Consider the following 72,089-nt stretch of genomic DNA (forward strand, 5'->3'; position numbering starts at 1 on the left):
CAGATATGGGTGAGATGTGCCGTGCACGAAAGTTTGATCTGGTTCTTTCTGGTTCAAGAGCGGGAAGATTTGAGTTTGCTGATTAGTTCAAACTTCCAGTGGCGGGAAAACTCCCCTTTATTTTGCAGCGCTTTCCAGAAGTTGGAGATTGTCCAAGAAGGTTCAAGAACATCGCCCCACCTGCCCTCCCTAATTTTATGAACTGTCGCCATGTTTGTTAGAGACCGTTTTGTCGCCCAGCTAATACTGGGTGGACTGGTTGATATAGCATCTGATTAATTTATGATTATTTTAATATTTTATGGTTTTAATTAATTTATTACAGTTCATTTATTATGCTAATGTATTGAAATATTTATTCATGACACCCTTAATATACATTGCGGCCGATTATTTCCAATTTCCATTGTCTGTGATCATTTATTTTATTAGCTTATACTTAAAGGGGTTATCCAGGAATTAATATTGATGAACTATCCTCAGGATGGGTCATCAATATCAGAGCAGTGGGGGTCCGACACCCGGCATCCCTGCCGATCAGCTGTTAGAAGAGGCCGGGTGCTCCATGAATGTTGTGGCCTCTCTTCCCAGCTCAGTGACATCACCGTACTTCGGTCACATGGCCTAGTTGCAGCTCAGCTCTATTCTACTCAATGAGGCTGAGCTGCAAAACTATGCACAGCCACTATACACTGTACGTCGGTGTGCTTGGTTTGTGCCTGAAAGGCCACCTCACTCACCTCAGCTCCAGCGAGCGCTGCTAAACTTTCTAAAACCGCTGGGACCCCCCGCCCATGTAATATTTATGACCTATCCTTTAGATAGCTCATCAATATTATTTCCCAGATAACCCCTTCGGGATATATGTCTATTATGATAACCAATGTGACTTGAGACACCATGACTTTACCGTTGGTCTTCTATCACTAGTATCGGTGCTCCTCATTGCTGGATCCCAAGTGTAAGTCACAACCTCATGGTTCTGGGGTCCTAAATATCAGTGCACCCTGTTCTATAAGACCAGGTATCTGTGGAGTGGTGACATGACGTGGGTCTTTCCTGCAATGGTTCAAGTGTTGCTCTCTGGACATCTGAGCTCCTGGGAGTATTGCTGGTTTCCTTATGTCTATGTCCTATATGTTTCTCAACAGGAATGATCCTTGTGGCCTGAACAGATGTCAGGAGGTCAGAGGTCCGCGGCTCAGGCATCTGTACTTGTTAGTGTCTATATGCAAATGTGAATTAGTGCTGAGAAGTAACAGATTTCTAATGGTAGCAGATAACAGGATAAGAGAAGCAGAGGTGTCCAAGCCTGTGATGGAGGACAGCTAATTACTGCTTCCTGTAGAGATAATATGGCCACACCTTGCACTCACCAATGTGCACTTATATCCCTCATGCCTTTATTGACCCTTGAACATTTAAAGTTCAGAGAGGGTGGGTGACAATTTACGGGGGCAATAAGGAAGAAGAGACCGGCACTTATTGTAAGTTTTGGGACGCCTTCCCATCGACTCGTGCACCGCACATATTCCAGCAGTGCCGACCCTTTTCTACAAAAAATTTACGGGGGCAGACATAAGGCAGAGGCATGTAAGTTCTTTGTGGCAACAGTACAGCTTTGTACTGTACATAATAATATGTACACGTAATCTCGCCAGAAGAGGGTGCTGACTTCCAACACGGCATAAACATAAGCTGAAGTCTCTCACATGAGGGCATTAATCATGTCGGTTACAGTCTCTTCAAGGGCACATCAAACTTGTTGGTTTGCGCTCAGACGCTCAATCTCTTAGCTATTTACAGTCAAAATCATGGTCCCAAGGGAGACCTCCCTCACACCTGCACTGTCCCACAGGACGCCCATCCAATGCTTTATATAAGGCCTCCCTTTCTTCTCTTCAAAGTGGTGATTTGCTGCTAGCATGACTGCTACAATGTGACCTAACAAAGAGGCAATAGAACATGCGATAGCCGAAGATGAAGCTTAAAGCTTTGAGTCCTGCTGGATCCTATCACAGGGCAAGCATTAGCACTAAGCCAACCTTGGCAACTGGGGGACCCTGCTTATGGCCTCTCACAGTACTTCCACATATATCTCATAAACGGGGCATATGCATTCCCAAAGTAACCCAGTCTTCCAGGTCATAACCATCTTATTGAAGACCGCCTCTGTATTTACTAAGCCTCACCATGTGTTTGGACCATCAAGGCTCGGTGTCACAGAAACTGGAATGGTGGAGACCACTAATTGACTATTTTCTTGGAACCCTCAATATTGTCCAAACCCAGGTGGCTCTCAGAGTCTTCTATAGTCCCATAACCCACTGATAACGATCTCTGTATGTCAGAATATCCATCACACCTCATCTACAAGACGTCTGGTCATTTACTGGGGTATACATAGAACTTAGTGACCTCCTGGACTATCATAGAGCAAGACAATGGTGAGGAACCCAAGAAACTAACATTCTTCAATCACCATGGGTTTTCACAGAGGAGTATGGATAGCTCCTTTTTCTATTCTTACTAAAAAAATTCTTTAACAGGACCAGTCTGAGGGTCTGCGACCTGGAGCATCAGTCATTCCTGATGGTCTGGTAGCTGAGGCTTGTGACCATTAACCATTGTATAGCAGTATTATTTATACTTTATGCACAGAGCATGGTACTACTGATTAGCACAGTTCATTATTATTGCACTGTATGATGGTAGCAAGATTGTACAAAAAAAAAATAGTTTAGGCAACTGGACCAGAATTTCTGAGGATTTTTCAAAATATTTAAAAAATGTCTGAATTTGATAATGAAAAAGTTATTTGCCCTGTTTAGTCATCATGGGAATGGATGATGCCACAAAGGGTTAAGTCATCTCAGAATCTTGATCAATCAATGGATTGATCAGACTGAGTGCAGCAGACACAAGACCAGTAGGGTCATTAATTATTGATCACAGCTAATGGCTGGTAATTGAGAGCGGAGCAGAGGTGGAGACATTAATTATTCATTGCAAAGAACGGAGAACTGATTTTTCTCCTCTACTAATCAGAGCGTAGATAAACCTACCAAAAATAACGACACCCCATGTTCTTGTAATGATATAACAAGAGCACTGTGTAAACGTGCATCAGAGAATGGTGAGTTTGTACCTAAGGGCCCATCATACGGAATAAAGTCACTTCTATATAGTGATATGGAGCATGCTGGTATAACCTGGGCATCTCCTGTATATAATTATATATGTACAGCTGGTATACATTATACATCTTCCTGTATATAGTGATATGGAGCATGCTGGTATAACCTGGGCATCTCCTGTATATAATTATATATGTACAGCTGGTATAAGTTCTACATCTTCCTGTATATAGTGATATGGACCATGCTGGTATAACCTGGGCATCTCCTGTATATAATTATATATGTACAGCTGGTATAAGTTATACATCTTCCTGTATATAGTGATATGGAGCATGCTGGTATAACCTGGGTATCTCCTGTATATAATTATATATGTACAGCTGGTATACATTATACATCTTCCTGTATATAGTGATATGGACCATGGTGGTATAACCTGGGCATCTCCTGTATATAATTATATATGTACAGCTGGTATACATTATACATCTTCTTGTATACAGTGATATGGACCATGCTGGTATAACCTGGGTATCTCCTGTATATAATTATATATGTACAGCTGGTATAAGTTATACATCTTCCTGTATATAGTGATATGGAGCATGCTGGTATAACCTGGGCATCTCCTGTATATAATTATATATATACAGCTGCTATAAGTTATATATCTTCTTGTATATAGTGATATGGAGCATGCTGGTATAACCTGGGCATCTCCTGTATATAATTATATATGTACAGCTGGTATAAGTTATACATCTTCTTGTATATAGTGATATGGACCATGCTGGTATAACCTGGGCATCTCCTGTATATAATTATATATGTACAGCTGGTATAAGTTATACATCTTCTTGTATATAGTGATATGGAGCATGCTGGTATAACCTGGGTATCTCCTGTATATAATTATATATGTACAGCTGGTATAAGTCATACATCTCTTTGTATATAGTGATATGGAGCATGCTGGTATAACCTGGGCATCTCCTGTATATAATTATATATGTACAGCTGGTATAAGTTATACATCTTCTTGTATATAGTGATATGGAGCATGCTGGTATAACCTGGGCATCTCCTGTATATAATTATATATGTACAGCTGGTATAAGTTATACATCTTCCTGTATATAGTGATATGGAGCATGCTGGTATAACCTGGGCATCTCCTGTATATAATTATATATGTACAGCTGGTATAAGTTATACATCTTCCTGTATATAGTGATATGGAGCATGCTGGTATAACCTGGGTATCTCCTGTATATAATTATATATGTACAGCTGGTATAAGTTATACATCTTCCTGTATATAGTGATATGGACCATGCTGGTATAACCTGGGCATCTCCTGTATATAATTATATATGTACAGCTGGTATAAGTTATACATCTTCTTGTATATAGTGATATGGACCATGCTGGTATAACCTGGGTATCTCCTGTATATAATTATATATGTACAGCTGGTATAAGTTATACATCTTCTTGTATATAGTGATATGGAGCATGCTGGTATAACCTGGGCATCTCCTGTATATAATTATATATGTACAGCTGGTATAAGTTATACATCTTCTTGTATATAGTGATATGGAGCATGCTGGTATAACCTGGGTATCTCCTGTATATAATTATATATGTACAGCTGGTATAAGTTATACATCTTCTTGTATATAGTGATATGGAGCATGCTGGTATAACCTGGGTATCTCCTGTATATAATTATATATGTACAGCTGGTATAAGTTATACATCTTCTTGTATATAGTGATATGGAGCATGCTGGTATAACCTGGGCATCTCCTGTATATAATTATATATGTACAGCTGGTATAAGTTATACATCTTCTTGTATATAGTGATATGGACCATGCTGGTATAACCTGGGCATCTCCTGTATATAATTATATATGTACAGCTGGTATAAGTTATACATCTTCTTGTATATAGTGATATGGAGCATGCTGGTATAACCTGGGCATCTCCTGTATATAATTATATATGTACAGCTGGTATAAGTTATACATCTTCTTGTATATAGTGATATGGAGCATGCTGGTATAACCTGGGTATCTCCTGTATATAATTATATATGTACAGCTGGTATAAGTTATACATCTTCTTGTATATAGTGATATGGAGCATGCTGGTATAACCTGGGTATCTCCTGTATATAATTATATATGTACAGCTGGTATAAGTTATACATCTTCTTGTATATAGTGATATGGAGCATGCTGGTATAACCTGGGCATCTCCTGTATATAATTATATATGTACAGCTGGTATAAGTTATACATCTTCTTGTATATAGTGATATGGACCATGCTGGTATAACCTGGGCATCTCCTGTATATAATTATATATGTACAGCTGGTATAAGTTATACATCTTCTTGTATATAGTGATATGGACCATGCTGGTATAACCTGGGCATCTCCTGTATATAATTATATATGTACAGCTGGTATAAGTTATACATCTTCTTGTATATAGTGATATGGAGCATGCTGGTATAACCTGGGCATCTCCTGTATATAATTATATATGTACAGCTGGTATAAGTTATACATCTTCTTGTATATAGTGATATGGAGCATGCTGGTATAACCTGGGCATCTCCTGTATATAATTATATATGTACAGCTGGTATAAGTTATACATCTTCTTGTATATAGTGATATGGAGCATGCTGGTATAACCTGGGCATCTCCTGTATATAATTATATATGTACAGCTGGTATAAGTTATACATCTTCTTGTATATAGTGATATGGAGCATGCTGGTATAACCTGGGCATCTCCTGTATATAATTATATATGTACAGCTGGTATAAGTTATACATCTTCTTGTATATAGTGATATGGAGCATGCTGGTATAACCTGGGCATCTCCTGTATATAATTATATATGTACAGCTGGTATAAGTTATACATCTTCTTGTATATAGTGATATGGAGCATGCTGGTATAACCTGGGTATCTCCTGTATATAATTATATATGTACAGCTGGTATAAGTTATACATCTTCTTGTATATAGTGATATGGAGCATGCTGGTATAACCTGGGCATCTCCTGTATATAATTATATATGTACAGCTGGTATAAGTTATACATCTTCTTGTATATAGTGATATGGAGCATGCTGGTATAACCTGGGCATCTCCTGTATATAATTATATATGTACAGCTGGTATAAGTTATACATCTTCTTGTATATAGTGATATGGACCATGCTGGTATAACCTGGGCATCTCCTGTATATAATTATATATGTACAGCTGGTATAAGTTATACATCTTCTTGTATATAGTGATATGGAGCATGCTGGTATAACCTGGGTATCTCCTGTATATAATTATATATGTACAGCTGGTATAAGTTATACATCTTCTTGTATATAGTGATATGGAGCATGCTGGTATAACCTGGGTATCTCCTGTATATAATTATATATGTACAGCTGGTATAAGTTATACATCTTCTTGTATATAGTGATATGGAGCATGCTGGTATAACCTGGGTATCTCCTGTATATAATTATATATGTACAGCTGGTATAAGTTATACATCTTCTTGTATATAGTGATATGGAGCATGCTGGTATAACCTGGGCATCTCCTGTATATAATTATATATGTACAGCTGGTATAAGTTATACATCTTCTTGTATATAGTGATATGGAGCATGCTGGTATAACCTGGGTATCTCCTGTATATAATTATATATGTACAGCTGGTATAAGTTATACATCTTCTTGTATATAGTGATATGGAGCATGCTGGTATAACCTGGGCATCTCCTGTATATAATTATATATGTACAGCTGGTATAAGTTATACATCTTCTTGTATATAGTGATATGGAGCATGCTGGTATAACCTGGGTATCTCCTGTATATAATTATATATGTACAGCTGGTATAAGTTATACATCTTCTTGTATATAGTGATATGGAGCATGCTGGTATAACCTGGGCATCTCCTGTATATAATTATATATGTACAGCTGGTATAAGTTATACATCTTCTTGTATAGTGATATGGAGCATGCTGGTATAACCTGGGTATCTCCTGTATATAATTATATATGTACAGCTGGTATAAGTTATACATCTTCTTGTATATAGTGATATGGAGCATGCTGGTATAACCTGGGCATCTCCTGTATATAATTATATATGTACAGCTGGTATAAGTTATACATCTTCTTGTATATAGTGATATGGAGCATGCTGGTATAACCTGGGCATCTCCTGTATATAATTATATATGTACAGCTGGTATAAGTTCTACATCTTCCTGTATATAGTGATATGGAGCATGCTGGTATAACCTGGGCATCGCCTGTATATAATTATATATGTACAGCTGGTATAAGTTATACATCTTCTTGTATATAGTGATATGGACCATGCTGGTATAACCTGGGCATCTCCTGTATATAATTATATATGTACAGCTGGTATAAGTTATACATCTTCTTGTATATAGTGATATGGAGTATGCTGGTATAACCTGGGCATCTCCTGTATATAATTATATATGTACAGCTGGTATAAGTTATACATCTTCTTGTATATAGTGATATGGAGCATGCTGGTATAACCTGGGTATCTCCTGTATATAATTATATATGTACAGCTGGTATAAGTTATACATCTTCTTGTATATAGTGATATGGAGCATGCTGGTATAACCTGGGCATCTCCTGTATATAATTATTTCCCTTACGTCCTAACCAGCAGCACATGTGGGGGTTTATCCGCCCCAGTGAAACTGGTAGGACAGACGGAATGTTTAATGAAGTAAAGTAATCAAATAAATCCACGCCCCCATTACCTCACTATAAGAGGCCAAACCCCCCATACATCAGTGTGTTTTTTTCTGTCCTTGGGACTGCAGGACAGACGGGGCAGCCATTTGGCTGCCATGCTCTTAGATTTCATGCTAACCTTGTGTTTCTCTTTCAGGGTTGCAGCTTATCTGATGAAGCTGGTGCTGCCGGCATGTTGGAGGCACGGAGCTCCTGCATTCAGCTTCCTGTTTGGCTTACACACATTGTGTTCCAGCGCCCTCTGGTGGTTTGTTGCTGAACAACAATGATTAAAGTTTGTTCAAACCTGGCGTCTGACGTCAGTTTGGGCGCCAAATTTGAATATATAAAGCCTCCAGTCCTTCCAGGCTGTGCTGTTGCAGCCTTGGGTTGGTTACTGAGGCAGACTACTTTAGTCACCAGCTTTCCTGTGTCTGGTAGGTTTGCTGCTTCCTTGGTTAGCTAATGAATAGACATTGTTCATTCATTTTTAACTCTTTCTCTGCAGATAATGTCCTCTGCCGGTGATGGGGATCGGACTGGGCGCAAGACGTCATCCAAGCGCAAGCATTTGGCGTGTAGGGATTGTGACACCCCTCTAGCGGACTCCTATGAATTTAATAGGTGTCCCTCTTGCCGTCCTCCTCCTCCTCTGCCTCCTGATACGGAGCCTACCATACGGGACGTAGTAGTCTGGGTAAAGGACTTTGTGGAGTCCTCAATGAACACCCTAAGGGATTCCGTGTCATCCAGAAGACCCAGTGTCCGATCTCCTCTGAGACCCACTCCTATGCAGGAGGAAGTCTACCATACCGTGGACGAAGTCCATTCCTCTGAGTCTAGCGGGGAGGAAGAAGAGGCTGGAAGGTACGCCTTTCCTGTAGAGAAGACCCAGAGGTTACTTAGATCCATCCGGTCGGGGGACCAGGATGTTGATCCCGGGGAAGCTTCAGAGTCCACCTCTAGGGGGCCAAGGGCCTTCAAAGTGGACGAGACTCTGTCTCGATTAATGAAGCTAGAATGGAAACATCCTGAGAAGGCACCGGTCATCTCAAAGCGCTTCAAGTCCATGTTCCCGATTGTGACTTCCCAATTTGACCAGTGGGGCACTGTGCCCAAAGTTGATTTGGCAATTGCAAAATTGTCTAAGAGGACTCTTGTCCCGGCTGATGACGGCTCCAACTTACAGGACCCGATGGACAGGCGGGTAGAATGCACCTTGAGAAGGTCTTACTCCACTGCTGCTGCTGCTGCATCTGTGGCCATATCCTCTACGGAGGTAGCCGTCTTCCTCCAAAGACGCCTCCGACAGGTGCAGTCGGATATCGACTCTGGCATATCCCGTGATGACATCCTGGCGCAGTTTAAGTCCATTCTACGTGCCGTGGAATTTCTGTGTGACTCTGGCCCACAACAGTTAAAATTAGCCTCTAAAGCTATGGCCCTCTCTGCAGCGGGTAGGAGGCCACTATGGCTAAAACCTTGGGTGGCAGATAATGCCTCCAAGTATAATTTATGCAGCCTCCCTTACGAGCCAGGAAGGCTTTTTGGGACTGAACTGGACCGCATTATGGAGGGTCTTGCCGATAAAAAGGGCAAATGCCTTCCTCAAACCCCTAAGGGTAGGGGTAGGCAGGGTAGAGGGTCCAGATCCTTTCAGGGCCAATCCAGGCCTCAGCGAGGCCGTGGGTCCAGGAGGGGAGGATCATATCGTTCCGGTGGGAACAAAAACAATAAAGCCGACCAGTGACGGCCCTCCCCTTCCGTCAGATCCAGTCATAAATTTGACTCCTATTCTTTCAGACCTCCCAGTCGGAGGCCGTTTAACTTTTTTTCTAAATACCTGGACAGAGTTTGTTCCAGATCCCTGGGTCCTGAATATAATAAGGACAGGGTACAGGATAGAATTTTTATCTGTTCCCCCAGAAAAATTTGTTTTGACAAGATTACTTCCACGCGCGAAGCAAACGGTGTTGGAGGAGTCTATACTGGAATACAGGCGGAAAGGGGCCTTGGAGGAGGTTCCTCCAGAAGAGATTGGATCCGGCGTCTATTCGCCAGTTTTCCTTGTTCCCAAAGCCACAGGAGGTTGGCGCATGATCATAGATCTCCGCTACCTCAACCGATTCATAAAGAAAAGGCGGTTCCGGATGGAAACCATCAAATCGGTAATCAGCATCCTGAGCCCAGGGGACCTGATGGTCACACTGGATCTAAGGGATGCCTATCTCCACATCCCTGTGTGCCAGGCCCACAGGAAGTATCTACGAGTGGCAGTAAGTCTCAGAGGGACGGTGAAACATTTTCAGTTTGCCGCACTTCCCTTCGGCATCACAACCGCGCCCTACATCTTCACCAAAGTGGTGATAGCTGTAGTAGCTCCCCTCAGATTGAGAGGCCTGGAGATCATTCCATATCTGGACGATTGGCTTCTAAAAGCCCACTCGGTAGAGACGCTTCATCTTCATCTTCTGCAGGCTCAGTCCTTCCTCCAGCGCTTGGGCTGGATTATCAATTGGCAGAAGTCAGAGATTTCTCCCTCCACTACCAGGAGGTTTCTGGGGTTCATAATAGATTCTGCCAACATGACGCTCTACCTTTCTCCGGAAAGGAAGTTACGCATTTCCAAGACTGCAGATCAACTCATGGTTCCCCGCCGGGTAACTATCAGAGTATTGATGAGGATGTTAGGCCTAATGTCAGCAGCCGTGGATGCGGTTCCTTGGGCCTTGTGGCATATTCGCCCTCTTCAAGCGGAAGTTCTGAGTCTATGGGATCGAACTCCCAGAGGGCTAGAGACAAAGTGCTCCCTGTCATCTCAAGCTCGCCGCTCACTGAAGTGGTGGAAACAGGTCAAAGATGGGAGGTCCTTGATCCAACCTTGTTGGATCCTGTTGACGACAGATGCATCCCTTCTAGGCTGGGGTGCCCATCTAGAGGAACTTCAAGTTCAAGGATCCTGGAGCCCTCAAGAGCGTTTGATGTCATCCAATCTGAGAGAACTCAGAGCAATCCGGATGGCTCTCTTTCATTTTTTCCCCCTTATCAGAAACAAGGCTGTAAGGGTTCGCTCAGACAATTCTACTGCGGTATCTTACATCAACAAACAGGGAGGCACCAGGTCTCAGAGTCTACTCTCAGAAGTAGGTCTAATTCTGTCTTGGGCAGAGCAGAATCTTTCCCACCTTTCAGCAGTCCACATTCGGGGGTCCCTGAATGTGGTTGCAGACCAGCTCAGCAGAGGAGTCCCAGCTCTGGGAGAAATGTCTCTGAATCAGGAGATCTTTCATCAGATCACTCTCCGGTGGGGTCGCCCGGACATAGATCTCATGGCGACAAGATTCAATGCCAAAGTGGAAACGTTCTGTTCCCTGTATCGGGAGGACAATCCCTTGGCAGTAGATGCTCTGTCAATTCCATGGGAGTTCAGGCTGGCCTACATCTTTCCTCCCATCGCCATGATACCCAGGGTATTGATGAAGATTCGGCAGGACCAAGCCTCAGTAATAGCCGTGATTCCATTCTGGCCCAGGAGGTCTTGGTTTACCCTGCTCATGCAGATGAGCCGAGGGCAATATTGGAAGCTTCCCCCAATGCAGAACCTGGTGTCCCGGGGCACTCAGCTCTGCCTGGATCCATCCAGACTCAATCTGACAGCCTGGAGATTGATGAGTCCCTTCTAGAGCCGGAAGGGCTATCAGCAGCGGTCTTAAGAACGATGTCTCATTCCAGAGCTCCTGCGACTGTCAAGGCCTACGCCAGGGTAAAGCGCATTTTTCTTCTATGGTGTGCATCTCATCAAGTACCATCTCAGGATCCTCCAGTATCAGCTATTCTTCAGTTCATGCAGGATGGACTAGATAAGGGCCTCAGCCCTTCTACACTCAAGGTACAGATCTCTGCTCTGTCAGCCGCCTTTGGCAGATCTTTACATCAAGACCCTCTGATTAAGAGGTTCCTTAAAGGAGCCGTACGTCTTAAGCCTAGCATTTCAAGACCTATACCGCAGTGGGATCTCTCAGTGGTGCTTAAAGGGTTGAGTGGTCCTCCCTTTGAACCCTTGGAAGAAGTGGACTTTAAGTTTTTATCCTGGAAGGTAACCTTTTTGTTGGCCGTAACTTCGGCCAAACGCATTTCAGAGCTTCAGGCTTTTTCGGCATATGAGCCATACACTTTATTTTTACCGGACAGAGTCCTTTTACGTTTTTTACCCACCTTTTTGCCTAAGGTGCCCTCTGTGCACAACATTAATCAAGTTGTGTCTTTGCCTGTGTTATGTTCCTCTTCTTCCTCTGCAGAAGAAACTTCCCTCCATACTCTGGATGTGGCCAGATGTTTGAGAATCTACATTGAGAGATCCCGGGAGTTCAGAAGGTCAGAGAATCTTCTTATCCTGTTCTTTGGCAGGAATAAAGGGAAGAAGGCCTCTAAGCCTACTCTAAGTAGATGGATCAGAGAGGCCATCAGAGAATCTTTCGCTTCCCAGAATAGACCTCCTCCTGCCTTTGTCACTGCTCACTCCACCCGAGCAGTCTCTACTAGTTGGGCCGAAAGGTCTCTTATTCCTCTGGAACAGATCTGTTCCGCGGCCTCCTGGAGCTCACATTCTACCTTTGTGAGCCATTATAGACTCAACCTCAGGGGATCAGAAGACACTGCCTTTGGGCGGTCTGTTTTGAATTCCATTCAGCATTGAAGTCCCTACCCTTTAGGCTAACTTCTTGCTAAGTCCCCACATGTGCTGCTGGTTAGGACGTAAGGGAAGCGTTAATTTCTTAACGTTAATTTGTTTTCCCTTAGTCCTAACAGCAGCACACAAATATCCCTCCCTTTGTTTTTTGAGAGTTTCTTGTTATGACACACTGATGTATGGGGGGTTTGGCCTCTTATAGTGAGGTAATGGGGGCGTGGATTTATTTGATTACTTTACTTCATTAAACATTCCGTCTGTCCTACCAGTTTCACTGGGGCGGATAAACCCCCACATGTGCTGCTGTTAGGACTAAGGGAAAACAAATTAACGTTAAGAAATTAACGCATATAATTATATATGTACAGCTGGTATAAGTTATACATCTTCTTGTATATAGTGATATGGAGCATGCTGGTATAACCTGGGCATCGCCTGTATATAATTATATATGTACAGCTGGTATAAGTTATACATCTTCTTGTATATAGTGATATGGAGCATGCTGGTATAACCTGGGTATCTCCTGTATATAATTATATATGTACAGCTGGTATAAGTTATACATCTTCTTGTATATAGTGATATGGAGCATGCTGGTATAACCTGGGCATCTCCTGTATATAATTATATATGTACAGCTGGTATAAGTTATACATCTTCTTGTATATAGTGATATGGAGCATGCTGGTATAACCTGGGCATCTCCTGTATATAATTATATATGTACAGCTGGTATAAGTTATACATCTTCTTGTATATAGTGATATGGAGCATGCTGGTATAACCTGGGTATCTCCTGTATATAATTATATATGTACAGCTGGTATAAGTTATACATCTTCTTGTATATAGTGATATGGAGCATGCTGGTATAACCTGGGCATCTCCTGTATATAATTATATATGTACAGCTGGTATAAGTTATACATCTTCTTGTATATAGTGATATGGAGCATGCTGGTATAACCTGGGTATCTCCTGTATATAATTATATATGTACAGCTGGTATAAGTTATACATCTTCTTGTATATAGTGATATGGAGCATGCTGGTATAACCTGGGCATCTCCTGTATATAATTATATATGTACAGCTGGTATAAGTTCTACATCTTCTTGTATATAGTAATATGGAGCATGCTGGTATAACCTGGGCATCGCCTGTATATAATTATATATGTACAGCTGGTATAAGTTATACATCTTCTTGTATATAGTGATATGGACCATGCTGGTATAACCTGGGCATCTCCTGTATATAATTATATATATACAGCTGGTATAAGTTATACATCTTCTTGTATATAGTGATATGGAGCATGCTGGTATAACCTGGGCATCTCCTGTATATAATTATATATGTACAGCTGGTATAAGTTATACATCTTCTTGTATATAGTGATATGGACCATGCTGGTATAACCTGGGCATCTCCTGTATATAATTATATATGTACAGCTGGTATAAGTTATACACCTTCTTGTATATAGTGATATGGAGCATGCTGGTATAACCTGGGCATCTCCTGTATATAATTATATATGTACAGCTGGTATAAGTTCTACATCTTCCTGTATATAGTGATATGGAGCATGCTGGTATAACCTGGGCATCTCCTGTATATAATTATATATATATACAGCTGGTATAAGTTATACATCTTCTTGTATATAGTGATATGGACCATGCTGGTATAACCTGGGTATCTCCTGTATATAATTATATATGTACAGCTGGTATAAGTCATACATCTTCCTGTATATAGTGATATGGAGTATGCTGGTATAACCTGGGCATCTCCTGTATATAATTATATATGTACAGCTGGTATAAGTCATACATCTTCCTGTATATAGTGATATGGAGTATGCTGGTATAACCTGGGCATCTCCTGTATATAATTATATATGTACAGCTGGTATAAGTTATACATCTTCTTGTATATAGTGATATGGAGCATGCTGGTATAACCTGGGTATCTCCTGTATATAATTATATATGTACAGCTGCTATAAGTTATACATCTTCTTGTATATAGTGATATGGAGCATGCTGGTATAACCTGGGTATCTCCTGTATATAATTATATATGTACAGCTGGTATAAGTTATACATCTTCTTGTATACATTGATATGGACCATCCTGGTATAACCTGGGTATCTCCTGTATATAATTATATATGTACAGCTGGGATAAGTTATACATCTTCTTGTATACAGTGATATGGACCATCCTGGTATAACCTGGGTATCTCCTGTATATAATTATATATGTACGGCTGGTATAAGTTATACATCTTCCTGTATATAGTGATAAGGACCATGCTGGTATAACCTGGGCATCTTCTCAGATAAGTTAGAGTAAAGGTTTCTTTACAAGGATCTGCAGTTAACCCTTAAATGTGTAATTCAGGAAATACAATAAGTCATAAAGAAATCAGTTATTGTATTCGTACAAGGCAGACAGAAAAGACACGAGCTGAAGGAGACAGGAGGGCGATGAGGATTAGGGGGGAGGAGGCAGCAGTAATAGGGAGAGGCTATGAGGATGCAGTGTGGGAAGGAGAGAGAAGTCTTTAAGAATGCCCTTGGCTGCAAGGAATTCTGGGAGTAGTTCAGTCGCGCCTCTTCCCCCCTCCATTTCCGTCCTCCTTGCATTATTAATAATGCTAAATTATTTATGCTGATTATTCAATCTCTGCTATTTAAAGAGACGGCTGAGATAGGGAGTGGCAGCAGGGGGTGGGAAATGAAGTGGTTAAAGACCGTCAGCTATTGAGCCTTAAACTTATATAGAAAAGCTGGCACATATATCGAAAGCATTAAATTATTTACAGTCGAGTCAAGCACTGCATGACATTAATGTTGGTCAGGAGGACGGTGGATGATGTGCCTTTAAGAACATCGAAAACTGGTGATTATTGGTTAGCATATACATAAGCCTTGTCTACAACTCCTGCTTCTTGGCTTCTTCATCACATGGTTTTATTCCACTGGTTCAGTGGTTAAGTGATCCCACTGTGACATATTGACCACAGCAGTTTTTTTTTATTTGGCTGAGGACATCTGCTTATGCTCCATTTCTTACATATTGAATTGTAAGCTCATAGGGACAGAATTCTCCTTGCTTCTGCCTGAATCCCCCTTTGTCTTGAGAAGAAGATGATGCAGCTCTTGAGTTTTCTATAGACTTTTTTGCCCTAGCAGGTAAATAAAGGGTAGAAATGCAAACACTACAATTGATGGCTCCTCTGAAGGAGGATACTCAATGAGAATGGGGCTTACAATCAGAGAGAGCAGCTGCTGCTCCAATGGTAAGTGCCTCTACAGTCGCTCGAGAACATGTAGGCACATGTGATGAAGGAACAGCATTTTCTATGGACACATAAATAAACAAACCGGACCCATTACCAAGGACAGAAAGAACCTCAATGGATACCTAGGCAAGTCCTTGGGTGGCCTTGTATGAGAGATGTCATCACAAGGTCATCCCATCAACATAATTCGTTTTTTGGGATTATCTTGACCCCTGACGTCAATGTCAACAAGAAAGGAAGACCTACTAAGTTCTCAGGTCCTCCCAACGACAAGGGCAGCACATCTACTGCAGGTACAGCAGTACTTCTGTTAGATTGATAGGATGAGCTAATATAATTTTGAGTTTCCTGGCCCCTCAGTGTCAACATCAATCAGATGTGAAGGTCTACTGTGTTCCCGGATCAACCAGGTGATGGGGCAACATCCCAAGCTCACATGTTTTGGGGTAATTTTGTCTATGAGTAAAAGATTCCTTCGGTTACAGTGGCGACTGCTCTGGTGTACTCACCCAGTGGTGTACTCACCTTCGTCCAGGTGGGCCCAGTCACCAGGCCCTCTCTGTCCCTCCACACAGTCTGCAGCCTACCTGGTGGCAAGGCCTCTCCTTGCATCCTTCCTCCGGCTCTTGAAAGGCTACTGTGCATACCCAAATCTTCACCAGCCAATGGGTTTTTCAGGCACAGCAAAGTCCAGATGTATAGGGGTTAAAGGGTGAATACCAGGAGACTGCCAGGATAACGCCCTAAGCCAAATCTGGTGGTTAACACAGTGGTTCTACACCCTCTACCATAACACGTTCTATTGGATTAATGAGGTGAACCACAATCATTTTGGGTTATTTGGTCCCTTGAAGTCAACCACAGGGGCAACTTGAATTGAGGAGATAAGCTTCCATGATTCCAGGTCATCTTGGCTATGGCATAATTGCTTCCGTTGGATTGATGATGTGATCCACAATGTTTCTGGGTTGATGGGTCCCTTGAAGTCAACATTGCTGGGTTGAGAAGCGCACCAGTAGTATGTTCTCATGTCATCCAGGCCACTTCACAATATACTCAGGGAGGTACGTGGGCAACTTTGTCTTAATGCTGTTGTGCTAATGATTTTGGATCACTTGTTTATGGGCACAATACACCTGTTGGTATCATGGACACACCACCCAATACTAATGAACAGCAGAAGGTGAGCAGTCCCAGGACATAAAAGATGTTCTCCACCTGTAGGTTATTGCTTGAGCCCTAGTGGTGGGTTTCTGGCTATTGTTTCCAGTGAGTTCTATGTGTTTGACCCTGCTCTGCCTTGACTCTCCTTGACTTATGTACCAACCTCTGGCCTAAACCTGTTACCACATTTTAAACTTTACTTTGCACACCTGTTACAAATCTGAACCTGTTTGACCATCTACATTCCATCTAGAGGCAAGACCTGGGAATCTTACTGACAGAGTCCACACCTATGGGTGAACCATGGGCGATTGCTTAGATGCTGCACCCCAACTTAGCCAATAGTGCTCCCAATTATCCATTGTCTAAGCTTGTTGCAACTCCACCTCCAACAAGTCTCCTGCTATGCTGCGCCTATGGGCTTGTAGTCTTTACTGGGCATTACAGCTTTGATAAGATGGGCAACTAGGTTAATGAATGAAGTCCACCAAAGTCAACATTGATGGGATTAACCTAAACTCATCATCCAGGCCACAGGGGAAACATCTCTGACCATATTTTTGGGTCATCATGTCTGTGGATACATCACTTCTTTTGGATGTGACGGCCCAATATCTTTTTAGGTCATCTAATGTTTTAATAACGATAGCAATGAGGTAAGATCTGCTTTGTTCTTAGGACATCCAGGCCACGGTAGAAACATGTCTTTTGTTGTACTGAGATACTCTTCCATGTTTTTGGGTCATCATGACTGTTGGATTTGATGAACCACCATGTCCTGGTCTGGTATTACTGTCAGCTGTGCAACTGTGAAATTCAGCCTGTATGGTTGTCCCAGCACTTGGACCAATTAAACAAAAAAGGGCAACCAGAAAACCCCTTTAAACATTTCTAACTTTAGTAAAAATTTGCAAATAGTCACAGACAACATGGAGGAGTAAGATATTTCTGTGCGTCTCATGCCTCACTGCACATATTAGTATTACAATTATACTATATGCTAAATATAAGAAGAAATAATGGTATAACACAATAGTGACATCTGGGGAAAAACGATATACCGCCTCACAATGAAACTATCAACCAAGCATTATTCGTTCTATGGGATTTACAGTGTAATTATATGAAACGTGTCACCCAGTGGGAAAACCGAGGATGAAAAAGAAAGGCATGGCTCCTTCTTCCCTTTGTCTTTTGTCATCTGAACCTTTGTACATCATTGAAGCAATGCTGACTTGACGGTCTTTATTGTTGAGTCCCAGCGCCCTCCACTGGTTGACGTAGAAAACTGCAATATGTTCTTGCCAGAGGAATAAGGAAAAGCCCTTTCTTTTCTGGTTGAATTACAAAGAAGTTGTCATTCATTGTAACCGAAAAGTTAGAAATCTGTTTTAAAAAAGAAAGGTGCCCCATTCTGCAGTCTTATCTGAGTCATACTGAGAATGCAGATGCATTAAAATCAATGGGTGGTCCATATAATTCATGGAAGGGATCTCCAGCGTCCTCTTTGTTAGGCCTCATGCACTGCAAAATACTCTGACACCTTCCATGTGCACTTCACATGTTCCTCTCATCAGTAGAAAGGACTATTTCCCCTGTGAAGATGCTGGGGGGAAACTGAAGACTCGCTTGCCCATTAAGGACCCCCTCTAACAAAGTTACTGTGCAAAATTAACATTGCCTGTTATCCAAGGAACATGTCTAAGACTTACTGTGGATAGAGGGGGCAGGGTGAACTTGATGTATATCACAAGGGAGCGCTGCAAGGTCCATGGCTCATTCCGATGAACCTCACCATACTGACCTATTAAAAGCTGCACTGCAGTAAGAGAAGACAACCTTATATCCTCTTCTATGGAACCCTATATGCAACGAGGTATCTCCCAAGAAAGAGAACCATCTCTCCAGCGCCACCTATTGGAAATGGCTCTCTAGGAGTCAAGATCCGACTTTCCAACAAGACTTGGAATATTACAAGGGAATAGACAAGCCAGATATCCATCTTTAGGGAGCTGTGCTTGCCCCTCATCAGTATGAAGAAGGATTCTGGCTGGCACAGTGCCATGCTCCATGGGAAACATATATGCAAAGAGGTTTTCAAGAAGCCTTGGGATTTGACAGGCTTGGCTATATTCTTTTGTCAAAACACAAGGCTTGTTGTAAAGTTAGATTTTGACTTACAGGAAGCCACTTCCACAAGGTGGCGCTGGCGAGATTATTCTCTTTCTCCAGAGATAACTTCTTGCATATTTGTTTCCCATGGAGCATTTCCAATAAGCCTCCATACAGAACTGGTCTCTTCAAGGAGGTTCAGCACCTTGCCTAAGGGGACCCTAACAAAACATCAGTGTTCCGAGTTCTAAACTCAAGCAATCTCATCTGGTCCTTACAGGAATGGAGTAGGAGGTCTAACATGTGCCTAATGGCTCTGCATGGGTTGGAAGGCCTTACACAAGCAGCAGCGGCAAACATCAGACAGGTTGATGCGAGGACCAAGAATTGTTCAAAAAACAAAACAAAAACCCCCCACAAACTCCAGGGTTCAAGATGGGAAATCACGCTCCCACACCGATTTCCTGCAGACAACTGGGCTACTTTGAAACTGGCCTTAGGGTTCCTTCACACACAGCGGATGTTGTTGCAGAAAAGGTCTATGATCTATTCATCTGAATGAAGCTATTTAGGCGGAAAGCCCAAAAGGAACTGATCTTCCGTTGCAGAAAATCTTCTGCAAAAAATCTGCCGCGTGTGAAGACACCCTTAGACTAGCAACCTGGCGGTTCAATAGAGGTGAAAGGAGCAGTGGTCGCGCTTGCGCTCACTCGGCTGTTTCTCCTGCTATGTACTACAATGGACTTGGAAGACAATGGAGACACAAGTTTAAAAGGAAAGTTTGGAAAGAACTGTTTTTTAATGCATGATTTTAAAATGTTTAAAAAAAAAAGGTTTCCTGTAGGAAATCTCCGCTCTGAAGAGGTTGAGAAAGGGCGCAATCAGCAGAAGGGTTTACAGGGGGCGGCACATTTAAAAGGGGACCAAATTGGTGGTTGGTGGTGCACTGCTAATTCGGTCTTTACTGGACACAGCATCATCTTCTTTCACTTGCACTCCGCTCAGTAGGGCGTCCTCAGGCTTTACTTCATTCCTGTGGAGGAGGAGAGATAAAACTGTACACGCGGCTTACATACATCCTTAAAGGGAACCTGTCACCTCCCAAAACCATCCCAAACCGCCAGCAGTACCTGCGTGTAGCCAGCAGTGTGTTTCTGATGATGCCTTTCTTCCTCAAGGCAGATGTAGCACAAGTACTGAAAGCGTTGTTTTATCCCCTGCCCGGCGCGCTTCTCCATACATGCTTGAAGTCAAGGGGGCGGCGGCCTCCTTGCTTCAAGTTACAGTAACCGCGCCCCCTTCCCTGCCCCTTCGCGCAGGGCAGGGGATAAAACAACGTTTTCAGTACTTTTGCTGCATCTGCCTTCAGGAAGAAAGGCATCATCAGAAACACACTGCTGGCTACACGCAGGTACTGCTGGCGGCTTGGGATGGTTTTGGGAGGCGACAGGTGATCTTTAAGACCCCCGATCTCCAGTGGGTATAATTAAAGAGGCCACAGAGCTTTACGTTTGGTTTAGGCCCCATGCACACGGCCGTTGTTCACGACCGTGTGCGGGCCGTGGAACCGCGGCCTGGATCCCTCCTGAGAGCAGGAGCGCACGGCGTCACTGGTTGCTATGACGCCGTGCGCTCCCTGCTGCCGGCACAGTACAGTAATACACTGGTATAGATCATACCAGTGTATTACTGTATTGCGGCGGCAGCAGGGAGCGCACGGCGTCATAGCAACCAGTGACGCCATGCGCTCCTGCTCTCAGGAGGGATCCAGGCCGCGGTTCCACGGCCCGCACACGGCTGTGAAACACGGCCGTGTGCATGGGGCCTTATACTGTTGTCCTATGGCCATTTATGTGGCGGCAAAACATAAAATGTTACGACTTCCCATTTAAATGGGCCTCCATTTCCATAGTTTTACTATCTCTACTACTGAAACGAGATTTCTAAAGACCTCCTAATTATTTTCCTGCTAAAGTAGAAGTTAACTACAAATTCGGCACAGACCTAAAGGGACCCTCGACAGCTGATATTAGATCAATGTCTGCATAGATTGATTAGTAAAGCCTTATATCGGATCAGTGCTATCTGTAGCTTAGAAGAAAATCCTTAGCAGGCTGAAGAAAGCACAAATATATACAGTGACAGAGGGGGGACATCATGGACGCCCCCTTCCTCCTCATAAGCCAGGTATAAAAAGCAAATATTAGAGTGCCTGCCATGTAACACCACATCTCCCCTCTAGTGGCCACTGCAGGACACCTGCACTTTACTTTTGAGACATCCCCTTTAATTAAAGGAACAGTTTGGAAACAGCAGGAAATCTTAAAAAGATGATAGATCTTAAAAGGGGGCACACACATATATATCACTCATGTTAGGCAGCTGCTACTGTTTTCCATGTCATACCCTGTCTGACAGAAAGCAGTGCTCAGACTACACTTTATATAAGCAGAAGGGTGGGGGCGCTCCCTGTTCTACTGCGCTGGGTCTTGGCTCTCGGGGTGCCATGCTAGGACTTCAGACTATCTACTAATACTTATAAAACTGCCACGTGACTTGGACCTCGCCCTCACGTGGCACTCCAATCCGGGTGGCTCTTCAGCACGTGGAATTTGACGCTATCCCGTTTCTCAAAGAGCTTCCCGCACTGTTCACAGGAGAAGCTGTACTGGATCATGGAGTCGTGCTTCCTCATGTGCCAGTTCAGAGATGCCCGCTGCCTGCACTGGAAGCCACAAACCTCACACCTGAGGGCACAAAAAGAGGGGTGAGACAATTACAATGGAAGAGCAACTCCAACGGTAAAGATTTCTAGTACACTATGGGGGCCACTTATCAAATACCAGTCTCCGATATCATCCGCGCTGCCGGAGGACATGCATAAAAGGGGTTATCCCAGGAGTAATATAAAAAATGATAATCAGGCATCATATAGCACATGATAATCTCTTACTAAGGCCTCATGCACACGACCGGTTTCATTCCGTGTCCGTTGTTCAGTTTTTCGTGATTTTCTGCGGACCCATTGACTTTCAATGGGTCCGTTGTAAACTCAGCTAATGCACCGTTTGTCATCCGCCTCCGTGATCCGTGGTTCCAGTCCATCAAAAAAATATAACCTGTCTTATTTTTTTTCACGGAAAACGGTTTGCGGACCCATTCAAGTCAATGGGACTGTGAAAACACGCGGAGGCGCATAAGATTGTCATTCGCGTCCGTTTTTTTTCCTATCATTTGCATGGAAAACTTGACTTAGACTTTTTTTTTTTTACTTTCCTTCATGTCTGGAGATCCTCCAAAAATAAAGGAAGACACACGGAAACAAAAACGGATCACGGAACAACGGAACCCTATTTTGCGGAACGGAACACAACAACGGTCGTGTGCATGAGGCCTAACAAAGCTAGAACCAGCCCTGGACCTCACATGGATCCAGACATGCTCTGCTAGATTTCAAACGGTCAGCTTTGGGGGGCATGTCCTGTCTACTGCAGCTGGTGGCAGTTGAAGGGTGGACCTGAGCATGTGTTAAAGGGGTTTTAAATTTTTTTTTTTCAATACTTTAGTCATTTTTTAATGTCATTAAAAATGTAGTATAGCCACTACGGTATGCGTTAAATTGTATTTGTATAGCGCCACCTGCTGTATGTTCTTTTCCTTATTTATTGTCCATATCACTGACGTGGTCGCACATGCTCAGTTTAAATCTCTCTGGACCCATGTGAGGTACAGGGCCAATTCTTTGCTAGAGAGTGTCATTTACTATAGGATGTCTGAGCAGGACAGAGAATTTAGAAAAAGGGCAAACAGCAGGTGGCGCTATACAGATAGATTTCAGTGAATAACTCAGTGGCTCTGCTACATTTTTAATTACATGCAATTACAAATGTATTCAGACCCAGTTGCTGGTTTAGCAGAATATTTTTGGGGGACAACCCCTTTAATTTAGGACATTTAGACGCAGGCCTTGTCGAATATGAGGTGCCATCCCCTGCAGACCGTGTGTCTGACTGGAGAGCTGGAGCAGATTTCGGTCATCATTTACACAACTGAATTGTGTCAGGTCAGAGGGCTGCGGACAAACAGCACATGTCCCTATATTTACAAACCGTAGGCTTGTAGCTTTTTTTTTTTTTTTAACAGGGAGGGGGTTGTCATAATAAATAAAACTGAATGTTTCAAATCTCACAATCTCTGCCTACTGTCAATGAGTGGAAGCATTCCTTAGGTTCAGAGGCTGAAAATCTTCCTAACATAGCTGCAAAGATGATGCACTGTGAAGTAACCATGCATTAAAAGAACACGCTTGCTACCTCAGAGTATAACAATGCTTCCATTCACTTTCTGCAAACACAGAACTTGGGGGGTAGAGCTGGCATGTATTGAAGTCACAAAAAAGTAGCAAAATCTCAGCAGCACAGTGGGTGGCGCAGGAAAAGTGGAGTAGCATTTTTAGGCCTTGTGCACATGGCCGTTGGGTGGCCGTATTGCGGCCCGCAAATGGTGGGTCGGCAATCCACGGCCGCTGGCCGTATGCACCACGGATGCGGACCCATTCACTTGAGATGCGGAATGGAGTCACGGAACACCGGAAGCACTATGGAGTGCTTCCGTGGTGTTTTTTTCCCGTTGTTCCGCACCGCAAATAAATATGACATGTCATATTTTTTTACGGTGCGGACAGACCACATGCCCATTCAAGTTGAATGGGTCCGGCCCGCTGCACGGAACGGCCTGCCCGACGGTCGTGTGCTTGAGGCTCTAAACAGTTTAAAGAGGACCTTTCATGTGTGCCAGACATTATGAAATAAGCAGGGGGTTGTGAATGAAAAAGTAAACTAAAACAAGGAATTACCAAATTAAAAACAAAAGAAGGAAGGTATATGGAAGAATGATAAAGAACTAGCTGACTGCCTCAATGAATACTTCTGTTCAGTTTTTACAAAGGAAAATTAAGGGAAAGGACCTCAGTCAGGAAAGAAGACGAATGAATCTTTTGACGCATGTGTCTTTACAGAGGAAGAGGTTCTAGGTCGACTGTCTAAAACTAATACAAATAAGTCACAGGGGCCTGATGGGATACACCCAAAGCAATTAAAAGAGCTCAGCGGTGAACTAGCAAAACCATTAACAGATTTATTTAACCAATCATTAGCAACAGGAGTCGCCCCAGAAGATTGGAAATTAGCAAATGTTGTGCCCATTCACAGGAAAGGTAGTAGGTAGGAATCGGGCAACTATAGACCAGTAAGCCTGACATCAATAGTGGGGAAATTAATGGAAACCATACTTAAGGAGAGGATTGTGGAACATCTAAAATCCCATGGATTGAAAGATGAAAACCAGCATGGGTTTACTTCAGGGAGATCATGTCAAACTAATCTTATTGATTTTTTTGATTGGGTGACTAAAATAATAGATGGCGGAGGTGCAGTAGACATCGCTTATCTGGACTTTAGTAAGGCTTGATACTGTCCCACATAGAAGGCTTATCAATAAACTGCAGTCTTTGGGCTTGGACTCCCATATTGTTGAATGGATTAGGCAGTGGCTGAGGGACAGGCAACAGAGGGTTGTAGTCAATGGAGTATATTCAGACCAAGGTCTTGTTACCAGTGGGGTACCTCAGGGATCTGTTCTGGGACCCATATTGTTTAATATCTTTATCAGCGACATTGCAGAAGGCATCGATGGTAAGGTGTGTCTTTTTGCTGATGACACAAAGATTTGTAACAGGGTTGATGTTCCTGGAGGGATACACCAAATGGAAAAGGACTTAGGAAAACTAGAGGAATGGTCAAAAATCTGGCAACTAAAATTTTACGTTGATAAGTGCAAAATAATGCACCTGGGGCGTAAAAACCCAAGAGCAGAATATAAAATCAGTGATACAGTTCTAACCTCAGTATCTGAGGAAAGGGATTTAGGGGTCATTATTTCAGAAGACTTAAAGGTAGGCAGACAATGTCATAGAGCAGCAGGAAATGCTAGCAGAATGCTTGGGTGTATAGGGAGAGGCATTACCAGTACAAAGAGGGAGGCGCTCATGCCGCTCTACAGAGCACTAGTAAGACCTCATTTGGAGTATTGTGCTCAGTACTGGAGACCATATCTCCAGAAGGATATTGATACTTTGGAGAGAGTTCAGAGAAGAGCTACTAAACTAGTACATGGATTGCAGGATAAAACTTACCAGGAAAGATTAAAGGCCCTTAAGGCTACTTTCACACTAGCGTTCGGGCGGATCCGTTCTGAACGGATCCGCCCATAATAATGCAGACGGAGGCTCCGTTCAGAACGGATCCGTCTGCATTATATTAGCTAAAAAAAGCTAAGTGTGAAAATAGCCTGGGACGGATCCGTCCAGACTTTCAATGTAAAGTCAATGGGGGACGGATCCGCTTGAAGATTGAGCCACATTGTGGCATCTTCAAACGGATCCGTCCCCATTGACTTACATTGTAAGTCTGGACGGATCCGCATGCCTCCGCACGGCCAGGCGGACACCCGAACGCTGCAAGCAGCGTTCAGCTGTCCGCCTGTCCGTGCGGAGGCGAGCGGAGCGGAGGCTGAACGCCGCCAGACTGATGCAGTCTGAGCGGATCCGCCTCCATTCAGACTGCATCAGGGCTGGACGGCTGCGTTCGGGTCCGCTCGTGAGCTCCTTCAAACGGAGCTCACGAACGGAAACCCGAACGCTAGTGTGAAAGCAGCCTAACATGTATAGCTTGGAAGAAAGACGAGACAGAGGGGATATGATAGAAACTGCTAAATACATAAAGGGAATCAACAAGGTAAAAGAGGAGAGAATATTTAAAAGAAGAAAAACTGCTACAAGAGGACATAGTTTTAAATTAGAGGGGCAAAGGTTTAAAAGTAATATCAGGAAGTATTACTTTACTGAGAGAGTAGTGGATACATGGAATAGCCTTCCTGCAGAAGTGGTAGCTGCAAATACAGTGAGGAGTTTAAGCATGCATGGGATAGGCATAAGGCCTTCCTTCATATAAGATAGGGCCAGGGGCTATCCATAGTACTCAGTATATTGGGCAGACTAGATGGGCCAAATGGTTCTTATCTGCCGACACATTCTGTGTTTCTATGGTATGGAAATGAACATCATCGGTACAGGGAGGAGGAGACTGCCCCGTTTCTCAATGACGCTCTCCACTGTGATTGGACAGCGCTACAACCAGGGAGGAGACGCCCATTGAGAAACAGTACAGTCTCCTCCTCCCTGTACTGATGTTATTCATTAGCATACCAGGCAGTAAAAGTGAACGGGGGGCACAGTGGGCGAACGGAGCGGCGCCCAGACACACTAGTAAGCGATATTACATCCCTGCACTACCCCCTACTTATTTTATAATGTCTGGACCCATGAAAGGTCCTCTTTAAAGGGGTTGTCCGTTACGACAACATATCCCCCATTTACAAAATTGGGGATAAGCGTCTGATCGGTGGTGCTCTGCCATTTAAATGAAGCAGCGGTCATGCTCCATTCAGCCGGGGATAGTACAGCGCTTGTACTTTGCGATATCTGTCATCCCACAGAGCTGAATGGAGCGGCGGACATGCATGCATTCTCATACTTAGCAGTTGCACCTCCGCCGATCAGGCGCTCATGCCCTCTCCAGTGGATAGGGGATAAGGTGTAATGGGGGAACCTGCCAGCACATTGGCCATATGCAACTAATGAAAGCTTGCTGTAGGTCACACACAGTAAAATCATTGCTGCTTCTGTTAAAATTGTTAATTTAGGCATTTTATTGTAATCCACGGTTTCATGTGTAAATTTGGTTCATGGAGTCATCGGGGAGTCTTTTTACATTGTCCGAGTCCATGCCAGACCCCTCCCCCAATCTCACTGTGATTGACACCTCCCGTCAGCCATGTGTAAGCTAGCGCAGGTGGAGTAAGCGCTCTAATGCTCCCTTCTCTGAGGTATGCGCATGAGCTTACTGTGCATGTCATGGTGGGAGCACAATGAGACGGAGATGTGGCAGCGACACCGTGTAGGAAGACGCCCCGATGACTCCATGACCCAAATTTACACATCGAAAGGGACAAATTTGATTTACAACAAAATGCCTGAACTGACAGCTTTATCAGACACAGCGATGATTTTGCTGCGCTGTGACCTACATCATCTTTACCAGACAGGGATTAGAGGGGGTTCCCTACCGTAATCCCACCAGTGCTAACGGCAGGGACACCCTTCTAGGCTTTGTTCACACATGGCTTCTATGCTGTAGACTTTCCCTCAGCAAAGTGGACAGAGCTTTATCCACACAACGCAGAAAAAAATCTGCAACCGGGTCCGCACAGAACTTGTTGTGTGGAGTGGACCGACGCGCTGTGTGGCAGGTTATCTGCGGACCGCATGGCCGATTTTTTTATTTTCCATTGCAGAATTCAGCACCATTTGGTGTAGATTTTCCTGCAGATCCAGACCCGCAGGATTAGAACAACATGGCTGCTTCCTTCCAAAAACAGCAACACCCCTCTCCACAGTGTGCAGTATGGCAGCTCTGCAATACCAGACACAACCTGTGCGCAGAGGTCCGGAACAACCCCTTTTAAAAGGGGTTATCTGGGAAGCCACGGAAAAACTGCCACATCCGTGCTTGCATCGTCACCATTTGTACCATAAAATTATTGTCTACCTGGAACTGCTGCTTGTTACTCCATTCAACTTCACACACCCCTTTAATGTTTTGGTCCCACCCGCTGAAATGAACCCCCCAAATGTGGCTGCTCCAACATAGATTTAGTCACAGCAGAGGTGGTCGTGGTCCTTTCCGTCACACGGTGAAGTGGTTGTGTCGTCATGCCACAGGAGGAAACAACACGGGCAAATTCTGGAGCAGCAGGATTTCTGGCTCCCCCGATCACCCCTTTAATTGTATTGTACCGTAACCTACTGATGGCACACAGAACTGCCCCAGGTTGGATGCCGCATGTCTGAACTATACCAGAGGAGAAGAAAAATCTATAATTCCTTACTGCAGGGGGGTCTCCCCGGTGTGTGTTCTCCTGTGGACTTCCAAGTGACTTTTCCTTTTGAATGATTTGCCGCAGGTCTCGCAGATGAATTCTCGGACGCCTGCGGAGAGGAGAGGTATTAGACAGAGAACACCACCCGCTCTGGCATCTCTTACCCAGTGCCAGCACGTACCCGTGTGTATGATCATATGGCGGCGCAGGTGATTAGTCAGGTAGAACTTCTTCCCACAGCCGGCTTCAGGACACACTTTGGTTCTGCCTTTTCTGTGAATTAAATTCACGTGGTTCTAAGGAGAGAAAATCTGTGTCAGCCTTGGAACCAGCAGGAAAACGCCTTGAGGACCACAAGTATCTAATGCTCTTTGAATATGGCTGTTACAACTTTTGCTCGAATGCCGCTATATGAGGCTTTTTTCGTGCAAAATGGGTGGCATGTTTTGGCAAGTATAACTTTTTTTTTTAAAATGATGTTTTAATATATGCATATGAGCCTCTAGGAGCAACAGGGGCGTTACCATTACACTTCGAGGCGCGCTTCTCTCTCCAACTGGCGCTCCTTCTGCACTTGCACATGCAATAGGTCAGCCAGCTTCACAGGTACAAATCTGCTGACAGATGCCCTTTGAAAGTACACCAAAAAGTAATTCACTCCAGCCAGTTCCTGTCCCAGCCACACATCTCCCGACGGAGCCGCCCCGGACAGACATACAGCATAGTCACCAGAATCTCACAGGTCCTTGCGATAGAGATCCCTCAGTGAATCCCTCTACAGAAATAAACATGGCTATACCGATCACCAAGCCCGCTGGAGTCCCACAATTGGAATGGAAAACAAATTAGACACTGGTTGCAGTCTATATTAAAGGGGTACTCTGGCTTCATGGAACTGTTGAACTCCCCTCAGGACAGGTCATCAATATCAGATTAGAGGGGGTCTGATGACACCTCTGCTGATCAGCAGTTTGAAGCGGCTGCGGTGCTCATGTGAGCTGCACGCAGTCTTCATTGTAGCGGCGACGCAGTGTAATCTCGAGGAGAACGCAGCTCTAGCACTAGTGCCACGGCCCCTTCAAACCGCTGATCATCGGGGGTGCAGAGTCAGACCCTCACCATTCTGATACTGATTATGTATTCTGAGCACAGGTCATTAGTATTATGAAACCGGCGGACAACCCTTTTAAGCCCAACAGTACCTCTGTAGTTCCCAGGGGGCCAAACCAAAGGAAGCTATCCATGGTGCACCTACCTTCTCAAACTCATGAATTGCTCTCATCTTCCACATTAATTCATTTTCAATATAAATTCCTTTCTACCCAGGCTACTGTCATCCGGTCAATGCTGGGACATGTATAGCATCCTGGCTATATATGATGTGGTCATGCTCCGTATGTTTGTTTTTACGGATTATTTTTTAGACTACACTTTTCAGTCTCATAGTGAGGATTGTTAACTTGAATATTTTAACTCTAACGTATTGGCTTATATCAAGCAGTACCCAGGCAGAGGACAGGTCGCAGTGAACCCTGAGCCGTCTGTCCACACACAAGGTACAGCTTGGATCCACTTACGTTGTGAACATGTTATAGGGGTACATTTATGGGACGTCCACAAGACGTGTCACATGTCTGACTGGGGCGATTCTCAGATATCAGACAGGTAAATGAGAGTCAAGGGTGTGGAGTCAGCTGCAGTTCCCCAAATAGACAAGTTGTCAGGATAGCAGTGTGTTGGGAAACTTTGAAAGACATGCAGTGCTACCGCCCTTCATTCCAAGAATCTTTGGGGGTTTGGGGGTTCACAGACCCCCACCAGTTATATATCATCATAAGATAGGAATTTCCATTTCACATCCTGTATGACATAAGCTGGTAGCCGGTCACCCTTCTCCCTATGGTTGTAAATGTGATGACGTTGGGGTTCACTTACTTGTTTGCAAATAGTAATGCAAGAAAACTAAATGTCCCCGTAGCTGTGGCCCACAATCAATCAGTATAGAGGAGGTCTCAATACTATGGTGGAAGGTGCCAGGCCTAAAGACACCCATAACATAGGGAGGTCGATACATACCTGGAAGCTGTTGAGAGCAGTATAGACCCGAGGGCACCCCTCATATGGGCAGTGGAACACCTCCGGCACCCCATCAGCATCTATCACTGGAGCACGACGGTTCCTCTTTCTGTAAGGATACACAAAGCAGATGTTACAGAGGCTCCTCCCCTTTAAGAAAAATCTGATTAATAAAGCAGACTTCTCTGCTATATTCTGTCCCTCATGAACAGTCATGGGGGACGGAATGGTTATTTATCTCCCTAAGGGCCTGTGCACACGACTGTATGCCCTCCGTGTGGGGCCATAAGTCCTGGAGCGGCATTACTCGTGGCATGGGAGCACACAGCGTCATAGATTACAATGAGACTGTGCGCTTCAGGCGGCCCATGTCCCACACTCATGACAGTAGTCCCGCCGGCAGCCCGATGCAAACACTGTCATAGTAACCTATTATGATGTGTACTCCCGTGCACACGATCAATGCCGCTTCGGGACATATGGCCCCGCATGTCTCGGAGGGCAAACGGTCGCCGTAAGGGCGGCACTCTGTGATAATAGGAGAGCCCTCCATCCTGCACCTTCAGGTTTGACACCTGACAGCATCTTCAAAGAATGGTCAAAACGTGGATGGGGTGTGCACGACTGGACCCCTCTGTCCAAAGAGGACTTTCCAATATGTTTGGAGGAGTTCTCCTTTAAATAAATGCATTTCCCCAGCAGATGTAGCTCATTCCCATGGCACACTCACTTCTCCGGCACTTTGATGTGCAGCATATTATCCAGTTGGTACTTGCCAGTCTCTAGGATGACTGGTCCCATCGGTTCCTCCAGGGAAGCAGCCTCATCTTGATGGGAAGCTAGTATTACTCCCTGGGCTTGCTCCAACTCAGACTGCGCTGCTTTCAGGGTATAGAGCACATTGTCATCTAGGTGAAGAAAAAGAAAGACAAATTCACTACCCTACATACCGACAGTCACCGTGTGTTAAAAGGCTCGGACTGTCACATACAGTGCTTTCAGAAAGTCTTCAGACCCTTTCACTTTTTGTTATATTACCGCCTTGTGCTTAAATGAAAACATTTCAAGTTTCCCCCATCAATCTGCACCCAATCCACCATAATGAGAAAGTGTGAGCAGAAGGTTAGAAATCTTTACAGATTTATTGAATAGGAACAACTAAAACCTTCCATTGACATAAGTATTCACACCCTCTACTCAGGTCTTAGGTGAAGCTCCTTTGGCAGTGATTACAGCCTCCAGTCTTCTTGGGGATGAGGCCACAAGGTTTGCACACCTGGATTTGGGGATTTTCTGCCATTCTTCTCTGCAGATCCTCTCAGGGTGGATGAGGACCATCAGTGGACAGCCACGTTCAGGTGTCTCCAGGGATGTTCACCGGGTTCAAGGCTCTGGTTGGGCCACTCAAGGACATTCACAGAGTTATCTCTAAGCCGCTCCTGTGTTGTCTTGGCTGTGTGCTTAGTGTCATTGTCTTGTTGGAAGGTGAACCTTCAGCCCAGTCTGAGGTCCAGAGCTCTGTGGATCAGGTTTTCATTAAGAATATCTCTGTACGTTTCTCCATTCAGTTTTCCTTCAACCCTGACCAGTCTCCCCTGTCACCACAGCATGATGCTGCCACCACCATGCTTCACTGTAGGGGATGGTACTGGGCAGATGATGATCAGTTTTTTCCAGACATGACACTTAGAATTGAGGCCAAAAAGTTCAATCTTGGTTTCATCAGACCAGATACTTTTGTGTATCAAAGTCTGAGTCATTTAGGTGCTTTTTTCATGTGTCTTTTATTGAGGAGAGGCTTCTTTCTGGCCACCCTGCAATGCTGCATTTATGGTTGACCTGGAAGTTTCTCCGATGAATACACAAGATCTTCGGTGCTCAGCCAGAGTGACCATTGGGTTCTTGGTCACCTCTTACCAAGGCTCTCTTCCCCCTAATTAACATTTTCTTCCCTCAATAAGACGCACTTAGGTTTTAGAGAAGGAAAGTAAAAAATATATTTTAGCAGATCAGACAAAAATAAATAAAACAACTGACCACTCCTGCTCCAGACGGAGCTGCCACGTGGGCGATGCAGAGCTCCCTTTCTGCTTCTGCACTGCGATCTGACGTCGCACAGCATCAGGTTATAGTGCACACTTACCTGCATTACATCCTGATGCTGCTGAGGGCAGCACCTGGAGAAAACCAAGGAGGGGCGAGTACTGCCAGCGCTACACTCACTGCTCGCCTTTCCTACCGTACTTAGTGATTCCATAATGGAAGCTCTCGTTAGAATTTGCTTTATAAAACACAATGACATATTTACCCATAAAAAGTGTGTCTTCCGGAGCTACAAATACGCTACTTAGTCTGGTGGGGCGGCCAACTCTAGAAAGAGCCCTGGTTGTTCCAAGCTTCTTCCACTTAAGAATTATGGAGGCCACTGTGCTCTTGGGAACTTTCAGTGCAGCAGAAATGTTTTTGTCTCCTTCTCCAGATCTGAGCCTTCACACAATCCTGTCTCTGAGCTCTACAGGCAGTTCTTTCCTCCTCGTGGCTTGGCTTTCGCTCTGATATGTATTGTCAGCTGTGCGACCTTCTGGGTCTCTCCAAATCATGTCCAGTCAACTAAATTTACCACAGGTGACTCCAATCAAGGTGTAGAAACATCTCAGATGATCCAGAGAAACAGGAGGCCCCCAGAACTATATGTCAAGTGGCATAGCAAAGGGTCTGAATAATTATTTCCATACAAACTTTTAGTTTATCTTTTTAATACATTATTAGAATTTTCCAAACTTCTGTTTTCACTTTCTTATGATGGGGTATTGAGAGCAGATTTATGTGAAGGGCCTTGATTTTTTATTTTAGCACAAGAGCAACATAAAATAAAATGAAAAGTGAAAGGGTGTGAAGACTTTTCCACCGCATTGTATCTCACTTCTGGCCGTGCCCTTTCGGCTGCCGTCGGTGTGTGGGTCTGTGGGCTTGGGCCTCTGCCAACTAGATAGCTGACTGTAAAGTTTCGGAATCTCTTTGAGCTGAACACAGAGCCGAAATCTCCCAGCATCTCCTGTTTGTTCAGCCTCTTCTGGCGATTTGTATTACGGGAAGTGTCTCCCATGTTAGATGTCACTCAGCTATAATGACTGTAAAGGGGAAATGCCCCTCGCCTCAGTTACCTGTCAGGACCTCTTCACTGCTGTCGTCATCGTGCTCCCCGTGCTCGGTCTGGGAGAATTCCGTCACTGCTTCCAGTGTTGTACATGCCTCCTCATCTCCGCTGCCTCCGTCAACATCTAGCTGGATCCCTTCCGCTGCCAATGCCTCATATGCAGGCCCAGCAATGATAATGACCTGGGAGGGGCAGTTGGCAGCAGTTACCACCTGTCCCAGTGCTTCTTGCCCCATAGGGACACACATCACCGTCTCCTCTGTGCCCTGATCTTCTCCGTCTGTCATGCTCTCGGAGTACAGGGTGTGGACCTGCGTATCTGACTCCTGACAAATCTCAGTAACCTGGATCACTGGTGTCGGCCTGGAGGAGGAATCATCGGAGCTTACTTCCTCATCACACCCTGCGAAGAAAGATCCGAGATGGATAAATAACACAGCAAAACACAAAGTGGACACAATCTACTGCCCCATTCTTTACACTGCAGCTCTGCTTCAGTCAGTGAATAGAGAGAGGACTATAGCACATTATCAAAGCTCAGCTGCCACCACTAGGGGGTGATCTGATCTATATACCATATCAACGTCCTACCTTTATGATTTAGTGTCTTCAAAGGGCATCGAAGGTCTTGAAAGAAGTGGTGCCCGGCCTGGCACTGCCACACTGCTGTGGTATAGAGGAGGTGACTGGTATCGAGCTCGGAGAGGGTGGGCTCGTGAGGACAGTGGCTCTTGTGGTCATTATACCAGGTCATTAAGTTGAGCAGACTGTTCACACCGTGCTTCTGTCCTGCAAAGAAAATAGAGGCTGTGAGGGCTGGCGGGGTTTAATGACACCCCACCCTCCCCAATATCTAATAATCAACCCATAACAATTACGGGGGTTAGTGACTACACTACATAATGGCCTATAAGATATGCTGGGAGTTGTAGTTCTCCAATGCTAATCACGTACTTGTCCTGTGCGGTGGGTTCGGCTGAAGTTCACCATCAGATTTCCTGAAACACAAGAGATGGGTACAGAGTGTAAGTGGGGTCACTGGCAGTCCATCATATATACTGTTTTAGGCCTCATGCACATGGACGTTCCCTGCATTAGGGACCGCAATTTGTGGTCCCCAATGCACGTGCAGCAGCCGGGACGGATCGAGACCCATTTAACTTGAATGGGTCCGTGATCCATCCGCACTGCAAAGAAATAGAACAATGCTCCGGAGTGCGGACCCATTCAAGCGTTGGGTGTGCATTAGGCCTTATAGTAATTAATGGGGGTCCTACTGGGCAGATTTAGGGACACCTCATCACTGGTCGGTACACTGAACTATGTACATTACGCCTTAAAGGGAACCTGTCATCCACCTTATGGTGACCTCATCAGCTAAAGGTAAGTGGTTGCCGAGAACCAGCATCATAACTATTGCAGCCCAGGCCTGGAGAAGAGTCACATCTACCTGAGAAGAGTCCTGGTTATTATAATCTCCTGCTCTCTCACCATCTGCTGATGACTGTCAGTTCTCTCCTAGAGAGAAAAGGAGAAAACTAGGTAGAAGCCGGTCAGCCATCAGCGGGTGGGCAGGAGAGCAGGAAGTCATGAATAACCGGGACTCTTTTCAGGAGGCCGGGACTCTTTTCCAGGCCCAGTCTGCAATGATTGTGATGTTGGTTCTCGGCAACCACTTTATAACTTATAAATGACCGACCGCTGAAATCATCTCACCCGTCTGTACTTTATGCTGCCCATACTAATGGCAGAATAAAGTAATGACAGGTTCCCTTTAAATGGGCTGTCTGAGATCCCCAGGATCGGTCATCAATATCTGATCGGTGGGGGTCCGACACCTGGCACTCTGACTGATCAGCGCTATAAAGATACCGCGATGCTCCGGTGAGCGCTGCGGCCTCTTCCTAGGCCAGTGATGTCATGTTCATCGGTCACATGGCCTAAGCGCAGCTCAGTGCCACTCAAAGGAATGAGGCTGGGCTGCAATACCAAGCACAGCCACTATACAGCGCTGTGCCTAGTGAGCTGCAAGGAGGCCATAGCGCTCACCACAGCACCATTGAGGGGTGTCAGGAGGTGCCCTGTCCTGAGGATGGGTCATCAACACTAAACACCAAGGGGGAGTGTTATCAAACTGGTGTAAAGTAGAACTGGCTTAGCTGCCCATAGCAACCAATCAGATTCCACCTTTCATTTTCCAAAGGAGCTGTCAAACATGAAAGGAGGAATCTGATTGGTTGCTATGGGCAACTCATCTAGTTCTACTTTACACCAGTTTGATAAATGACCCCACAAGAGTTTTTCTGAAGAACAATATTGAAGGCCAATGATCAGGATAATAAGGGCTCATGCACACGGCCGTATGCGTTTTGCAGTGCGCATGACATCTGAATTGCATCCGTTTTTTTGCCGATCCGTTGTAACAATGCCTGGGCTTATCATCCAAACAGACAAGTATAGGACCTGTTCTATCTTTTTTTTTTGCAGAACGGCGACGTAGACATACAGGAAACTTTTTTTTTGTGGACCCATTGAAGTGAATGGTTCTGCATATGGGCTAAAAAAATCAGCCGTATGAAGAGGCTGAGCCTCTCACAGCGCCATACATTGTGTAGTGGCTGCACTTCGTACTGCAGCCTCTTCCAACAGCTGATCATCAGGGGTCCTGGGAGTCAGACCCCCACTGATCACATACTGATCTCCAATCCTATCTAGGAAATGTCCACAAGGTCCGGCACCCCCCTCCACTGAACCGCCTGCCACAGGTCCGGCGCCCCCCTCCACTGAACCGCCTGCCACAGGTCCGGCGCCCTCCTCCACTGAACCGCCTGCCACAGGTCCGGCGCCCTCCTCCACTGAACCGCCTGCCACAGGTCCGGCGCCCTCCTCCACTGAGCCGCCTGCCACAGGTGCGGCGCCCTCCTCCACTGAGCCGCCTGCCACAGGTCCGGCGCCCTCCTCCACTGAACCGCCTGCCACAGGTCCGGCGCCCTCCTCCACTGAGCCGCCTGCCACAGGTCCGGCGCCCTCCTCCACTGAGCCGCCTGCCACAGGTGCGGCGCCCCCCTCCACTGAGCCGCCTGCCACAGGTCTGGCGCCCCCCTCCACTGAGCCGCCTGCCACAGGTCTGGCGCCCCCCTCCACTGAACCGCCTGCCACAGGTCTGGCGCCCCCCTCCACTGAACTGCCACAGGTCTAGCGCCCCCCTCCACTGAACTGCCACAGGTCTAGCGCCCCCCTCCACTGAACTGCCACAGGGCCGGCGCCCTCCTCCACTGAACTGCCACAGGGCTGGCGCCCCCCTCCACTGAACTGCCACAGGTCTGGCGCCCCCAAAGGACTGACATGTGTGACCCCAGTGCATCAGCAGTCACATCTAGTGCCACCACTCAAAGGACGGCAGCCCAAGGCCTGACCCTCCGGCAGACCCAGCATCCCCTAAGGGACCACTCTCCTGGAATCCCTTAAAGGGCAGCTGCTCCCACAGTACCCCCACCTAAGAGCTGACACTCCAGCATCCCCTATAAAAGGGCACGCCCACGCATCAGACGCCCCCTAATGGACCAGCCCTATAAATAGATCTTTGATGGATGGTGGATTATTGATATTTCACACACAGAGGGCGACACAATTAAACACAGGGAACATAACCCCTATCATCCACCCAGGACAGTCTGCAAGCTGATGCTCTGCAACTACAACCCCCCAGCATCTCCTGGCGGCCTAATCCTGCAGTCAGGTCCATGCTGGGAGTCGTAGCTTGACACGACCTCCGGGGAGATAACGGGCAGTCTTACCCTTGGCAGCTCGTCTCTAGGGCCAGCAGATGGGCAGCCAGGCGGGCATCGCTCCAGGCCTCCCCGCCGCTGTCCCCTCCGCCTCGGTCCCTCCTCAGCACCCAGGCTCCGTGCGCCTCTCCCAGGTACACCCTCCGGCAGTCGTACTTCTTCCGGGACTCCAGCCGCCGCTTCACCCGGTCCGTATCATTCAGCCTCGGCCTCCCCCGCACCTTCCTCCCGTAGTCGTCATCTTCTTCTTCCTCCGAGCCGGGAGTCTCGATCACAGGCGCCGCCATCTTCCTTCTGCTGACGTCACCGCGGAGCTTTAATAAACTTTACTGGCAGGGACAGCGCCGCTCAGCGCGCACACAGCGAGGGGGGCGGGGCCTGTTGTCCGGGAGACGCGCAGCACAGCGCCCATTGAGTCCTATGAGTTAGAGGGATGAATGCCTGGACTTTTACATGGATTTATTAATTAATTACATATTTATTTATTTTTTTGGGGGGTGTACATATAGATTTGGCATATACCTTGTGAACAACTCCCATCATGTGCCCCATACGTACACTGGAGACGATTGTGACAGACCCTCAGCTGTGAGGTACATGGGCGCATACACGACTAATTGACCCAATTCCGTCCCTTCCACTTACGATTTATCTCCATGTTGAATCTGTCCGTTTTTTCCCCATCTGTACGGCTTTCACGACTTAAACGCCAAACAAAAACCTATAAGAATGTGCGCCCAGCGTTTCCTAGCAACCGTCCGCTACAAGAACCGCACACAGACGGCGTGCGTGCATCTTTTCCACGGACCATTGACTTGAATGGGTGAGTTTAGCGTGGAAATTAGACCAGAATAGAGAGCGCTGCGAGACGATGGCCATCAAGTGAATGGGCCTGCGCTGCAATACCAAGCGTGGCCGCCATATGGTGCTCAGTGGCCCAATGTTAAAGGTGGTCCAGATTATCAGAAGGCGGAGCCAGCTATACCACAGTGCAGCACAATATACCGCCCCCGCAGAACCACATACCACAGTGCAGCACAATATACTGCCCCCGCAGAACCACATACCACAGTGCAGCACAATATACCGCCCCCGCAGAACCACATACCACAGTGCAGCACAATATACCACCCCCGCAGAACCACATACCACAGTGCAGCACAATATACCACCCCCGCAGAACCACATATCACAGTGCAGCACAATATACCACCCCCGCAGAACCACATGCCACAGTGCAGCACAATATACCACCCCTGCAGAACCACATATCACAGTGCAGCACAATATACCACCCCTGCAGAACCACATGCCACAGTGCAGCACAATATACCACCCCGCAGAACCACATGCCACAGTGCAGCACAATATACCACCCCCGCAGAACCACATACCACAGTGCAGCACAATATACCACCCCCGCAGAACCACAGTGCAGCACAATATACTGCCCCCGCAGAACCACATACCACAGTGCAGCACAATATACCGCCCCGCAGAACCACAGTGCAGCACAATATACCGCCCCCGCAGAACCACATACCACAGTGCAGCACAATATACCACCCCCGCAGAACCACAGTGCAGCACAATATACTGCCCCCGCAGAACCACAGTGCAGCACAATATACCGCCCCCGCAGAACCACATACCACAGTGCAGCACAATATACTGCCCCCGCAGAACCACATACCACAGTGCAGCACAATATACCGCCCCCGCAGAACCACAGTGCAGCACAATATACTGCCCCCGCAGAACCACAGTGCAGCACAATATACTGCCCCTGCAGAACCACAGTGCAGCACAATATACTGCCCCGCAGAACCACAGTGCAGCACAATATACTGCCCCCGCAGAACCACAGTGCAGCACAATATATCGCCCCCGCAGAACCACATACCACAGTGCAGCACAATATACCACCCCCGCAGAACCACATACCACAGTGCAGCACAATATACCGCCCCGCAGAACCACAGTGCAGCACAATATACTGCCCCCGCAGAACCACATACCACAGTGCAGCACAATATACCGCCCCCGCAGAACCACAGTGCAGCACAATATACTGCCCCCGCAGAACCACAGTGCAGCACAATATACTGCCCCCGCAGAACCACATACCACAGTGCAGTACAATATACTGCCCCCGCAGAACCAAATACCACAGTGCAGCACAATATACCGCCCCCGCAGAACCACAGTGCAGCACAATATACTGCCCCGCAGAACCACATACCACAGTGCAGCACAATATACCACCCCCGCAGAACCACATACCACAGTGCAGCACAATATACCGCCCCGCAGAACCACAGTGCAGCACAATATACTGCCCCGCAGAACCACAGTGCAGCACAATATACTGCCCCCGCAGAACCACATACCACAGTGCAGCACAATATACCGCCCCCGCAGAACCACAGTGCAGCACAATATACTGCCCCCGCAGAACCACAGTGCAGCACAATATACCGCCCCCGCAGAACCACATACCACAGTGCAGCACAATATACTGCCCCCGCAGAACCACATACCACAGTGCAGCACAATATACCGCCCCGCAGAACCACAGTGCAGCACAATATACTGCCCCGCAGAACCACAGTGCAGCACAATATACTGCCCCCGCAGAACCACATACCACAGTGCAGCACAATATACCGCCCCCGCAGAACCACAGTGCAGCACAATATACTGCCCCCGCAGAACCACAGTGCAGCACAATATACTGCCCCCGCAGAACCACAGTGCAGCACAATATACTGCCCCGCAGAACCACAGTGCAGCACAATATACTGCCCCGCAGAACCACAGTGCAGCACAATATACTGCCCCCGCAGAACCACAGTGCAGCACAATATACCGCCCCCGCAGAACCACATACCACAAAGCAGCACAATATACCGCCCCCGCAGAACCACAGTGCAGCACAATATACTGCCCCCGCAGAACCACAGTGCAGCACAATATACTGCCCCCGCAGAACCACATACCACAGAGCAGCACAATATACTGCCCCCGCAGAACCACATACCACAGAGCAGCACAATATACCGCCCCCGCAGAACCACATACCACAGAGCAGCACAATATACCGCCCCCGCAGAACCACATACCACAGTGCAGCACAATATAATGCCCCCGCAGAACCACATACCACAGTGCAGCACAATATACTGCCCCAGCAGAACCAAATACCACAGTGCAGCACAATATACTGCCCCTGCAGAACCACATACCACAGTGCAGCACAATATACTGCCCCAGCAGAACCACATACCAGTGCAGCACAATATACTGCCCCAGCAGAACCACATACCTCAGTGCAGCACAATATACTGCCCCAGCAGAACCACATACTGCCCCCGCAGAACCACATACCACAGTGCAGCACAATATACTGCCCCCGCAGAACCACATACCACAGTGCAGCACAATATACTGCCCCCGCAGAACCACATACCACAGTGCAGCACAATATACTGCCTCCGCAGAACCACATACCACAGTGCAGCACAATATACTGCCCCCGCAGAACCACATACCACAGTGCAGCACAATATACTGTAGCCCCCGCAGAACCAAATACCACAGTGCAGCACAATATACTGTAGCCCCCGCAGAACCACATACCACAGTGCAGCACAATATACTGCCCCCGCAGAACCACATACCACAGTGCAGCACAATATACTGCCCCCGCAGAACCACATACCACAGTGCAGCACAATATACTGCCCCCGCAGAACCACATACCACAGTGCAGCACAATATACTGCCCCCGTAGAACCACATACCACAGTGCAGCACAATATACTGCCCCCGCAGAACCACATACCACAGTGCAGCACAATATACTGCCCCCGCAGAACCACATACCACAGTGCAGCACAATATACTGCCCCCGCAGAACCACATACCACAGTGCAGCACAATATACTGCCCCTGCAGAACCACATACCACAGTGCAGCACAATATACCGCCCCAGCAGAACCACAGTACAGCACAATATACTGCCCCCACAGAACCATATACCACAGTGCAGCACAATATACTGCCCCTGCAGAACCACATACCACAGTGCAGCACAATATACTGCCCCCACAGAACCACATACCACAGTGCAGCACAATATACTGCCCCCGCAGAACCACATACCACAGTGCAGCACAATATACTGCCCCCGCAGAACCACATACCACAGTGCAGCACAATATACTGCCCCCGCAGAACCACATACCACAGTGCAGCACAATATACTGCCCCCGCAGAACCAAATACTACAGTGCAGCACAATATACTGCCCCCGCAGAACCACATACCACAGTGCAGCACAATATACTGCCCCCGCAGAACCACATACCACAGTGCAGCACAATATACTGAAGCCCCAGCAGAACCACATACCACAGTGCAGCACAATATACTGTAGCCCCAGCAGAACCACATACCACAGTGCAGCACAATATACTGTAGCCCCAGCAGAACCACATACCACAGTGCAGCACAATATACAGCCCCACCAGAACCAAATACCATAGTGCAGCACAATATACTGCCCCTGCAGAACCAAATACCACAGTGCAGCACAATATACTGCCCCTGCAGAACCAAATACCACAGTGCAGCACAATATACTGCCCCTGCAGAACCAAATACTACAGTGCAGCACAATATACTGCCCCACCAGAACCAAATACCACAGTGCAGGACAATATACCGCCCCAGCAGAACCAAATACTACAGTGCAGCACAATATACTGCCCCTGCAGAACCACATACCACAGTGCAGCACAATATACTGCCACCTGCACCACAGTATGAAACTATATCATCGTCCTGAGGATGACAATACAGTTGAGTTCAGGAGGACACCTGCGGCCCTTGGTCAGATGTATAAGTGCCTGATGCTCCTACATTAATTAATGCCGAGAACATCAGATCTTTATGTACCTGGCTCTCGGCCAAAAGCAAGGTGGCTACCTGGGCATCGGCCCACCAGGAAATTTCCCTGTAGGGTCTATGGCCAGTCCACCCATTGCTCGGCCCCACTGCGATCCTTTGCCGACCTACACCCGCTTTGTGCCATTCTGGATACCCTGGTACCATCCATCACTGACTGGGAAGTAGAGTCTCCTCCATCCAGGATCTGGCTCCCGGTCAGGCAGGGACTCTATCTGACACCTCCGGTTGTACCCGACTACTACCTCTCTCTCCACCCAGATATGCACTTGCTATTTGCAGTCTCCCCCCCCCCCCCCTTTTTATTAGATAGCTAATACTTGCATATCTCCCAGCCTCCATGCTGTTGGCCTATAAAGTGAATGCACATAAAACTGAAGTCTTACCTCTCAACGTCTGCCCTGATTCCATTAGGAACCTCCCTTATCAGTGGAAAACAGACTCACTCCACTAGCTGGGGGTCAATATAGCCCCTCGATTCGCAGATGTATACAAACGCAACTTCCCCTTGGTTTATCTGTAACAGCCTCCCCCAGCTGAAGTCGGGGAAGCTGTTATATGCCAGTGATAGCCTGGAGCCTGCTTAAGGCACTGGTATATTCCAATACAGGCCTGTAGATGGCAGCACTGCATTGAAATATAGTAAATCCTCATTCACACATCAGTGATTTCCATCAGTGATTGCGAGCCAAAACCAGGACTGGAGCCTCCGCAGACATAAAGTATAACGGAAAGATCCGCACCTGTTCTGTGTTTAGAACCGTACCTGGTTTTGGCTCATAATAACTTATGGAAATCACAGACTGAACACTGACGTGTGAATGAGGCATAAATGCTGTGTTCTGAGACGGATAAATATCCATCACAGAGTCCAATTTGCAATCTAACAACTGCTTGTAATACCCAGGGTGACTTAAAAAAAAAAGAAGAAAAAAAAAAAGTTAAGTCTCGAAAAAAAAGTTCAAATAATCCCCCCCATGCCCCAAAATATATAAAAAAACATCATAGGCATTGTCATGTCTATTAAAATATAAAAATATTTATCCCATACAGCGAATGGCATAACTAAACCATATTTTAGTCACTGCTCCCCCCCCAAAAAAAAAAAAAAATAAAACGTTTTTTAAAAAGTCACTGCACCCCCCATATAAATTGTCAGGTCCTCTAAGGGTTAATGTTTTCTTTGTGCGCCTCAGCAGGTATTACCTATACACTTCGACATAAAACAGGATTATTCGCAGCTCTTCGCCTACCCTGTACATGCACTGCGTATGGTCCTGCTCGGGATCTTGCTTATGTTCATCTTTGGCTTTAGGGGTATTCCCATCTGGGACAATGGGGGCAATATCACTAGGATATGCCCCCATTGTCTGATAGGTGCGAGTCCCACCTCTGGGACCCGCATCTACACTGAGAACGGAGCCCACTGCGCATGCGCAGCCGCCCTCCATTCATTTCTATAAGTTAGTTGAAAATTGTTGAGCGCTGGCTCGGTTATTTCCATCGGGCCCATAGAAGTGAAAGGGAGCGGCGGCCGGTCATGCGCGCTGCGCTCCTATTCACTAGTATGGGGAAAGCGCTTGGTGGTGGCCGGGATACGGGGTCCTCCAGCCACCACTTTGGCCCGCTCCATTCTCCATATAGGTTCAGGGACTCGCACCTATCAGACATATCCTAGTGATATGCCCCCATTGTCTCAGATGGGAATACCCCTTTACATGGAACCTGTCACCGGGATTTTGGGTATAGAGCTGAGGACATGGGTTGCTAGATGGCCGCTAGCACATCCGCAATACCCAGTCCCCATAGCTCTGTGTGCTTTTATTGTGTAACAACGTCACAAAGCTAGAATGCCGTAATCTCGCGATGCGCGAGCTAGCGCATGCACAGTTTGTTCCCTGAGGCTTATGCCAGCACAGGGAAGGAACACTATGCCGACACTGCGCATGTGCTAGCTCGCGCATCGCGAGATTACGGCGCTCTAGCTTTGTGACGTCGGAGAGCAAGGAGGAGATTCTGAGGATGAGCGGCGGTGCTGGGGCTCCTTCACGCTGGACTCATCTCAGGGACAGGACTCATCTCAGGGTAATTTGCATATGGATCAAATCGTTTTTTTTTTTACACAATAAAAGCACACAGAGCTATGGGGACTGGGTATTGCGGATGTGCTAGTGGCCTATCTCCTCAGCTCTATTGCCAAATTCCAGGTGACAGGCTTCCTTTAAGTCTATATTACCCAAGTTATATATGGCAATAAATACACAATTATCAGAAAAATGGAGCCAGGAAGCAGGACCAAAGGGGAGCAGGCGAGTAGGATTCTTTCCTCAGGTTGCCCACTGTAAAGGCAACCCAATCCTGAAATACCACTTTAAAGGGATTGTCCGAGAGATTGAGGTTGACTGTCTGTTCTCAGGATAGTTTATCAAAATCTGATCAGTGGGGGTCTGACTCCTGGCACCCTCGCTGGTCAGCTGTTGGAGGAGGCCGTGGTTCTTCAGTGACTGCTGCGGCCTCCTCACAGCTTACCAAGCACAGCGCCATCCATTATATAGTGGCTGTGCTTGGTATTACAGCCCTTTCCTGTTATTAGGACTGAGCTACACACAAGGCTAGATTGGCCATAGACTTTACAGGGAAATTACCTGGCGGGCTGATGCCCAAGTGGCCGCCCTAGCCCTCCTCTCTGCTGCTGGCCAGGTACATAATGATGTGAGAATCAGGTACTTGTATACCCGGCCAGTGACCGCTCATGTCCTCCAGTGTTTAACTGCTGTGGCCCACGTCTTACATCCTAAGCCCCCTGCTCCATATCTTAATTAGGCCTCCTGCACACGACCGTTTTTTTTTCCTTGTTTACTGGCCGCTTCCTGCATTCCGTATACGGTACCATTTATTCTAATGGTTCCGCAAAAAAAGGGAATGTACTCCGTATGCATTCCGTTTCCTTATTTCCGTTCCGTTTAAAGATAGAACATGTCCTATTATTGCCCGCAAATCACGCTCCGTGGCTCCATTCAAGCCAATGGGTCCGCAAAAAAATGGAACCATCTATTGAAAATGTTATGCCCAGCACAATTTTTTCTATGTAATTACTGTATATGTCATACGGAAAAACGGAAACAAAAAACGGAACAGATCCGTGAAAAACGGACCGCAAAACACTGAAAAAGCCATACGGTCGTGTGCAGGAGGCCTAAGCCCCCTGCTCCATATCTTAATCAGAGAGAACTGAAGAACAGCAAACGGCAGCTATTGATGGCCACCAGAGGGACAGCATTTTGTGCTGCACTATGGTATTTTGCGCTATAGTATTGCTGACCCCCCTACTTGTGTGGCCCCGCCTTCTGTCAACTTGGACACTCCTACAACATGGGGCCACTTTAAGTTGGCCAGGCTCCTGGCTGCACATAGGGCATGTAACCAATGAATGTGACAACACTGGCCTAGAACGCCGCGGTGCCCACCAGAAGAGCTGATTGGCTGAAATGCCAGTGATGTCACGTCCGTCGGTCACGAGGCCTAGGCACAGCTTAGGCTACTTTCACACCAGCGTTTTTCCGTCATGGATCTGCAGAAACGCTTCCGTTACTGATAATAGAACCGTCTGCATCCGTTATAAACGGATCCGGTTGTATTATCTTTAACATGGCCAAGACGGACCCTCATGAACACCAATGAAAGTCAATGGGGGACAGATCCGTTTTCTATTGTGTCAGCGAAAACTGATCCGTAATCATTGACTTATATTGTGTGTCAGGACGGATCCGTCTTGCTCCGCACCACATCGCGGAGCGTTATTCTGTCCGCAATGGGCACGCAACCAAACGGAACAGAATGCATTCTGGTGCTCTCCGTTTCGTTCAGTTTTGTCCCCATTGACAATTGAATAAGGGCAAAACGGAAGCGTTCCTATGACCGATCTCAATAGCGGAAAGGGAAAGCGCAAGTATTCAAGTAAATAGGCCTTGGCTGCAATACCAAGCACAGCCACTATACAATGTATGGCGCTGTGTGGAGACCACAGAGCTCAGCGAAGCGCCACGCTCTCTTTAAAAAGCCGATTTTGGGGATGGGGGACAGACAGTGCAGTACCCAAAAGAAAGGGGCCCCATAACAAGGATTAAGCTGGGTCCCCTGCCACCCAGGACAGAAGGGTATAGTGTTTGTTCCCCCCCCCCCCACCCTTGTATGTAGGTTTGCCAGTGCAAGACCTGCCTGAATATATCAGTTATAGCTCAGTGTGAACACCTGCCAGCTCCTTTTTCTGACTTGAAGCTTTAAATCTGAACAGACCTGAAGTGTAAAGTATGGGGGCGAGAGGCAGCTGTGAATTTCAGACAACCTCAGACCCTAATAGATAATGCAGCACTGCTGGAATCACTAATACAAGTCGTGTCCTAAAGGCAGCAGACGCCGAATGCAGGCATAGAAGGTCTGTAGCAGTTAATGGGGTTGTCTCATTGCAAACAGCCCCTTTAGGCCTCATGCACACGGCCGTTGTTTTGGTCCGCATGCGAGCCGCAGTTTTTGCAGCTTGGATACGCACCCATTTACTTCAATCGGGCCGCAAAAGATGCGGACACAACTCCGTGTGCTGTCCGCATCTGTTGCTCCGTTCCGTGGTCCGCAAAAAAAAATATAACCTGTCCTATTCTTGTCCTTTTTGAGGACAAGAATAGGCAGTTATATTAATGGCTGTCCGTGCCGTTCCGCAAATTGCAGAACAGACACCGAGGCCATCCGTGTTTTGCGGATCCGCAATTTGTGTACCACAAAACACACCCCGGTCATGTGCATGAGGCCGTCATCGGAGAGTTGGCCATGAGAGCCCTGACAGACCGCTGCGGACTGCTACAGCGGCCACTACTGGAGAAATGTGGTATTACATGCAGCCATTCCAATCCATCCACGTAACACCAGGTCCACTGGGGCGAGAGCTGCAGCTCTCCACCCTGGCTCATCGAGGGGTCTCCTCTATGCTATTCGTGGCCGGGTCACGTGGCGCAGGGAGAAATAGCATTCATCTGACAATCTCATGTGAATGGACGGCACAGGCCACCATAAACAGCGCTACACAACACTACACGCTGTCACCATTGACATTTATTGAAAGTGACCGGTCTTGTGTGTTCTGATCAATTTACAAATGAATATATTTTCTTGTCCGAGCAGTCGCTATGGTAACGTAGTATGCCCTCACACAGCACGCCCACTTATGAAATCGCCGATCGCCCTCGCTGAGGGTTACCGATTTATTTGTGTGTGACAACCAAGGAGGCTGCGGTTACAGGTCCTCGGGGTTGTCACCCAGATGCTGCAGGTTTGAGGAGGGTTACATTAATGGTGGCCAGCTTGCTGCTTTTCCGACAACCAGCGTGGTTATTTTGCACCCCATAGAGGTTGTCACTTAGCTTACCTGGCAAAGCTGCCTAAATAGTGGTGAGAAGGATGCAGGGGGAGCGGAAGAGGACCATAGACACCATTACTTAGGGGTCAGGGCACTGCCATGTCACCTCTCTGGGCTCGGACGGATGTCTTCTAGCCCCCGCCCCCCCCCCCCCCCGATCAGCACTCATCACCATTTACTGGATTTAATTTCTGATTTATATTAGGGAGTCTATAATATGCCTGAATATGAAGGGATGAGTCGCGGGGACAGGTTCCCTTTAAATGTCATTGCCTCCATGGATCTGTCCTGTGGCCAGCCTGTTCCTGGAGATGAGACAGGGGGCTGGACATGAAGGTCTCTCCCAGTATGGCTCTGTTACTGCTCCATCCTACGATGCCGTCTAGTCTCCTCTTCCTCCTCAGCTGATGCCTGTCCTCCCTCCTCCTTGGGCGATTCAGCCTCCTCCTGCGCGGTGAGGCTCACGTCCTGCGGGCCCGGGGTCAGTCGGAAAAGGACTGGCAGTTGAGCAAGGATGGGGTTGGTTTCTTGAAGACCCTGAATCCATTTCCCCAGCATTCGCTCATCTCCAGAGCCTGCCATGCACATGGCGTAGACCGGACCTTCCTCCACTGCAAACGGAAGAAAACAAGAGGTCACCCGAATATTTAAAGGGGAAGTCAGCTTTACAAATAAAAGGGGGGGGTCCGAATCCCAGCCATGTCCCCAAAAAAGGGTTAAACCGGAGGGTTAAGCAGCATTAACTACAGCTCCCAGCATGCTCCATTCACCTGAGCATGCTGGGAGTTGTAGTTTTACCGCAAATGTCCTTACCTTCGTCCACATCAAAGGTTAAATCATCACCGAGATCCCTTTCCAGGTCCAGGTCCAGTTGGAGTGGGTAGTAGAAACATCTCTCAGGGTCCACCTCCTCCTGAGCAAGGAACAGAGACAGCCATTACCATCCCCTTACCACCGAGCGGACCTAGACGGCACCACAGACAGCACCGGGCACCCACCTTCTTTGTAGCACCTGGCTCTGCGCGGAGGACGTAGTACTGGACGCAGGTCGTCTTTAGCCACAGTGGGAACGGACCTTCAACTATGACAGGGTAACTGGGATCATGGTCGGCCAGGAGAGACATCTGATCTGGAGACTGGATGCCTGGGGGTAAACCAGATATGGTGTGCAGTTATCTATCCTACCACCAGGTGGCAGTGCGTCTGCTGGCTGAGCAAAATCAGTCTAGTCCTTTGACCCCCCCTGAGATAAGCGGCACCTGCCATCTCCTGTAGCCACTTATCTCCACCCCTATTGAAATAATAAGAAAAGTCTATGTAAAGAAATATAGGAAGGGGGATGCTGATCCCTTGAATTGTTAGAGGGGTTGTCACACAAAAAATACTCTACAAAATATTACTTCTGTAATGGCAAGTAATTAATAATGTAGCAGAGCCACTGAGCTATTCACTGAAATCTATCTGTATAGCGCCACCTGCTGTTTGCTACTTTTTCTAAATGCTTTGTCCTGCTCACCGAGATGGACGCACATGCTCAGTTCCATCCTTCAACTACCACCAGCTGCAGCAGAAAGGACCCCCCCCCCCCCCACCCCCGAAAAAAATAAATAAATGTATATATAACTCCCTTTAACAGATGCAGAGGTACATACCCACAAGATGTAAGTGCTCCTCGGCTGTCCCATCCTCACGCACCTCCGATGACGGAAGCTGTGTAGAAACCACGCACATCAACATTTACATGGCTGGCGGTAGCTTAGGTCAGACCTGTAATATTCGGCGCACCCGCCTGAGTATCGGCATGCTGCCTGGTGACATGACCAAGACGGGCTCGTCACACAGACGCTCGTTAAAAATGTGCAAACCGATGTTTAATATCTTACTTCTGGGTTGTGATATGATCATCTGAAATTACAGGCCCCAAGCCTGAGGCTGCACTACTGAGTCTCCCATTCTAAGCTCTGTCAGTTGCCCGGTTCACCAACATCTACATGGAATACTGTCAGATATGTGCAGCCACTGCACCTTCCAAAAAATCCGATTCTCTCAGTAGTGCAGCCTCAGGCTTCGGGCCTGTAACTTCAAGTGATCATATCTCAGCCTAGAAACAAGATATTAAACGGCTTTCGCCGTTTTGGCATACGAGCTCCGGATCTGCAGACAGTCACCTGGTACACCGTCGCCTTGGCATCTCTGTCGGCCGCTATTCGCTCCAGACAAACTTTCGACATGGCGACAGGGTCAGCCTCTAGGTGAAGCGGCACAGGGTAAGGGTTGACATGTTTAAAGCGGGGGAACCAGTAGAGCAGTCGCTGGTACTTCTTCACAGGGTGGCTGAGCTTCCCAAACGTCTGTACCAAGAGGAAGTAGGTGTGCCTGTTAGGGGTGACACCTGCGAAGACCAAAAATACTGACTGCCGGCTGAGATGGAGGGGGGCTGCCTGGACCCCCAACGTTACAAGGCAGAGAATGCTTAATCCCGCCCGGCGGTTATTGTGTCCAGGCCACCCCAAGGGGCCGCCGAGGTCCCAGGCCACCCCAAGGGGCCGCCGAGGTCCCAGGCCACCCCAAGGGGCCGCCGAGGTCCCAGGCCACCCCAAGGGGCCGCCGAGGTCCCAGGCCACCCCAAGGGGCCGCCGAGGTCCCAGGCCACCCCAAGGGGCCACTGAGGTGCAGCGATCACGTGGAGCGGCGGACTGAGCATAGATAAGTTATTATACAGCATCCCCCGCATTCAGGGACATTATTGGAGTCCTAGGAAACCCCTTTAAGTAGAACAATGCTTCTGTCTGTGTCACCCTGTGGTAGGAGGGGCAGACGTCACAAAGCTCCTCCCTCCTGTCTGTATCACCCTGTGGTGGGAGGGGCAGACTCCATGTCCCATAGCTCCTCCCTCCTGTCTGTCACCCTGTAGTGGGAGGGGCAGATGTCACAATGCTCCTCCCTCCTGTCTGTATCACCCTGTGGTGGGAGGGGCAGACTCCATGTCCCATAGCTCCTCCCTCCTATCTGTGTCACCCTGTGGTGGGAGGGGCAGACTCCATGTCCCATAGCTCCTCCCTCCTGTCTGTCACCCTGTAGTGGGAGGGGCAGATGTCACAATGCTCCTCCCTCCTGTCTATCACCCTGTGGTGGGAGGGGCAGACTCCATGTCCCATAGCTCCTCCCTCCTGTCTGTGTCACCCTGTGGTGGGAGGAGCAGACCCCATGTCACATAGCTCCTCCCTCCTGTCTGTCACCCTGTGGTGGGAGGAGCAGACCCCATGTCACATAGCTCCTCCCTCCTGTCTGTCACCCTGTGGTGGGAGGAGCAGACCCCATGTCACATAGCTCCTCCCTCCTGTCTGTCACCCTGTGGTGGGAGGAGCAGACCCCATGTGACATAGCTCCTCCCTCCTGTCTGTGTCACCCTGTGGTGGGAGGGGCAGACTCCATGTCCCATAGCTCCTCCCTCCTGTCTGTGTCACCCTGTGGTGGGAGGAGCAGACCCCATGTCACATAGCTCCTCCCTCCTGTCTGTCACCCTGTGGTGGGAGGAGCAGACCCCATGTCACATAGCTCCTCCCTCCTGTCTGTCACCCTGTGGTGGGAGGGGCAGACTCCATGTCACATAGCTCCTCCTCCTGTCTGTGTCACCCTGTGGTGGGAGGGGCAGACGTCACATAGCTGTACAGACATTTACCATAGAACTCCATTTGATCCAGGACCCTGATGGCACACTCCTGCTGTCGGGGGTAATGGAGGAACATGGTCTGGATGAAGTTCTGGGGGATGAAGACCTCCTTGGGGAACACATCGAGCAGTTTGTTGTAAACCTCTAAGTCTTTCTCCACTCCAAACTGCGGCATCCACCTGAGCGCCGCCTCGATCATCTCTACGTGACCTCTCCTCCTCACATCTCGGCCGCAGAATAAGTCAAGCACCTGGACAAACGAGGCCTTGTCCCGCTGGCCCTTGGTGAACGCGTCTTCAAATGGAGCCACAGTGTTTGGCGGCGGGGTGGTCACCGTAGGTCCGGGTGTAGACGAAGAGTGGACGGCCCGGAGCAACTGTGACTGGAGCATGGAGAGAGGAGGTTACAGAGAAACATCAGTACTAGGGATCGACCGATTATCGGTTTTACCGATATTATCGGCCGATATTCAGGATTTGGACCGTTATCGGTATCTATTTTGCAGATATTCCGATAGCGTATGGGGAACACAGATCGCGCTGCTCTCCGTGTTCCCTCAGCAGCACAGGGAAGAAGGAAGCAGTGTCTGTGTCTCCCTCCCCCTGTGCCACCACCAATGAGGAGACAGATGAGAAGAGGAGGGGAGGGGCTATGGCCACTGCGTCACCAATGATGTTAACTTACTCATTCATTCAAATTGAACAGGAGGCGGGAGCTGCAGGATCACATAGCCGGCTCCCGACCTCTATGAGCTGTAGCTGCGATCTGCGGTAGTTAACCCCTCAGGTGCCGCGGATCGCAGCTACCGCTCATAGAGGTCGGGAGTCGGCTATGTGATTCTGCAGCTCCTGCCTCCTGTATATGAATGAATGAGAGATTTATGTTCATTGGTGGCGCAGTGTGCCCCCCCCCCCCCCCCGATATACCAACAATACATTGACAGGAAGCGTATATTGCTAAAAAGGGCACTAAAACTTGCCCCTTAGGGGGGCCGCACATTAAAGGTTAGGGCCTGTTCACATTAGGTTTTTTCCTTGTGGAATTTTGGTGCGGACTCGTGCGAAATTCCACGACCATGCCGAGAAGGGACACGTCGCACCCAATACGTGTAGAGCTGCTGCAGTGTGAAGCATGGTGGTGAGCCAAAAGAAGGGAGGCGGCAAGACCCTGAGCCTCTATATGCATCTCCATGATGGCGGCGCACAGTCACACATAGGTGTGTGTTCACACTAGGCCTGCACAATATATCGCCAAAGCAATCGCAATCAATCGCCATATCGCAATCGCCAATTGGCCGACCCAAAAATGCTGCAATTATATTACCATATTTTTCGCTTTATAAGAAACTTTTTCCCCCAATTTTTAGGGCCCTAATCGAAATCGCACAAAATTCCCATATCGTGCAGCCCTAGTTCACACTCACCTTTGCTCCCAGTGGTTCCCCCGCTGCCGTCTGTCTGAGCCCGGCACATAGCTGGCGGGCTGCAACCAACAAGCGCAGACTCCTCATCCTCATTTATCACCTGCAACAATAAGTGATGGTTTATTACAGGGCATGCTCATCTATTCACTCTCACCATATCTCTGCTTGCTGTCAAAGAAGGGGAACATTCCAGTATCAATCCACAGGCTGTAAATCTGTAGAGATTGATTACAGGTACAGGGGATCCTGTACCGGGGGGCGCCGTGGCTGGGGGATCCTGTACCGGGGGGCGCCGTGGCTGGGGGATCCTGTACCGGGGGGCGCCGTGGCTGGGGGATCCTGTACCGGGGGGCGCCGTGGCTGGGGGATCCTGTACCGGGGGGCGCCGTGGCTGGGGGATCCTGTACCGGGGGGCGCCGTGGCTGGGGGATCCTGTACCGGGGGGCGCCGTGGCTGGGGGATCCTGTACCGGGGGGGCGCCGTGGCTGGGGGATCCTGTACCGGGGGGCGCCGTGGCTGGGGGATCCTGTACCGGGGGGCGCCGTGGCTGGGGGATCCTGTACCGGGGGGCGCCGTGGCTGGGGGATCCTGTACCGGGGGGCGCCGTGGCTGGGGGATCCTGTCCCGGGGGGCGCCGTGGCTGGGGGATCCTGTCCCGGGGGGCGCCGTGGCTGGGGGATCCTGTCCCGGGGGGCGCCGTGGCTGGGGGATCCTGTACTGGGGGCGCTGTGGCTGGGGCGCTGTGGCTGGGGGATCCTGTCCCGGGGGGGCGCTGTGGCTGGGGGTTCCTGTACTGGGGGATCCTGTACTGGGGGGCGCTGTGGCTGGCGGATCCTGTACTGGGGGGCGCTGTGGCTGGGGGATCCTGTACTGGGGGGCGCTGTGGCTGGGGGTTCCTGTACTGGGGGGGCGCTGTGGCTGGGGGTTCCTGTCCCGGGGGGAGCGCTGTGGCTGGGGGTTCCTGTCCCGGGGGGAGCGCTGTGGCTGGGGGGGTCCTGTACTGGGGGCGCTGTGGCTGGAGGATCCTGTACTGGGGGCGCTGTGGCTGGGGGATCCTGTACTGGGGGGCGCTGTGGCTGGAGGATCCTGTACTGGGGGATATAACAGGACACAGCCGGGGACAGCGGCTCGGGGTTTCCACATCAGTCCCAGAGCGCACACCTGACACGTGCGGTCACCACATACAGACAGGAGGCCGCCATCATTGCCCTATCCATGCACACAGCTCTACCTGCACTGCTGCCTCAGTGTCACCTTACTTCCATGGCCGCCGCCATCTTGGAGGAGAAAAACGTAGTGGTATAGCCTAGAATGTATTGGCTTCTTTGAGGGCATGACGTCATGAGATCATGTGACTGCTTCTGCCCGCCCCCTACAGACTGTGACAGATACAGGAAAAGAGCTGTAAGTAGAAGCAGAACAGAGAGAGTGCAGAGCAGCAGTGCTGGTCCAGAGCAGAGAGAGTGCAGAGCAAAGAGAGTGCAGAGCAGCAGTGCTGGTCCAGAGCAGAGAGAGTGCAGAGCAAAGAGAGTGCAGTGCAGCAGTGCTGGTCCAGAGCAGAGAGAGTGCAGAGCAGCAGTGCTGGTCCAGAGCAGAGAGAGTGCAGAGTAGAGAGAGTGCAGAGCACTAGTGCTGGCCCAGAGCAGAGAGAGTGCAGAGCAGAGAGAGTGCAGAGCAGCAGTGCTGGTCCAGAGCAGAGAGAGTGCAGAGCAAAGAGAGTGCAGTGCAGCAGTGCTGGTCCAGAGCAGAGAGAGTGCAGAGCAGCAGTGCTGGTCCAGAGCAGAGAGAGTGCAGAGTAGAGAGAGTGCAGAGCACTAGTGCTGGCCCAGAGCAGAGAGAGTGCAGAGCAGAGAGAGTGCAGAGCAGCAGTGCTGGTCCAGAGCAGAGAGAGTGCAGAGCAGCAGTACTGGTCCAGAGCAGAGAGAGAGTGCAGAGCAGCAGTGCTGGTCCAGAGCAGAGAGAGTGCAGAGCAGCAGTACTGGTCCAGAGCAGAGAGAGTGCAGAGCAGCAGTGCTGGTCCAGAGCAGAGAGAGTGCAGAACAGCAGTGCTGGTCCAGAGCAGAGAGAGTGCAGAGCAGCAGTGCTGGTCCAGAGTAGAGAGGGTGCAGAGCAGCAGTGCTGGTCCAGAGCAGAGAGAGTGCAGAGCAGAGAGAGTGCAGAGCACTAGTGCTGGCCCAGAGCAGAGAGAGTGCAGAGCAGCAGTGCTGGTCCAGAGCAGAGAGAGTGCAGAGCAGCAGTGCTGGTCCAGAGCAGATAGAGTGCAGAGCAGCAGTGCTGGTCCAGAGCAGAGAGAGTGCAGAGCAGAGAGAGAGTGCAGAGCAGCAGTGCTGGTCCAGAGCAGAGAGAGTGCAGAGCAGAGAGAGTGCAGAGCACTAGTGCTGGCCCAGAGCAGAGAGAGTGCAGAGCAGCAGTGCTGGTCCAGAGCAGAGAGAGTGCAGAGCAGCAGTGCTGGTCCAGAGCAGAGAGAGTGCAGAGCAGAGAGAGAGTGCAGAGCAGCAGTGCTGGTCCAGAGCAGAGAGAGTGCAGAGCAGAGAGAGAGTGCAGAGCAGCAGTGCTGATCCAGAGCAGAGAGAGTGCAGAGCAGAGAGAGTGCAGAGCAGCTCCCTTTTCCTTGTTCCCAGGCTTAGCTGCTACCTTATTTTCCCCTTATTGTACAGTGGGGGGGGGGGGGGGGGGGGTTAGTCCCCCCCCTCCGTACAATGACATTACTGTGTCACAGTATCCAATGATGTATCAGGAATTTGGGAATGGTGGGTGACAACCTGAGGGAGCTTTAAGGTGTCCAAATTAGTTGTCACCCATCTTTTTACAACACGGTATAAAACGTCTGCCTCGTTATACAGTAATATAGCCCCCGCTATTGTATGACTGCTCAGATATCTCACTCTGGAACCTGGAAAAGCTGGGTGACGAGCGCCATATTAGTTGTCAGACAACTTGTCCTCCAACTACTCCACAGTCCTGAATGGTAAAAATCCTCCGTCTCTGGTATTGCTGAGCTTTTGCCTTCTGGGATCTTGTAACAGAGGGTGACAACCCCTCTGGGCGCTAGATTGATAATACTGCCATGATAGCTTCCCTGCTCTGCACCGGATTGAAGCAGGGTTACTCCATAATACGGCCATGTGCATAAGCCTAAGGCCCCATTCACATGATCATATCCGTTTTGTGATCGCAAATGTGGATCCACAAAACACGGATGCCGGCCGTGTGCATTCCTGATATTCCGCCCTATGTTAGAAATGCCTATTCTTTGCAAAACAGACAAGAATAGGACACGTTTGTTCTTTTTTGCAGGGCCGCGGAACGGACATGTTCTGCCCGCATCTTTTGCGGCCCCATTGAAATGAACGGGCCCACATCTGATCCGCAAAAAATGCAGATTGGACGATGACCAAAAATACGGCCGTGAAGGCTCATGCTTGCGTCCGTTTTTTTTTTTTTTTTTGTGGATCCATTGTAACAATGCCTGTCTTTGCCCGCAAAACGGACAAGAATAGGGCATGTTCTATTTATTTTTATTTTTTTACGGAACAGACATATGGACACGGAATTTCAGTTTTTTTCAAGCCCCATTGAAATGAATGGTTCTGTATACGGACCTGTATATGCCGTATTTTGCCCTGATTTATGATGGCGGACGCGTGCTACAGCGGTATGGACAAGGCCTGTGCTGCCGGAGGAGGAAGGTAAATTTATGACGAAGGGTGTGCGCTAGAATGAGATCCAAGCTGCCGCAGACTTCAGCCATTACTGACGCCGGTTTCTGGTGTAAATAACGATGAGTTATCCGGGGATGTCCTCACTCTGCCTCTGCCAGGGTAAAATGTAGGTTGTGACTAGAGAAGTCAGTTGCTTTGTGAAGGAGAAAGATGAATTTTTTCTTTTTGTGTTTTGCTTTCACAGCCCCTAAAAGATCTCTGCCTGCTGTCAGTGAATGGGAACATTACATCCACCCAATCCTAATACTTTTCACAGCTGAGGGTTTGTTGCAGTTCCAGTGGTATACCAGGAGTTGTCAGTGTTTGCTGCCCGCCTCCTCCCTCGGGTGAGTCACCCCCTCCCCTTGGATGCGGTGCGGAGCAGGGCGATTTAGGCGTTTTTCCTGCTTATATAATAAAGTATTTTTTTTATTAGGACATGATCCGTTCTTCCCAGTCAGACCTGTCGATCCAGTTCCTGCAAAGTACCTGCCCTCTAACATGCCCGTTGCTGCACACTTTACTTTCCCTCACTTTGCAGGAGGTAATTATAGATATACATAGATTAAAAAAAAAACTGCAATGTAGTATAGAAAGGTTTTTCATGCAGAATTCTTGTTTCTTTACTATCTATGTTTAGTGGTGAGATTGGGTACTGCAAGCAATAGATGCCTGGTCTCATTGGGGGTCCATCAGAGAGAGAAAATTGTGGATTGTGAAAAGCAGCCATCCCTTTAATGAACACCTTAAAAAGCCTAAGTTTGAATCTTAAAAGGATCTTTAAACTTTTTCATGCCATGTCGCGGCCTTGTGCTAAAAGAAAGTAAAAAAACAAACAAGTTCCCGATCAATCTGCACTCAGTACCCCATAAAAAGAGAATGTTAGAAAATTCTGCTAATTGATTAAAAAATGAAAAAATAAAGTTTCTCATGGACACTTTAGAAAAGGCTCTGGGGCCTCCCATTTCTCCTGATCATCTCTGGGATGTTTCTACTCCTTGATCGGAGTCCACCTGTGGTAGATTCAGTTGATTGGAGATGTTTGGAAAGACACACCCCTGTCTATAGAAGGTCTCACAGCTGACAATGGAGATCAGAGCAAAAACCAAGACATGAGGAGGAAAGAACTGCTTGTAGAGCTCAGAGACAGGATTGTGTGGAGGCACAGATCTGGAGAAAGGGACAAAAAAAAATTCTGCTGCACTGAAAGTTCCCAAGAGCACAGTGGCCTTCATAATTCTGAAATGGAAGAAGTCTGGAACAACCAACCTCTTCCCAGAGCTTGCCTCCCCACCAAACTAAGTAATCAGGGAAGATGGACCTTGGTAATAGAGGTGACCAAGAACCCAATGGTCACTCTGGCTTAGCTTCAAAGATTCTGTGTGCAAAAAGGAGAAACTTCTAGAAGGTCAACCATTACTGCAGCACTCCACCAATCTAAGCTCTACGGCAGAGTGACCTTTCCTCAGTAAAAGACACATAAAAGTTTGCAAAAAAAGCACCTAAAGGACTGTGAGAAACAAGATTCTCTGATCTGATGAAGCGTCATGTCTGGAGGAAGCCAGGTGCTGCTCATCACCTGCCCAATACCATCCCTACAGTGAAGCACGGTGATGGCTGCATCATGCTGGGGGTACAGGGAGACTGGTTAGGCGTGAGGTAAAGCCGAATGGAGCAAAGTATGGAGATTTTCTCAATGAAAACCTGATCAATAGAGCTCTGGATCTCAGACTGGGCTAAAGGTTCACCTTCCAACAAGACAATGACACTAAACACAAAGCTGAGACAAATCAGGAGTGGCTTAGGGACAGCTCTGCGAGTGTCCTTGAGCTGCCCAGCCAGAGCCCTGGCTTGAACCCAAACAAACAATCTCAGGAGACACCTGATTGTGGCTCTCCACCGATGCTCCCAATCAACCTGACAGAGCTTGAGAGGACCCGTAGAGAAGAATGGCAGAAAATCCCCAAATCCAGTTGTGCAAAGTGTTGATTTCTGGTACTAATTTTGTTTTCCCTTAGTCCTAACGGCAGCCCAATAAAAGAGGAACTAATACAATATTCAAATTAACTCTTCCCGTTCCTATATACCTTCCTCCCCCCCCCAAACCGATTATCCCTTATGAAACTAAACAGACTAGAGCGGGATAAGAAAACAAGTTTAGCGTCAGAAATCTATGTTTCCCTTACGTCCTACCAGCAGCACAATAAAGGGGAATTAGCAAAAACTGTCCCCAAAGGACATGACCTCTTGTAAGACGGAATTCAAAACCAAACGACCAAAAGCCGTACTCCTCGAACTCCGGGCTGACATTCTGTAGTGTTTAAGGAATGTCAGTCGTGAGCTCCAAGAAGCTGTACTACAAATTAGATCCAGAGGAATCCGACTTCTCTCCACCCAGGAGGTAGAGAGTGGAAAGGGCATGAACAAAGTTTAATATTTCTTCCGCCTTGGAAGAAACATAGAATGTGTCGGCAGATAAGAACCGTTTGGCCCATCTAGTCTGCCCAATAGAAGGACTCGGGCATAGCACTGGAAGAGCTATGACCTGGTTAAGGTTAGAAAAGGATGGAATTTCAGCAAAAAAGAGAGGTGCGGTGTGGAGGAGAAAAAAGCTTGCAGTTCACCGATTCTCTTGGCTGAGGTACTGACAAGCAAAAAAGTTTCCTAGACAAGTATTTTAAATGAACCTGTTCAAATGGAGCCGAGCATAAGCCTTTTAGGCCTTTATTACGCCAACAGATAATCTGGTCAGAAAATCTGTCGATCATTGGTCAGATGGCCAATTACACACACAGATCTTTTGTTATACACACCAACTATTGGTCTGATTGGACAGATACTGGTCAGATAATCTGTTGGTGTAATATATATCCCACATTGGCTTGAGGATTACTGGTCTCATCTTTGCAGCCGTATGTATTTTGCAGTCCGCAAAACACAGATCCGCAAAAGAAAAAAAATAGGTGACATCTGTGTTGCATCAGTTTTTTTTCTAACAATGCCTGTCCTTGTCCGCAGAATGGACAAGAATAGGACATGTTCTATTTTATTTGCGGAACAGACACAGAGTCATTTCTGTTTTTTTTTTACAGTATCTGTGTTTTGTGGACCGCAAAAACAGCAACGGCCATGTGCATGAGCCCTCAGGGGATCACAAGGAAAAGGAGTCAACAAGGAGGCTGCTAAGGCCGATAGCCAAACCTTTCGTGTATCAACAATACAGCCTTTAGGCTACATGCGCACCAACGTTAGGGCTCCGTTCCCGTGTTGCGGACCGCAAATTGCAGAGCGCAGTGCACGGGCACAGACCGTGGGGCAGCCACATGCGGATTGCGGACCCATTTACTTGAATGGGGTCCGCGATCTGCATCCGACGGTCCGCACTGCAAAATAGTAGTGCATGCGCTACTTTTTTGCAGTGCGGAGGCACGGCCAGAAACGTCTCGGAAGCACTCTGTAGTGCTTCCATGGGGTTCCGATCCTTTCAAGTGAATGGGTCTGTGATGCGGAATGCACACGGCCGGTGCCCGTGTATTGGGGGCCGCAATACGGCCACTGGGGGCACACGGTCGTGTGCATGTAGCCTTAGTCTAATCCATCTTGTAAAAATTCAAGGATCTTTTATATCGGAGGGTTAAAGCACTCTACCTCTACCCAAGTGTCTTCTTGATCCTAGCATAAGGGTCCATTCAGACGTCCGTAGTGCATTGCGGATCCGCAATACACCCGGCCGGCACCCCCATAGAACTGCCTATTGTTATCCGCAATTGCGGACAAGAATACGACATGTTCTATTTTTTTTCGGAGCCGCAGACCGGAAGATTGGGGGCACACTACGGAAATGCGGATGCAGAGAGCACACAGTGTGCTCTCCGCATCCATTCCATCCTCATAGAGAATGAATGGGTAATTGCGGAACGGATGCGGACCCATTATACGGACGTGTGAATGGAGCCTAACTCTTTTTTGTAGTCTCTGCTTTGGATATAGACATGGTCCCCAAAAGGGCACCAGAAAGCCCTCTAGATAGTAATAAGGGTTAGGCCCCTTGCAGACAAGCGTGAGCGGGTCAGGTCCGGATGCGTTCAGTGAAAAACGCACGATTCCGCAAGCAAGTTCATTCAGTTTTGTATACGATCGCGTTCAGTTGTTCAGTTTTTATCGTGTGGGTGCAATGCGATTTAATGCGTTTTGCACGCACGGGATAAAAAACTGAAGGTTTACAAACAACATCTCTTAGCAACCATCCGTGAAAACCGCATCGCATCCGCACTTGCTTGCAGATACATTGCTATTTTCACGTAGCCCCATTCACTTCTATGGGGCCTGCGTTGCATGAAAAACGCAGAATATAGAACATGCAGTGATTTTAACGCAACGCACAAGTGATGCGTGAAAAACAACGCTCATGTACACAGACCCATTGAAATGAATGGGTCCGGATTCAGTGCAGGCACAAAGCTTTCGCATCACGCATTGCACCCGTGCGGAAAACTCGCTCGTGTGAAAGGGGCCTTAGTTAACCTCCAGGCTGTCAGTTTGAAAGTGTTCAGATCTGGACAAACCTGTTCTCCTTGAGATATTAGGTTCTGCAGCGGGGAAGTTTCCAAAGTTGCCCTTGACTCATCTGGATGAACTGGGTAAAACTAAGACCTCTTCGGCCATAATGGCTTGGTCCTGCCTGATTTTCACCGATACCCTGGGTATCATGGAAACAGGAGGGAAGACATAGGCCAGCCTGAACCTCCACAGAATGGACAGAGCATCCACTGCCAGATTCCCAGCGGATGCTCGTTCTCTTCAATTCATATGCTTTATATTCCAGATAAATGTACATACCCTAGCTGACGAAGGCTAGACGGGCCAAAACGCGCCCTTATGTATGTACATTTATCTGGAATTAAAAGCAAATAAATTGAAGGGAACGAGCGTCCGCTGGGAATCTGTTACTGTGTTTCCTGGAGTTTTCTGCTTCTCGTGCCGGCGCGCACTAGATCGAGTGCTGACCATCCCCCTCCGTGAATGGATTGTTAGGCTGGCGGCAGGCGTCTGCTGTTGTCCCGCTGTTTCGGGCATCTTTCTACTCTCCCTGTTTGCATTGGGACTAGTGCGCAGTGAATATCCTTACAGGACTGATAGAGTTAATCCTTCCTTTTTTCTCTCTGGTCAGCCGCTGACGATGGAGCTGATCAGCCTCCCTATTTATCAGCACCGTTCCACCTCCTGGCCTGAGCACCGGGTTTTCTAGTGTCTAATAACCATCAAAGGTGTGATCTCCTGTCTGACTACCCATATACTGTACCTAGCCTGTCTTCCATTTCTGCCCCTTGCCTCCTGCCTGAGCTTGGAATTACTATCTTGATTACACATGTACTCAGCCTGCCCTGAACTTGGAATTGTTATCTGGAATACGCATGTACTTAGCTTGCCCAGACCTTTTTCTTTTGCCTGGTCTTTTGGTGCGTCACACCAGTGTCTTTGACGCACCAAAAGGGTCAACAGTCAACTTCATCAGGACTACTCTAGGAGTTAGTGGCCCGGTTGGTTCCCTGCAGCAAAGTCCAGATCCTTGTACAGGGGTTAAAGAGTGAATACCAGGGAACCGCCAGGACAACACCCTTAATTTTAGGCTAAATTCAAACTGGTTAGTTGGCATAGTGCGTTCACACCCACTATCATTTACAGATTGTTCTGCCGTACAGGGAGTAGAATGTCTCCACCTTATTTATTCATTTTATTCACTTATATAGCGCTGACATATTTAGCAGCACTTAAAATACATTATCATCACTTGCTGTCCCCAATGGGGCTCACAATCTAAGTTCCATATCAGTATGTCTTTGGAGTGTGGGAGTAAACTGGAGTACCCGGAGGAAACCCATGCAAGCTTGCGGGAGAACATGCAGATGTTGTTCTTGGTTGGAGATCCTGTGCTAACCACTGAGACACTGTGTTGCCCCACCTTGGCATTGAACCTTATAGCCATGAGATCTATCTGTGAAATTCCCCACCTCAAAAGTGATCTGTTGGAAGACTTTTGGATTCTGGGACCACTCCCCGGAATTAACTGTACTCGACTCAATCTGCAATTACCTTGAATGTTTACATCAGATAGATGGGTTGGGTTTCTCTCTGCCCAATTTAAGATCATGCCCACTTTCTTGAAAAGGAGTAATGATTGAGTGCACCCTGCTTGTTGAGGTACAGGACTGAAGTCATATTGTCTGACCTGATCCTGACCAACTTTCCTCATAGCTGGGGAGCAAAATGAAGGAGGACTAACTGAATAGGTCTGAGCTCTCTTAGATTGGACATAGCTTGCCTCTCTAATACATTTCATGTACTTCTCACAGGAATCCCGCCCATATGGACTCTCCAACCTAGTTGGGACACATTGGTGGTCAACAAGATCCACTGTGGCTGAATCCAAGATTTCCCATCTTCTAGCCGACACCACCACCAAGTGACCGATGGGCTAGTAAAGACAGGGAACACTTCTCTAACCTCCTTGGGTGTTGCGATTGCATTTGCAAAGAACCTTCTCTTGATGGGCTCTAAGGTAACAGCCCTAGGTACTGCTACAACTGTAGCAGACATAAGGCCTACTACCCTAATTAAAGAGGACCTTTCACCTGGATAGCTTTAATCGAATTATTATCCTACCTTATAGTGCGGCCCCCACTGATGTCTTGGCACTTTTGTTTTTCTAAAGAACCCCCTGTTCGTCCACTATGGTCCCCGTATCTTTTGGCGCCTCATATGCTAATGAGGCAACTCAGTTACACTAGGAGTGGACTTGTATCTCTCCTGGGCGCGGTTATCTTCTCCCTGGCTGCAAGCGCATCCAATCAGAGTGCCCCGCTCTTAGCCAGGAAGAAGGAGCTGAGTGCCAAGTGGGGGTCGCACTACAAGGTAGGATAATAATTAGATTAAAGCTATCCAGGTGAAAGGTCCTCTTTAAGGTCCTTTTCGATACCTGTCAAAGACTGGAAAGGGACTTTACTGCTCACATCAACGTCATACACCTTGCAGGAGTCAGAGACAGCCTCATGCGTATGGAGTCTATTATGAACCCCATAAATGGATTTCCTCTGGCAGGTTGGACATCTGACTTGTCCCAATTTATTTTCCAACCAAAACGCTGAAGAAAGAAAACGGTGAACAGAAGGTTATTTTATCAGCCAGTCGTCTAGATATGGAATGATGGTTATGCCCTGGGTGCTGAGGGTCACTGATACTGATGCCACCACCTTTGTAAAAGTGTAAGGATATCCCAAAGGGAAGGACTCTGAACTGCTGGTGTCTCATTGTGCCCTGAAGAAAGCCACTCTCATGAACTTCCTGTGATGTCTGGTGACTGGAATATGAAAGTAGGCATCCTTCAAGTCAAGAGTGCCCATGTAGTCCCCTTGTTCCTGAATTGATGTGACAGATTTTTTTTGTTTCCATGCAAACCTTCTTTTTTCTGATACGATGATTCAAGAATCTGAGGTCTATTATTACCCTTCAGTCCCTAGAGGTTTTTGGAACCAGAAAAACTGGGGAATAAACCTCTTGACGTTGCTGTAACACTGGAACATCTTCCAGGATCTTTTTCTGTACATACACCATTATGGAGCCTTCTAGAAACTTCTCCCTTCCGGATGGAAGGGGATGGCTCAGAACAAATCGTTCTTGTGAGAGAGACATAAAATCTATGGACTATTCATAGCGGATCACATTTGGGAACCAATGGTTCTGTACCGCAGACATTCAGCTATCTATGAAATGAAAGAGCTGCCCTCCCACTGGAATGTCTTCCGATTCCCTTATAATTCCCTCTCTGACAAGAAATACCTCCTCTTTTGGCATCAGTCCCTTTATAAGCTTGGGCTGCTGGGATCTTTGAGGTGAATATCCTCTTCAGGGTTGACTTTATCTACCCTGAAAAGACTGGGGAATAGATTTTCCCTTCTTATCAGCCAGACCTTCTATTAACTTATCAAGCTCAGAACCAAAGAGCCTACCTGGCTCATAGGATAAACTACACAAATTGGACTTGGAAGTATTATCAGCAGCCCAAGGCTTCATCCACGGTAAGCATCTAGCAGCTGTAGTAAAGAGGCATCACATAGGACGTTTGTTGCCAAGGTGGCTTGTTTGAAGATATCCAAGATATCGTCCCTAAACAGACCATCATCAATGTCCTTTTCAATCTGAAGGCGTATCTTCCAAAGAAACCTTGATACCTCATTAGAGGCAACTGCAACAGATCCTTGAGCAGACCAGGCCGCATACCCCTTTTTGAGGGTACTCTCTGCTCGTCTGTCCATGGGGCCCTAGGAAAACTGATCTTCTGATATAGGAAATATGATCTTGAATCTTTTAGATAAGACCTGACCCTTTTTTACATTCTATCGGCATAGATTTGTGCAGAAACAAATGTGTCTGTAGTGTAAGAAGGTACAAGGTATGTGTCACCGAGGTTCCTGTCCTCGGTGGAGTAAGAGGCAGTTTTCTGTTTCAGCAGCAGTTGCTGTTTGACACCTTGCTAGCTAGTATGGCTCTAAATAGCTGATCTGGGACTGTTCTTACTGGGAGTAGTCAAAGTGCTGGGTGGGTGACTACTCCCCACGGTCAAGGCTGGGTTTTGGCAGCACCTGGCTGTCCTTAAATAGGCAGCTGGGCTCAGCAGAGATGTCTCTGTTTTTGGGATCTGAGGCTTTGTGCCGTGCTGGAGGGCTGAGAGCCGCACGCTGGGGAAACAGGCCCCCTAAAGCCTGCTGTGGACTACTTGAGGCATAACTGCCAGCAAGGTGTTATATGAACTTTACATTGTGTGTGAATTAACACCAAGACTGCAAAGTTACGTGCTGTTTTGTGCAATTGTCTCAAGTGTGAATAAACACTGAAGTTTTGAGTTTAGAACTTGTATTTTGCCTCTGTACTGCGCCCACTTACCCTATCTACCTGAGCGAAACCCCACAGTAGGTAGACTCAGGAGATTCCGCTTGGCCAACATCTCGGTCCCCTGTCCAGATGGACTTTAGTAATCTTTGGATCTTTTCAAGAGGGAATTATGATTTCCCTGTTTCCTCCTTCATTTCGGAATGTTCTGAATCCTCAGCCTCATCAAGAATCTGAAATTCCTCATCTGAAACTATCACCGATTTTGGTGACCGATCTTTGCGTTGGGACAGACCGGAGATGGAATTCTTCATCTGCTGTTCTCAGTCTTAGGCAAAGTCCTTTACCCAGATTACCACTTCACAAAGCATGGGTTCTTCAGACAGCTCCTCAGGACAGCACTGGTCAGGATCTTTCCACTTGGGGACTGATTGTCTTCCACCCGTCTCTCTATTTTCATATCCTTTCAAAGACATCCGAAATAGAAAGAACAGAGTTATACGAGAAACTCTGTACCAAACCTAGAATAGGAAGAAGGCTACCTTCACAACAAAGGTAAGAAAAGAAACAACAAATGTGTCAAATCGCAGGAACAATGCAACCAGAAGGCTGCACTCAGAGAGGTAGCTACTACATACCAAAATCAGGGTTTTAGTAAATATATAAAAAGTTGAAAGAAAAGAGAAGATGCAAAGTGCGACGTAAGGGAACCTTGTGGCAACATTCCCAAAAAGACTGGAGGCTGTAATCACTGCCAAAGGGGCTTCAACTAAGTCCTGAGTAAAGGGTCAGAATTCTTATGTCAATGCAAGGTTTTAGTTTTTCCTTTTTAATAAATAGATAAAGATATCGAACATTCTGTTTTCACTTTCTCATTATGGGATATTGTGTGCAGAATGACGGGGAAGAAATTTAAAAGTTTTTCTTTTTAGCACAAGGCTGCAACAAAACTAAATCTGAAAAAGTTGTAAGGGTCTAAAAACTTTCTGAATGCACTGTGTGGTATGTCCGACCCCAATTGGGGCTCACATAGGAAATGGAAACCTCGGTCAATGGTCCAGTTTTCCATGTTCTTAAATGAGGGCCCCACCACTCTGTGTATTGTACTTTAGTGCATTTCTGCAAGGAAAGGCCTCACTTGTCCTCGTCTTCCTCCTGTAACCTCAGCTGAACGTTGTTTATTGTACGTCCTTCTGAATTATGCAAATATCTCGCACTTTGAATGTTTAATCTTCTTTTTTATTAAAGCCACAATCCCTTTCACGCTACTCCTGGTCAGTCCTCTAATCTCAGAACAAATGACCAATTCTGGAAGATGAATGGGACCTTCGTATGGGAAGGAAAATGAAGTCACAATATAAGCAGCCTACTATTAGAACAGTTGCAAAAGGATACAAAATGGCAGCCAGGGATTTGCATTAGTGCTCCTCCGTGGTCTACCTGGTACACATTATGTTCATTCTCAGGAAGTACCTCAATCACATAAGGAAATGGTGGAGGTGCACAACAGGAAAAGCTAGACTCGAAAAACGTATGTACCACGATTTCCAACATTTTGGATCAAATCCACATTAGAAGTTAAGTAATTAGTTAAATCTCATGCAGTGTGTAATTCCCCAGAGTGGTATTACCATTCCTACACCCTGCTACTGTCTCTAATGGGCTAACCATGTTGTCATCTGTGTATTTATTCCAGGTCCTCTTACACTGTGCATTAATTGTTCTGCTATGTAACTATTTGTTGTATTACATGTTATTTGCCTGGTTCACCAGCAGCTGCCATTCTCCTGCCTGTTGGGCAGAAGTGGGGTAGTCCTGTTTCCTACCAAGGGAGATGCTGCAGGAAGTGTTGAGAAAGTCTTAGTGGATGCTAGTTTTGGAAGCAGACATGTCAAGATGTAGCAGCGAGGGGAAGGCCCCTGCTGTAGCAGGAGTCTCTCCAGAGGGAAGCAGCTCATAGAGCACCCTGGCTCCTTACAGATTTAAAGATAGAGCGTCACAAGGGGGTCAACAGCCAAAGTCACCCCACTCCAAAGGTACCAGAATTGCTGCAGAGTCCAGCTACCAGACTAAAGCCGAGTTTAGAACAGCAGAAAATGAGAAAGTAGAATATTTAAGTTTGCCTGCCAGTTATCCCGAAACCTGCTGGAACCAAGAGACTTCTTGTACGGATGCAAGTTGATTCAAGTAAAGCTGTCAAACTTTATAAAGTCTGGACTCGACTTATTCTCCCCCACCTATCACTGTACCCTTTATTACTTCAGAGCCTAACCCTGGGGAGCACCGTGACACACACAAAACTAATAAGGCCGCATCACCATTGGCATTCCTAAAAACCTGGGACACGATCGTCCCTGGGGGGTGCCATGTTGCAATTGATCCTAACTTGCATGATATTTCTTCTCTGTTCACATACAAAGTTGAATTCAGAAATCTGCACGTTTTTGAACAGAGCAGTTTTGGCAGAGCTTAAATGTACATGGCTGAGAGTGGAGGTAAACTGCTGTCTGTTTCGTATAGCAACTAGCACAATTTTCGTAACCGTTATGTATATGGTTGGCCTTGATGACATGAAGTACCTCAAGATCACATTTTTAGATTTCTCACTGAATAATTTGGCAGTAAAGATGAAAGACAACTGCATGCGAGAGTGTCTCTGCAGAAACAACACCTGGTGTATTATGGTGCAGTAAATAACACTGTATGTATAGAAATGTAATTTATCAATTGCTTACACTGAAATATCATTGCACCCTATGTAAAAGAATAGCTGGCCCTTATGTACTGCTGTACAAGAATATAACTACTATAATACTGCTACTATGTACAAGAATATAACTACTATAATACTGCCTCCTATGTACAAGAATATAACTACTATAATACTGCTCCTATGTACAAGAATATAACTACTATAATACTGCCTCCTATGTACAAGAATATAACTACTATAATACTGCTCCTATGTACAAGAATATAACTACTATAATACTGCTCCTATGTACAAGAATATAACTACTGTAACACTGCTCCTATGTACAAGAATATAACTACTATAATACTGCCTCCTATGTACAAGAATATAACTACTATAATACTGCCTCCTATGTACAAGAATATAACTACTATAATACTGCTCCTATGTACAAGAATATAACTACTATAATACTGCCTCCTATGTACAAGAATATAACTACTATAATACTGCCTCCTATGTACAAGAATATAACTACTATAATACTGCCTCCTATGTACAAGAATATAACTACTATAATACTGCTCCTATGTACAAGAATATAACTACTGTAACACTGCTCCTATGTACAAGAATATAGCTACTATAATACTGCCTCCTATGTACAAGAATATAACTACTATAATACTGCTCCTATGTACAAGAATATAACTACTATAATACTGCCTCCTATGTACAAGAATATAACTACTATAATACTGCTCCTATGTACAAGAATATAACTACTATAATACTGCTCCTATGTACAAGAATATACCTACTATAATACTGCCTCCTATGTACAAGAATATAACTACTATAATACTGCTCCTATGTACAAGAATATAGCTACTACTATGGCATTATCCTACGAAGAGCAGGTGGGATTCGTTTCGGGCAGACAAGGGAGTGAGAATACGGTCCGTGTCATACAATTGATTACACATGCCAGAAAGCACTCGATACCGCTAACCCTACTTAGTACGGATGCAGAGAAGGCCTTCGACAGGATCAGCTGGCAATTCATGTCGCGAGCATTGTCGAAATTTGGCCTTCCGGACCAGTTCATCCAATCCATCTTTTCACTCTATTCGCTCCCTTCTGCCAGAATACGTATTAATGGAACACTATCCCCATCCTTTCCCATCACTAATGGGACGCGACAGGGCTGCCCACTCTCACCTGCTCTCTTTGTTATTGTCATGGAGACCCTGCTGGCCAAGATCAGGCAGGAACCGGACATTGAAGGACTCATTGTAGGGTCGCAGACCCATCTGACGGCTGCTTTTGCAGACGATCTTTTGGTCATAACGTCCAACCCCCTAACTTCTTTCCCCAGACTTCAGGCCCTTTTTGAAGAGTATGGAATGGTCTCAAACTTTAAGATTAACTATACTAAGTCACAGGCCCTGAATATCTCTTGCCCATCTTCTACCGTTGAAACGCTCAAAAGCTCCACTGCTTTTTCGTGGGCCCCTAAGTCAATCCCATTTCTGGGTACTAATATTTCAGCAAAACCAGAGGAGCTCTTTGAGCTGAACCAGGTCCCCTTGCTAAAATCCATTAAATCTCACCTACACTCCCTAAAACTGCCGTTTATTTCATGGATTGGACGGAAGAATTACATCAAAGCTTTTATAGTCCCCAGACTGCTTTATTTCATCCAAACACTCCCTATCTGGCTACCCCATTCCTTCTTTGTGGAGGTCCGCAGAGTCTTCTCAGCATTCGTGTGCTCAGGCAGCTCCCCTAGACTGGCGTATGCCACTCTCACTCAGGAGAGAAGTTTGGGAGGCTTTGGCCTACCTGACATGTACCTCTATTATAGAGCGTCAATGCTAAATAGAGCTTTGAGCCTCTTATCTTGGCGCCCTCCCGGCCTTGTCTCCCGACTGGAGTGCGATATGCTTACATACAACGATAAGCTAGTTCTTTGGGGCTTACGCAAATGCACCGCCAACAATAAGTTCACATCGCCCTTATGGAAAGGTTTGTTAATAGAGTGGTCCAAACTATATAGATCTTCAACCTCCAGTTTCCTAGTTTGAACCTTCCCTTGCACTTGCTGCAGGCATATATTCATCCTACCACCTCTGGGGCATCAGGAATCTGGGCATTGCTTTCCGGCCTCAAACTACAAGACATCACGACTGAGTCGGGTGCTTTAGACTGGAGCAAAATAGACGCAATTCCGAGAGTCCAGGAGGCCTCTTTCCTAGCGGTCATGGCTTTTAAAAAAGATTTGGCTCGCTTGGCAACGCTCCCTAGGCCTACTACGGATCCCTCATGGATAGAAGGGAAACTCTCTACCGCCCTTCGCCCAAAGAAACCTCTCTTCACATTTTACAAGGAGCTACTCTCCTCTGCACCTCCAGATCTGTGGTTCCTAGCAGCCTGGGAAAAGGAATTGTCCATGTCTCTATCGGAACCTGAAAAAGCGTTTATCCTCACACACTCACACGGATTCAACCGTTGCATTAAGATTCAAGCTAACTCTTATAAATTACTTACAAGATGGTACAAAACGCCAGAATTCCTTCATAAGCTTAATCCCGCTATCCCAGACAGTTGCTGGAGGTGTGGAGGAGGGCCCGGTTCTTTATCCCATATTTGGTGGAGTTGTGGGAAAATCAAACCTTTTTGGGTAGAAGTGGTTACAGCTATAAATAAGATATGTAATACCCAGGTTAGGCTAGATGCAAAGCTTCTGTTACTTTGGTGCCCTAATAGCACACTTACTCCTTCAAAGTCTAACCTACCAACCATGCTTATAACAGCGGCCCGACTACTGGTCCCTCTCCTCTGGAAGAATGATGCGGCCCCTTCGTTCGTGATGTGGACCGAGAAAATTGACCAATTATACCGGTTTGAAGAGCTGGCCCACTGGGAAAATCACTCTAGAGCGGCATTTGTTAAAATATGGTCCCTCTGGAAGCAATATCGCAAGTTCTAGGCTTTGACATGATAGAATGCAAGATATAAGATTGACATCTAACTTACCCCATCCTTTCCTCCCCCAGTTCCATCCTTCCTTTGTCTTGTCGTACCCTCCCCACCAGATATCTGTATGCACAGGTTATTGGTGTTTTGAGTTATGTATGCCACCATTTGAGATGTAGTGTGCTTGCTGATTAAGAAAAAAGAAATTTGACAAAGAATATAGCTACTATAATACTGCCTCCTATGTACAAGAATATAACTACTATAATACTGCCTCCTATGTACAAGAATATAACTACTATAATACTGCCTCCTATGTACAAGAATATAACTACTATAATACTGCCTCCTATGTACAAGAATATAACTACTATAATACTGCTCCTATGTACAAGAATATAACTACTATAATACTGCCCCTATGTACAAGAATATAACTACTATAATACTGCCTCTTATGTACAAGAATATAACTATTATAACACTGCTCCTATGTACAAGAATATAACTACTATAATACTGCCTCCTATGTACAAGAATATAACTACTATAATACTGCCTCCTATGTACAGGAATATAACTACTATAATACTGCTCCTATGTACAAGAATATAACTACTATAATACTGCCTCCTATGTACAAGAATATAACTACTATAATACTGCTCCTGTGTACAGGAATATAACTGCTATAATACTGCCTCCTATGTACAAGAATATTAGTACTATAATACCGCCTCCTATGTACAAAAATATAATACTGCTTCCTATGTACAAGAATATAACTACTATGATACTACCTCCTATATACAAGAATATAAATACTATAATACTGCCTCCTATGTACAAGAATATAACTACTATAATACTGCCTCCTATGTACAAGAATATAACTACTATAATACTACCTCCTATATACAAGAATATAACTACTATAATACTGCCTCCTATGTACAAGCATATAACTACTATAATACCGCTCTTATATACAAGAATATAACTACTATAATACTGCTCCTATGTACAAGAATATAACTACTATAATACTGCTCCTATGTACAAGAATATAACTACTATAATACC

The 72,089-nt window shown here is 46.8% G+C and overlaps 3 protein-coding genes across 3 annotated transcripts; 1 reads left to right on the plus strand and 2 right to left on the minus strand.

Annotated features, from left to right (window-relative positions):
• Nucleotides 1-8,179: 8,179 nt before the first annotated feature.
• Nucleotides 8,180-12,804, plus strand: LOC122927276. Its single transcript, XM_044278970.1, has 3 exons — nt 8,180-8,404; nt 8,476-8,834; nt 11,700-12,804. The coding sequence occupies exons 2-3, from the start codon at nt 8,479-8,481 to the stop codon at nt 12,661-12,663; spliced, it is 1,320 nt and encodes a 439-aa protein (XP_044134905.1). The 5' UTR covers nt 8,180-8,404; nt 8,476-8,478; the 3' UTR covers nt 12,664-12,804.
• Nucleotides 12,805-20,032: 7,228 nt separating this feature from the next.
• ZNF653 (zinc finger protein 653) lies at nt 20,033-37,588 on the minus strand. The gene is made up of 10 exons (XM_044278971.1): nt 37,280-37,588; nt 34,437-34,480; nt 34,074-34,271; nt 33,490-33,885; nt 31,056-31,233; nt 30,326-30,434; nt 28,431-28,545; nt 28,259-28,358; nt 21,826-21,999; nt 20,033-20,285 (listed from the first exon to the last, which is right to left on the minus strand). Exons 1-10 carry the CDS (start codon nt 37,555-37,557, stop codon nt 20,165-20,167), a joined length of 1,713 nt encoding a protein of 570 aa, XP_044134906.1. The 5' UTR covers nt 37,558-37,588; the 3' UTR covers nt 20,033-20,164.
• A 9,737-nt stretch (nt 37,589-47,325) lies between these two features.
• ECSIT (ECSIT signaling integrator) lies at nt 47,326-54,081 on the minus strand. Its single transcript, XM_044282924.1, has 8 exons — nt 53,977-54,081; nt 52,746-52,845; nt 51,332-51,704; nt 49,818-50,041; nt 49,302-49,359; nt 48,648-48,793; nt 48,463-48,562; nt 47,326-48,260 (listed from the first exon to the last, which is right to left on the minus strand). The coding sequence occupies exons 2-8, from the start codon at nt 52,836-52,838 to the stop codon at nt 48,007-48,009; spliced, it is 1,248 nt and encodes a 415-aa protein (XP_044138859.1). The 5' UTR covers nt 52,839-52,845; nt 53,977-54,081; the 3' UTR covers nt 47,326-48,006.
• Between the last annotated feature and the right edge of the window lie 18,008 nt (nt 54,082-72,089).

Source organism: Bufo gargarizans, chromosome 2 (genome assembly GCF_014858855.1).
Source record: "Bufo gargarizans isolate SCDJY-AF-19 chromosome 2, ASM1485885v1, whole genome shotgun sequence".
Classification (NCBI taxonomy): domain Eukaryota; kingdom Metazoa; phylum Chordata; class Amphibia; order Anura; family Bufonidae; genus Bufo; species Bufo gargarizans.

Coding starts and splice junctions, on each gene's coding strand:
- LOC122927276 (XM_044278970.1), top strand. CDS start 8,479: ATGTCCTCTGCCGGTGATGGGGATCGGACTGGGCGCAAGACGTCATCC. Junction 8,835..11,699: donor GAGGAAGAAGAGGCTGGAAG/GTACGCCTTTCC, acceptor GTCTCATTCCAG/AGCTCCTGCGACTGTCAAGG.
- ECSIT (XM_044282924.1), bottom strand. CDS start 52,838: ATGAGGATGAGGAGTCTGCGCTTGTTGGTTGCAGCCCGCCAGCTATGT. Junction 48,563..48,647: donor AGCCAGGTGCTACAAAGAAG/GTGGGTGCCCGG, acceptor TTCCTTGCTCAG/GAGGAGGTGGACCCTGAGAG. Junction 48,261..48,462: donor AACCTTTGATGTGGACGAAG/GTAAGGACATTT, acceptor TTCCGTTTGCAG/TGGAGGAAGGTCCGGTCTAC.
- ZNF653 (XM_044278971.1), bottom strand. CDS start 37,557: ATGGCGGCGCCTGTGATCGAGACTCCCGGCTCGGAGGAAGAAGAAGAT. Junction 31,234..33,489: donor CAGTGAAGAGGTCCTGACAG/GTAACTGAGGCG, acceptor TTCTTCACCTAG/ATGACAATGTGCTCTATACC. Junction 20,286..21,825: donor CACCCGGATTGGAGTGCCAC/GTGAGGGCGAGG, acceptor CCTCCTCCACAG/GAATGAAGTAAAGCCTGAGG.